General features: G+C 49.0%; 2 protein-coding genes across 2 annotated transcripts in view; one reads left to right on the top strand and one right to left on the bottom strand.

Moving 5' to 3' along the window:
- Nucleotides 1–19,651, bottom strand: part of YIPF3 (Yip1 domain family member 3) — a 33,014-nt gene extending 13,363 nt beyond the window's left edge. The window contains exons 1-2 of the mRNA XM_044273125.1: nt 19,585–19,651; nt 10,964–11,106 (exon numbers count right to left, since the gene is read on the bottom strand). Coding sequence (XP_044129060.1) covers nt 10,964–11,106; nt 19,585–19,651 — 210 coding nt within the window. The remainder of the gene's footprint in view (nt 1–10,963; nt 11,107–19,584) is intronic.
- A 23,462-nt stretch (nt 19,652–43,113) lies between these two features.
- On the top strand, nt 43,114–72,084 carry DLK2 (delta like non-canonical Notch ligand 2; the record flags this gene model as incomplete). Its single annotated transcript, XM_044273122.1, has 8 exons — nt 43,114–43,382; nt 48,614–49,023; nt 56,393–56,527; nt 60,810–60,899; nt 67,364–67,427; nt 69,177–69,307; nt 69,589–69,733; nt 71,889–72,084. Coding segments are annotated over exons 4-8 (609 nt in total), but the record flags the coding sequence as incomplete, so codon positions are not given.
- Nucleotides 72,085–72,089: the final 5 nt, after the last annotated feature.

Genomic DNA, 72,089 nt, shown 5'->3' with positions numbered 1-72,089 from the left:
GGAGGTATACAGGCGTGGGGGGAGGGTACACAGATTACAAGGAAATGCTCCAACATCCACTGACCGCGCACAATGAGTAAGGATAACGCCCATCATCCACTGAACAGGTATGTGTCTCACTAGCTGCTGACCTGATATATACTCCAGCAGGATAACTCCCATCTTCTGCAGTCTCAAGACTCCACACAAGTGACTACGAGCGGCCGGGCACGAGCCAAAGTCCAGTTATAAGGGAGATGTGGAGAGGTCAGAGTCCGGAGCCCACGTCTGCATGAGACGCTGTGATCACTGTGCCTCACACCTCGTACATCAGTACATCCTGATCACCACTGGTGGGACCGAGGTACGAGGTCTAATATCTGCAGTGTGGATCCAGAGGAAGGAACAACCCGAATCCTTCCCGGACCTGGCAACCAGAAGACCTCCCGGATGATCGCCCCAAACCCAGCAATTATATATTGTAATATTATAAAATCCCTCTTATACTGAGATCCCGATCACAACCTGTTCTGGCACAAAGTACGATTGTCTCGCCGCTCTTACCGTAAAGAGTCCACAGTCTCACCGCTCTTACCGTAAAGAGTCCATAGTCTCACTGCTCTTACAGTACAGAGTCCATAGTCTCACTGCTCTTACAGTACAGAGTCCATAGTCTCACTGCTCTTACAGTACAGAGTCCATCGTCTCACTGCTCCTTACAGTACAAGAGTCCATAGTCTCACTGCTCTTACAGTATAGAGTCCATAGTCTCACTGCTCTTACAGTACAGAGTCCATAGTCTCACTGCTCTTACAGTAAAGAGTCCATAGTCTCAAGCTCTTACAGTATAGAGTCCATAGTCTCACTGCTACTTACAGTATAGAGTCCATAGTCTCACTGCTCTTACAGTAAAGAGTCCATCAGTCTCACTGCTCTTACAGTAAAGAGTCTATAGTCTCACTGCTCTTACAGTATAGAGTCACAGTCTCACTGCTCTTACAGTAAAGAGTCCATAGTCTCACTGCTCTTACAGTATAGAGTCCACTAGTCTCACTGCTCTTACAGTACAGAGTCCATAGTCTCCATGCTCTTACAGTAACGAGTCCATAGTCTCACAGCCTCTACGTAGTAGAGTCCATAGTCTACTGCTCTTACAGTATAGAGTCCATAGTCTCACTGCTCTTACAGTAAAGAGTCCCTAGTCTCACTGCTCTACAGTAATAGAGTCTCTAGTCTCACTGCTCTTACAGTTATAGAGTCCACAGTCTCACTGCTCTTACAGTAAAGAGTCTATAGTCTCACTGCTCTTACCGTATAGAGTCCACAGTCTCACGCTCTTACAGTATAGATCCATAGTCTCACTGCTCTTACAGTAAAGAGTCCATAGTCTCGCTGCTCTTACAGTACAGCGTCCATAGTCTCACTGCTCTTACAGTAAGAGTCCATAGTCTCACTGCTCTTACCGTAAAGAGTCCATAGTCTCACTGCTCTTACAGTAAGAGGTCCATAGTCTAACTGCTCTTACCGTTATAGAGTCCACATGTCTCACGCTCTTACAGTATAGAGTCCATTAGTCTCACTGCTCTTACAGTAAAGAGTCCATAGTCTCACTGCTCTTACATGTATAGAGTCCATAGTCTCACTGCTCTTACAGTAGAGTCCATAGTCTCCTGCTCTTACCGTATAGTCCACTAGTCTCACTGCTCTTACAGTATAGAGTCCATAGTCTCACTGCTCTTACAGTATAGAGTCCATAGTCTCACTGCTCTTACAGTATAGAGTCCATAGTCTCACTGCTCTTACCGTAAAGAGTCCATAGTCTCACTGCTCTTACCGTATAAGAGTCCACTAGTCTCACTGCTCTTACAGTATAGAGTCCATAGTCTCACTGCTCTTACAGTAAGAGTCCATAGTCTCACTGCTCTTACAGTATAGAGTCCATAGTCTCACTGCTCTTACAGTATAGAGTCCATAGTCTCACTGCTTTACAGTAAAGGAGTCCATAGTCTCACTGCTCTTACAGTATAGAGTCCATAGTCTCACTGCTCTTACAGTATAGAGTCCATAGTCTCACTGCTCTTACAGTATAGAGTCCATAGTCTCACTGCTCTTACAGTAAGAGTCCATAGTCTCACTGCTCTTACAGTATAGAGTCCATAGTCTCACTGCTCTACAGTAAAGAGTCCATAGTCTCACTGCTCTTACAGTATAGAGTCCATAGTCTCACTGCTCTTACAGTATAGAGTCCATAGTCTCACTGCTCTTACAGTATAGAGTCCATAGTCTCACTGCTCTTACAGTAAAGAGTCCATAGTCTCACTGCTCTTACAGTAAAGAGTCCATAGTCTCACTGCTCTTACAGTAAGAGTCCATAGTCTCACTGCTCTTACAGTATAGAGTCCATAGTCTCACTGCTCTTACAGTATAGAGTCCATAGTCTCACTGCTCTTACAGTATAGAGTCCATAGTCTCACTGCTCTTACAGTAAAGAGTCCATAGTCTCACTGCTCTTACAGTAAAGAGTCCATAGTCTCACTGCTCTTACAGTATAGAGTCCATAGTCTCACCTGCTCTTACAGTATAGAGTCCATAGTCTCACCGCTCTTACAGTATAGAGTCCATAGTCTCACTGCTCTTACAGTATAGAGTCCATAGTCTCACTGCTCTTACAGTACAGAGTCCACAGTCTCACTGCTCTTCCAGTATAGAGTCCATAGTCTCACTGCTCTTACAGTATAGAGTCCATAGTCTCACTGCTCTTACAGTATAGAGTCCATAGTCTCACTGCTCTTACAGTATAGAGTCCACAGTCTCACTGCTCTTACAGTATAGAGTCCACAGTCTCACTGCTCTTACAGTATAGAGTCCATAGTCTCACTGCTCTTACAGTAAAGAGTCCATAGTCTCACTGCTCTTACAGTATAGAGTCCATAGTCTCACTGCTCTTACAGTATAGAGTCCATAGTCTCACTGCTCTTACAGTAAAGAGTCCATAGTCTCACTGCTCTTACAGTAAAGAGTCCATAGTCTCACTGCTCTTACAGTATAGAGTCCATAGTCTCACCGCTCTTACAGTATAGAGTCCATAGTCTCACTGCTCTTACAGTACAGAGTCCATAGTCTCACTGCTCTTACAGTATAGAGTCCATAGTCTCACTGCTCTTACAGTAAAGAGTCCATAGTCTCACCGCTCTTACAGTAAAGAGTCCACAGTCTCACTGCTCTTACAGTAAAGAGTCTCTGGCCTATGTTCTCTCATTATCTGACCCCACATTGCACCAACCGGCCTATGCTTTCTCACTATCACCCACATTGACCATTCGCCAGTCCCTAGGTGTTAGAAGGGTCTGTCTATTCTAGGGCTCGCCTCCCCTATCCTACATGGGTGGATGGACCTGCTGATGTATGTTTTTGGGGGTTATAAGCTGTATTACAGCCAGGGCGTTGCTCCTTACCACACGGCCAGTTGCTCCGCAGTCAGGAAGAGAAGCCCACAGCTCACCTACGAGAGAAATGGAACCAGGAGTAATGGAGAGCCTGGGCCACAAACCCCCAATATCAGACCTATCCACAGACAACCCAAACATGGGACCAAACCAGTGCCCTGACCCACAGCGACACGTCCACCGACCCAAGGGCTGTGGAGTCAATAAGCCAAAGTTCTGACTCCGCCATAAACGGCCAGTAATTCAGTAATAACAGATTCCCAGCAGGCAGAGACATCGGCTTCTTCTCCCCATCAGGTCAGTAATCAGGAGACTTAGAACCTCCTGAAATTCCTGACATTTTGTGACTTTCTGGAAGTAAATATGGCATGTACTGTGCAGGTTATAACTGGAACCAGTGAAGAACTGTGTCTGTGCTGGGAATGGCGAGAATCCTGTGCAAGTCCAGCTGGGAATCAGAGACATGTAATAATGCAGCGGCTACATCCAGTGCTCGCCTCAAAGGGGCTTTCTGGGAATATCTTTTCACCGGAGCCGCAGCCTCTGCTGTGGAAAGAGTGACACTTCCCCGCTCACCGCTCCTCCGGTCCTGCGCACTGGCTCCCGTCTGTCTGTCCTATGGCTTGTTTACTCCATCTCTGTCATGACCATCTGCTCCCCTGCTGCCAATGACTCCACAAGAGACATCACCGCTGAAGCCAGAAACTGGCTGCAGCAGAGCAGATGATCGTGCCCGTGCCGAGGACAAATTAAATGACTGGAACTGCAGGTAAGCATGATTCGTTCCTTAGCAGAGGCGGCTGCGGGCACCTGGGAAAAGTAACTTACTCCCAGACAACCCCTTTAATACTGCCTTCATGTTGTCCAGCAGTTCTGGGGAGACTGTAGCCCAGAAGTAAACATCCTCATCTGATCTTCAAAGAAGGAACATATTCCTGAGCATGTGCAGCAAAGAGGCAGGTATTGTAACTAAGAGCACTAAAAGGGTATAAAACTATATAGAGTATAAGGAAAAGGAGAGGTGAGAACTGATTATCTATCATCACAAAAACACTCTGCTTATCACTATGTATAGTATAAGGACAATGGGGAGCACAGGAGAGGTGAGGACTGATTATCTATCACTAGAACACCCTGCTTATCACTGTGTATAGTATAACTACAGGAGAGGAGAGAACACAGGAGAGGTGAGAACTGATTATCTATCACCACTAGAACACCCTGCTTATCACTGTGTATAGTACAAGGATAGGAGAGAACACAGGAGAGGTGAGAACTGATTATCTATCATCACTAGAGCACCCTGCTTCTCACTGTGTATAGTATAAGGACAGGAGAGAACACAGGAGAGGTGAGAACTGATTATCTAGCATCACTAAAACACCCTGCTTATCGCTGTGTATAGTATAAGGATAATAGAAAGCATAGGAGAGGTGAGAACTGATTATCTAGCATCACTAGAACACCCTGCTTATCGCTGTGTATAGTATAAGGATAATAGAAAGCATAGGAGAGGTGAGAACTGATTATCTAGCATCACTAGAACACCCTGCTTATCACTGTGTATAGTATAAGGACAGGAGAGGTGAGAACTGATTATCTATTACTAGAACACCCTGCTTGTCACTGTATATAGTATAAGCACAGGAGAGGTGAGAACTGATTATCTATCATCACTAGAACACCCTGCTTATCACTGTGTATAGTATAAGGACAGGAGAGAACACAGGAGAGGTGAGAACTGATTATCTATCATCACTAGAACACCCTGCTTATCACTGTGTATAGTATAAGGACAGGAGAGGTGAGAACTGATTATCTATCACTAGAACACCCTGCTTATCACTGTGTATAGTATAAGGACAGGGGGGAACACAGGAGAGGTGAGACCTGATTATCTATCACTAGAACACCCTGCTTATCACTGTGTATAGTATAAGGACAGGAGAGGTGAGAACTGATTATCTATCACTAGAACGCCCTGCTTATCACTGTGTATAGTATAAGGACAGGAGAGGTGAGAACTGATTATCTATCACTAGAACACCCTGCTTATCACTGTGTATAGTATAAGGACAGGAGAGGTGAGAACTGATTATCTATCACTAGAACACCCTGCTTATCACTGTGTATAGTATAAGGACAGGAGAGGTGAGAACTGATTATCCATCATCACTAGAAAACAGTATCAGGCTACATTTACACAAACGTATTTTGTTTCCGTGTCCACTACGTTTTTTTCACGTATAGGATGCAGACCCATTCATTTTAATGGGTCCGCATCAGTATGTCCGTTCCATACCCTTGCAAAAAAAATAGAACATGTCCTATTCTTCTGCGTTTTGCGGACAAGGATAGGCATTTGCTACAATGGATCCGCAAAAAAAACACATACGGTGGTGTGAATGTAGCCTTAATAAAATGGCATTTTCCACTTCTACGGTCACACGTGCGGTAGGTGCAATGCAGACCGCGGCACGTAGCGCTTTGTATTCGGCGGGTCCTGTGCTTGCCGCCCTAATACTTCTGGGGTCCGGCAGATGGATCCAGTGACTTCCAGTAGGTCGTCCGCAGCCGGCACAGTCTGCCAGAACCCACAGCGCCGGTGAGAAAGGAGCCTAGGGTGCGGTCACACTGGCGCTACGAATTCTGTTATAACTTGATTAGAACGGAAAATGACGGAACCCATAAGACGGATCCGTTTTTTCGGCCCATAGACTTGTGTTATAACGGAACGCAGAACGGAAGCCTGTAAAAAGCGTTCCTTTTGCTGTCCGTGCTAATACAAGTCTATGGGCAGAAGAAGGGACCCGTCCTTCCGTCATCCCTAACGCCAGGGTGAGCCCACCCCAAGCTGGAACCAGTACATTCCTACCAACTCCACCGTCATCTGAGCCCAGACTACAGTCCACCTACCCCCAACATGTCTCCCCTCAGACTGCCCTGCCCCCACCTCCGTGTCACAGCTGTCTCTTCCGGTCTCACTGGCGCCCCCTCCCCAGGAGGCAGAAGGCGCCACCACATACCCCACATCCGCCTCACTCCTCCTCTCACCTCCGGGCAGCCATGTTCCCGCGGGGCACGCCGGGTAATCCTCCGGAATCCCCACGCTGAACGTGTGACGTCACCATCTCAGTCGCTCTGATTAAGCAGAGAACAGTCCGCCATCTTAATGGAGTCCAAAGCACCCTTAGTCATCAGCCAGTTAACCTACAAAAAATGGCGCCGACCCAGGACACATAGTGTAGAGAACAGCGCGGCCTCTGCCAACGACCTGAAGCTCCGATCCCGTTATAGATGGTGACATGTCACACAAACCCTGACGGCAGCATTCACACAAAGAGACGCGGCTCTCAGGGGACCAATCACACGGCGGCTTTCATTTCACAGCTTTCTGTGCCTAAATGAAACAAACCCTGTGATTGGTCGTCCTGCGCCTCAGAACTCCTGTCTGCCCTGGTGTCAGTAGTAGTCGCTGTAGAGAGAGAGGGACTACAACCCCCAACATCATGTTATTATTATTGCCTTTTCCTATGTTACAAGCTGCAGATAACACCCCAAAACAGACTGAACAAGCAGGGAATGCTGGAGGAATGCAGCTCTGAAGTGGCCAGCATAGTGAGTGCAGCTCTGGAGTATAATACAGGATGTAACTCAGGATCAGTACAGGATAAGTAATGTATGTACACAGTGACTGCACCAGCAGAATAGCGAGTGCAGCTCTGGAGTATAATACAGGATGTAACTCAGGCTCAGTACAGGATAAGTAATGTATGTACACAGTGACTCCACCAGCAGAATAGTGAGTGCAGCTCTGGAGTATAATACAGGATGTAACTCAGGATCAGTACAGGATAAGTAATGTATGTACACAGTGACTGCACCAGCAGAATAGTGAGTGCAGCTCTGGGATATAATACAGGATGTAACTCAGGATCAGTACAGGATAAGTAATGTATGTACACAGTGACTGCACCAGCAGAATAGCGAGTGCAGCTCTGGAGTATAATACAGGATGTGACTCAGGATCAGTACAGGATAAGTAATGTATGTACACAGTGACTGCACCAGCAGAATAGTGAGTGCAGCTCTGGAGTATAATACAGGATGTAACTCAGGATCAGTACAGGATAAGTCATGTATGTACACAGTGACTGCACCAGCAGAATAGTGAGTGCAGCTCTGGAGTATAATACAGGATGTAACTCAGGATCAGTACAGGATAAGTAATGTATGTACACAGTGACTACACCAGCAGAATAGTGAGTGCAGCTCTGGAGTATAATACAGGATGTAAATCAGGATCAGTACAGGATAAGTAATGTATGTACACAGTGACTGCACCAGCAGAATAGTGAGTGCAGCTCTGGAGTATAATACAGGATGTAACTCAGGATCAGTACAGGATAAGTAATGTAATGTATGTACACAGTGACTGCACCAGCAGAATAGTGAGTGCAGCTCTGGAGTATAATACAGGATGTAACTCAGGATCAGTACAGGATAAGTAATGTATGTACACAGTGACTGCACCAGCAGAATAGTGAGTGCAGCTCTGGAGTATAATACAGGATGTAACTCAGGATCAGTACAGGATAAGTAATGTATGTACACAGTGACTACACCAGCAGAATAGTGAGTGCAGCTCCGGAGTATAATACAGGATGTAACTCAGGATCAGTACAGGATAAGTAATGTATGTACACAGTGACTGCACCAGCAGAATAGTGAGTGCAGCTCTGGAGTATAATACAGGATGTAACTCAGGATCAGTACAGGATAAGTAATGTATGTACACAGTGACTGCACCAGCAGAATAGTGAGTGCAGCTCTGGAGTATAATACAGGATGTAACTCAGGATCAGTACAGGATAAGTAATGTATGTACACAGTGACTGCACCAGCAGAATAGCGAGTGCAGCTCTGGAGTATAATACAGGATGTAACTCAGGATCAGCACAGGATAAGTAATGTATGTACACAGTGACTGCACCAGCAGAATAGTGAGTGCAGCTCTGGAGTATAATACAGGATGTAACTCAGGATCAGTACAGGATAAGTAATGTATGTACACAGTGACTGCACCGGCAGAATAGTGAGTGCAGCTCTGGAGTATAATACAGGATGTAACTCAGGATCAGTACAGGATAAGTAATGTAATGTATGTACACAGTGACTGCACCAGCAGAATAGTGAGTGCAGCTCTGGAGTATAATACAGGATGTAACTCAGGATCAGTACAGGATAAGTAATGTATGTACACAGTGACTGCACCAGCAGAATAGTGAGTGCAGCTCTGGAGTATAATACAGGATGTAACTCAGGATCAGTACAGGATAAGTAATGTATGTACACAGTGACTGCACCAGCAGAATAGTGAGTGCAGCTCTGGAGTATAATACAGGATGTAACTCAGGATCAGTACAGGATAAGTAATGTATGTACACAGTGACTACACCAGGAGAATAGTGAGTGCAGCTCTGGAGTATAATACAGGATGTAACTCAGGATCAGTACAGGATAAGTAATGTATGTGCACAGTGACTGCACCAGCAGAATAGTGAGTGCAGCTCTGGGATATAATACAGGATGTAACTCAGGATCAGTACAGATAAGTAATGTATGTACACAGTGTCTGCACCAGCAGAATAGTGAGTGCAGCTCTGGAGTATAATACAGGATGTAACTCAGGATCAGTACAGGATAAGTAATGTATGTACACAGTGACTGCACCAGCAGAATAGTGAGTGCAGCTCTGGAGTATAATACAGGATGTAACTCAGGATCAGTACAGGATAAGTAATGTATGTATGACTGCACCAGCAGAATAGTGAGTGCAGCTCTGGAGTATAATACAGGATGTAACTCAGGATTAGTACAGGATAAGTAATGTATGTACACAGTGACTGCACCAGCAGAATAGTGAGTGCAGCTCTGGAGTATAACACAGGATGTAACTCAGGATCAGTACAGGATAAGTAATGTATGCACACAGTGACTGCACCAGCAGAATAGTGAGTGCAGCTCTGGAGTATAATACAGGATGTAACTCAGGATCAGCACAGGATAAGTAATGTATGTGCACAGTGACTGCACCAGCAGAACAGTGAGTGCAGCTCTGGAGTATAACACAGGATGTAACTCAGGATCAGTACAGGATAAGCAATGTATGTACACAGTGACTGCACCAGCAGAACAGTGAGTGCAGCTCTGGAGTATAATACAGGATGTAACTCAGGATCAGTAATGTATGTACACAGTGACTGCACCAGCAGAATAGTGAGTGCAGCTCTGGAGTATAATACAGGATGTAACTCAGGATTAGTACAGGATAAGTAATGTATGTACACAGTGACTGCACCAGCAGAATAGTGAGTGCAGCTCTGGAGTATAATACAGGATGTAACTCAGGATCAGTACAGGATAAGTAATGTATGTACACAGTGACTGCACCAGCAGAATAGTGAGTGCAGCTCTGGAGTGTAATACAGGATGTAACTCAGGATCAGTACAGGATAAGTAATGTATGTACACAGTGACTGCACCAGCAGAATAGTGAGTGCAGCTCTGGAGTATAATACAGGATGTAACTCAGGATCAGTACAGGATAAGTAATGTATGTACACAGTGACTGCACCAGCAGAATAGTGAGTGCAGCTCTTGAGTATAATGCAGGATGTAACTCAGGATTAGTACAGGATAAGTAATGTATGTACACAGTGACTGCACCAGCAGAATAGTGAGTGCAGCTCTGGAGTATAACACAGGATGTAACTCAGGATCAGTACAGGATAAGCAATGTATGTACACAGTGACTGCACCAGCAGAACAGTGAGTGCAGCTCTGGAGTATAATACAGGATGTAACTCAGGATCAGTACAGGATAAGTAATGTATGCACACAGTGACTGCACCAGCAGAATAGTGAGTGCAGCTCTGGAGTATAATACAGGATGTAACTCAGGATCAGCACAGGATAAGTAATGTATGTGCACAGTGACTGCACCAGCAGAACAGTGAGTGCAGCTCTGGAGTATAATACAGGATGTAACTCAGGATCAGTACAGGATAAGTAATGTATGTACACAGTGACTGCACCAGCAGAATAGTGAGTGCAGCTCTGGAGTATAACACAGGATGTAACTCAGGATCAGTACAGGATAAGCAATGTATGTACACAGTGACTGCACCAGCAGAACAGTGAGTGCAGCTCTGGAGTATAACACAGGATGTAACTCAGGATCAGTACAGGATAAGCAATGTATGTACACAGTGACTGCACCAGCAGAATAGTGAGTGCAGCTCTGGAGTATAATACAGGATGTAACTCAGGATCAGTACAGGATAAGTAATGTATATACACAGTGACTGCACCAGCAGAATAGTGAGTGCAGCTCTGGAGTATAATACAGGATGTAACTCAGGATCAGTACAGGATAAGGTAAGTATCACTCTTCTCTGTTGGTGGAGTAGATATCTTCTGGAGCAGCAGTTTGTTCCAATGTTCTTTCTTCTGGGCCAGATCTTTCCAATCCTTACCAAAGTGATGTCCCTGAGGTCTTCTGGTGCTGAGTCTTCTTGGTCCAGCAGGAGATCCTCAGAGGTTTCCGCAGGACTCATGGAATGTGTGAAGAGCAGGGAGGCTGGAATCTGCAGCTTATAAACCACAGGCTTTATTGGTTCTAGGACAAAAAAGGACCAATGGAAGTGAGAAGGAAACGTGAAGGATCTAGCCGAGGGATGTGTGTGGGTTCTGGAGTGCAGCCACTTCACAGCTATCATGTCTCCATGTCGCTGTTTGGTCGTTACCAGGAGGAATGTGGTGAAGATGAGAGGCAGTCTGTTATGTATTGTGAGTCCACGTCCTCAGGATCTGGACAGAGTCTTTAGGTTTATGGTAGGATGATTCTGAATGTCAGATCTGGAGAAGAACTTGATCTCTAGGATCTCATCTGCCGAGCGTTCAGTCTCTGAGCTGTCAGAATGGACATGTTCTTGTGACCGGTGTAAATGATAGTGACATCTGGAGTGACATCTCCTTTGAAAATCCAGCATCAGCTGAAGAAGGTGACTTCAAGATGAACCACTTTTGCAGATGATGTACTGGACATTGCCGCAGTCCCTGACAGAGGGATTAGGGATGCACAGAGTCCTGTCAGACAGAAGGTCAATGGCGCGGTTGTAGGGACGATATTTTGTGAGCTCCTCTGCTGTTTGCAGGACACAAAGGAATCGTGCTTCTGGTGGAGAGGGAGACTTGTCAAGGGCAGAGACCAGTAAGCAGATGGCTCAGGAGCATTTGATGGACTGCAGACAGACCCTTCTGGAAGAAACCAGTAAACCATGGTGGTATATCGGCAGTCTTCAGCAGATGCATGTAGATTTCACCAGTGCAGATCCAGGAGCAGATTTATGGACAAATTTTGGGAAATAAATATCAATATTGGGGGGCTATGAGCTCATGTCCAGGCTAGATGGCAGGTTTGTCTTTCATTCCCAGAATGACCACATTATTTCAGGCCAATTCAGATCCCACAGTCCCAAATGTGTATAAAAGAACCTATACCTGTCCACAATCTCTGAAGTCATACGCTCCTCTGAACGTCCAGCATCAAGAAACCGTAAGATTAAGCAAATTGACAAAGTAGCAGCTATTACTAAGATCTGCAGATGATGACATTTCCAGCACCTAGCTCCAATCTGTGGATTGAAACCTCAGAAATCGGATGAAGTTGTGTGGAATGATTGCATGATGCCTCCTGTCTATCACTCCAGCAGATGGCCTAAGCTGAGATGTTAGCGCTGGTCAACGCTGTGTGTCCTGGTGGTTGGGAGAAGACGATGAGAATGACAGGAAGAGGAGCTGAGAGGAGAACCTCTGATTAGAAGAATACCAAGCCTAGGGCGGCAAACAGCAACCACACAACCACTAGAAGATGTCTGCATGACACTGGGCTACGAGCCGGACATCCAGCTACAGGTGTCCACTGACCTCACCGCTCTCAAAGGCTATCGTGGTGCACAACAAGACGGCAGTGGAGGCTGGAATGGAGATCTGTCCTCTTCAGTGATAAGTCCTGCTTGGCTACGAGCCGGACGTCCAGCTACAGGTGTCCACTGACCTCCGCTCACTGCTCTCAAAGGCTATCCTGGTGCACAGCAAGACGGCAATGGAGGCTGGAATGGAGATCTGTCCTCTTCAGTGATCAGTCATGCTTTGGTCTCAGATGCAATAATAGCCAGATATCAGGCTGGAGATCATGTGGACCACACCATGCAGGTCCTTTATAAGGGAACATCAGACTAGTCCTACTCCCGGGATTGTACAATATACGGTGGATTTGGTCAGGGAACAAGTATTCCCGCCATTTCTTCAAAGTGTCCAAGGAACCGCTTTTCAACAGGACAACCCCAGGCCACATATCGCTCGTTCTACGTATTACCATGGACTGTAGCGTCTCCGGACTTGTCTCCTATCCAGCACATCTGGGACATCATTAGTCGGAGCTGCCAGCAGCAGATCTTGATGATTTGTGTGCCCAGATGCATTCAGTTTGGCAGAACATTCCTCAGACAACCATTAATAACCTCAGTGGTATTTGGGAAGGCGAGTGAGTGCGAGTACATGTGCGAGTGGAGTTCACACTCCATACTGATTGCATCCAGAGGTTTTGAATAATTAGTTTCCATCTTTTCATCATTTGCATATCATTAACATGTCTACCGATCCTGGGATTTCCAGAATTCCACGGCCTTTCCTTTCAGTGTTGAGTGTGTATTGTGTCATGCGGTTTCTCAGTTGTCTACAGATGAAGTAAAGATGGAAGACGGGTGTATCCCGCTCCGTGTGTCACCATGCTGAAGGCTCAGGATAGGGGCAGAATGGTGCACGCTCATGAGAGGCAGCAGTATATGAATCCCCACGTGTTGTGTTAGCGAGGGCAGATTTCGCGCCTCGTGGTACTTCTCTGCGCAGGGAGTGCCATGTGGGTTTTGCAGCTCTTTTCTCTGAGAGATTAGCTGTGAATGCTGAGTTTATTTAAACATGGGGAATGAAATCTTTGGCCATGAGTAATGCGGGCGGGTCACCACCGAGCCCTTTAATTGCTGCTGTGAATTATGTATCCGCAGGGCACGTATTTTACACACAGCCTGGCTTATGTACAAACATGCTGCCAAACTGGCACCGCGCCAACACACAACCTGGAATTACAAGCAGACAAAGCCACCAAACTGCCGAGCTCCCTAGGAGCTGCACACCTCTCCATGGTGGACCAGCGCGTCCCAGGAACACCAGCCAGGGGCGCTACAGCAAAGGTTTTCTGAGATGCCTTATTAACATTAATGAACTTATAATGAAGTCACGAGGCATTAAATATAACTTCCCAGATGTGACCGTGGAGCGCAGGAATTCACTAGATTATTGGATCTACTGAATATTGACTGTCCAAGAGACATCCTTCTGCATTTGGAAGGATTGTTTCATGGCCAGAAGCACCCAACAGATTGATCAGTCATAGTTGGCCCATGTGTGTCCAGCTTCATCATCTCTGGTTCTGTGGGAAACATTTTTTGGGTCAAGATTTTGCATGAGATAGAATACTACCTTCACCCTACGACTTTCCAACAATATAAGTAAATAACTGGCACTTTTGGACATCCAAGGTTGGTGAAGAACATATATTTGGGATGCCAAAAAAACAAGTGGATGCTTGACCTGGTGGAATTATCCGGGTGAAGAGCAGGTTACCAGATGGAAGCTTTAGCTTATTGTGGACATGTGCTGAGAAGACGTGTGCATGGAAGAGATGAAGGAGGCACAGGAGAACCAAGATGGCTGGACACATTTTCCAGAAATCAGGAACCGTTAGTCATTGAGAAACATAGAAACCCAACAATAGGACACATGGGAGAACCAGAATGCAAGAATAAATGAATCTGGAACAATGAACAGACGAGAACTGAGAACAGAGTTAAATGTTGGTGAAGCTGTCCAGCAGTCTGAGGGTTAATGCATCTCTCCGCTTTCAGAGTCGTGTGGGACTCGTCCAGACTCATTCACGCCCTGGATCACTGCCGAGATATTTTTATCATATTGATTTTATCAGAGAGTGTCACCAATTCCTGTGGAGCTGGTGAAGAAAGGATCTAGAAAGACTCTGTCCTCATGAAAGGCAGCAGAGTCAAAGATGTAAATTATCGGGCAGCAATCCCACCAGGTCTCAGAAGAGTGCCGGGCTGGGGCAGCAACCTGTGCTGCAGCAGACACTTCTACTGTGATACCAGAGCCCAGTCCGTGACCTTCCTACTAATAGCCCAAGGTTGGCACTATGGGGGTCCGCAGATGGTGGGTGTATGGATCCAGTCCAACACTGGCAGAACATTACCCACAACCATGTGACACCCAGAGGCCTGCCAGTCCCTATGATAGCTCCTCTTGGAGTGCAATGATTAGAGTAGATATGTATCGTGACCGGGTCACCTCCAGGAGGATTCCGAAGAATTTGCAGAAAGTGGAGGAGGTTTTAGTGTCTGGAACATGTAGGGGCAGTGAAGGTAATAACCTCTTACGGCTTCCAGCTCGATACAGGGCGGGGTCTTGCACTGTTATTATGATGTTACAGATGGAGCAGAGCACAGTGCAGCAAACACTGAGTAAGGTCGGGAGTATTTGAGAACGTGCTGGAAACTTTCTTCTCTTACCGGTGATAGGAAAGGTGTAGTGTGGCAGCACCAGGTTGTGCATTAGCCATGGGCGCCTCCAGCAGCCCTCCATGTTATTGAGCACTTCTCCGCAGCAGACGGTAATGTTGTTCCAGGCGTCCACCTGTCCTGGTCTGGGGTTTGGTTACAGGTGTCTCCTGCCGAATCATCAAAGTTTCACGAGCTGAGCGGTGTCCTCTTACTTTCTGTTGTCACAACCTTTGTGTTACAGAAGGAGAATGTTCTCGATGGCCGGCGACAAACACTTCTGTACAGCAAGCCGTCATGAAGACTCAACATGGAGGCAAAGGAAAACTGATACTTGGCCATTTAACCCTAAAATCCCAGATTTGCCCAATGACATCACCTCACTAAATATTCTCATCTTAGCTATTAGCCCCTGGAAAAGCGGGCTGACAGCCAATATGACCGGCATTACGGCCACCATGGGGAAGAGGGGGTTCGATTCTGGAGAGGGAGCCTACTCCCGCCGTTTACCCGCGCTTCATTGAATTTCTTCACTTGGGCGAGCATTGAGCCCACCTGGGGGTACCCCCTCCTGGGGTGACTATTAAGCCCACCTGGGTGCATGAGCCTCCCGACTTGCCGAAGAGGGTGTCGGGAGGAGAGAAAAGGAAGCGTGCTCGGGCTGTGGCGCCCACAGGGTGACGGCGGCAGAGAACCGGAGGCAGGTCCATTTTGAGAAAGAGAACCGGGATAGGAGTGAACCTGACGGGCGCGTCCTGCCAGCAGTTCCAGGGGAGATGCGCCCGTCATCCCTGCCCATAGCTGCATAACTACACAATTACCCACTCAGAAGCCACGGAAGTTGGCTGACACGGCAGCCATGTTTGTTCCCCCCTTCCCAGAAAATAATATACCTAAGGCTTTCAACAACATGAAAAGTCAAAGGCACAGATGTAGCAGAGTTGGGTTTGCTTTGGCACAACACATGAATAAAGTGTCTTCTTAATAGATCCACTCAGCGACGGGCCGGTTCTCCCAGTATGTGTACCCAGGTGGCAGGATCCTGAAGCTGCTTATTGGTGGGGCGGCCATCATATGGACTGCACTTCTGATTGTGTGCATCACCCTGTGCCGACCACATGAAATCCGCATTGTGCCTGATGGATATCGTCCCCGTACTGACTACAGTCGAGCACTGGCCAGAAAATCCAACATGGCGGTTCAGCTATTTGACAGTTCATTTCATGGATGAAAGAACAAAACCAACGAGATGTTCACAATCACAAAACGAGGAGTTCAGCAGACGACACCCATGGATAGAAATGCAGTAAAGTTCTTCTTAAAGAGGACCTTTCACCGCTCCTGACACGTCTGTTTTAATATCTTCATGCGTTTCCCATGTAATATCAATTCTGGAGCCTCTGTTCTTGTGTCTCTATGTTCTGCCGTTCCTTTATTATTTCTGCTAGAAGTTGTGAATGAATTGCTAGCAGTCTGCAGTAAGGGTACAGAGGGGGGTAACCAGCTGGGGGGGTGTGATGAGCTGTTGATCAAAGTTGTCCTTCACATCACACAAAATGGAGTCTTGATCAATCGTTCCTATTACTATAAAGACCGGTCTTATGTTGTCGTGATCAGAACAGGGGAGGAGCATGAACCGAGAAGATATCCTACCAGTGGCAGGCCTCCAGAAGACATGGTACAGCCAGCCTCAAGGTCCAGTAAATGAGCAGACACGATAGTGCCTACAATAGTGGAGCTTTCCTTGGGTAAGGTTACAACCATTTACTAAGGGGCCTTCACTAAAATAAGAAGAAAAAGCACAATGGGTCTTGGGGACTGAGCTGAGATGTTTAAATGTCCCTGTATACATTAGGGTATATTTCCACTGGACCGGGGGTCGAGTGGAGGGGTGGACCATTGGCGCACAAACGCAACCAGAGTATTTTTATAAACCAATAGTTTTTTTTATTATTGTTATATATAACAATAATAAAAAAAACTATTGGTTTATAACAATACTCTGGTTGCGTTTTTGCGCCTACGGTCCACCCCTCCACTCGACCCCCGGTCCAGTGGAAATATACCCTATTCATCGACCCAGACGGCGGCTTGGCCCCCACCAAAGGGGAACGTGGACAGAATCGGCAGCATCAATAAGTGAGACGTAATTACTCCTATTCACCTCCAGTTCAGTTGCACCGAACAACAACAGGTGAGCAGTACCACTCTTCCTGTTACTTTGGAGGCTCGGCTTTTAACTTATTTACCCTATGAGCGCCTTTTTCTTTCCTTGGCCATTTTTCCTGTATACATTAGCAATTTTTGTGCATTCACTAAGAAGTGCAACCACCAAGCATATTGCCTCTGCCAAAAAATGTGACCACCAATCACAGTGCCTCTGCTGAGAAGTGTAACAACCAACCATAGTGCCCTACCAGGAAATGTAACCATCAAGCATATTGCCTCCACCAAGACCTATAACCACCAAACATAGTACCTCTACCAGGAATGTAACCACCAAGCATTGTGCCTCCACCAAGAACTATAACCACCAAGCATAGTACTTCCACCAAGACTAAAACCACCAAGCATAGTGCCTCTACCTGGAATGTAACCACAAAGCATTGTGCCTCTGCCAGGAATGTAACCACCAAGCATTGTGCCTCCACCAAGAACTATAACCACCAAGCATAGCGCCTCCTCCAAGAACTATAACCACCAAGAACTATAACCACCAAGCATAGTGCCTCTCCCAGGAATGTAACCACCAAGCATTGTGCCTCTACCCCGAATGTAACCACAAAGCATATTGCATCCACCAAGAACTATAACCACCAAGCATAGTGCCTCTGCCAAGAAGTGTAACTGCGAAGCATAAGGCTGTGGCCCATAAGTGTCACCACCAAACAAGCATAGCACAGCACTGTCACCACCAGACATCTGAGAAGCTCTGGCAGACGTCCTTCAGAACCTCCTCCTTGAGGTTCCTTTTGTTTTGCTTTCATTTTCTCATCTCGTTAGCCTCTCTCAGCTGTCATGTAGTTGCACTGATTGCATCCCTTTAAATCCCTTCCCATACTGCATCACTTTGCGGTTTAAATTACTTCCTGGAGTGTGTGCATGCTGATGCTACTACTGAGTCTTCTACAGATAAGTTTTGTTCGTTCATTTGTGTTTTTCTGTTTGCTGGATCCCAGGTGACCCTGACTCCCTCCGTATCAAGTGTAGGGAGCCGGTGGTCGTGTCCCCTCACTATTGTAGGGTGTTCAGGTGTTATACAGTCGAGGTACGAGGATATGCGATCATCTACCATTGGGATTTTCCCATTGGCTGACCAGTTTGGGAGAGCGCCAGGTCTGTTGCAGGGCTCTCTCTTTTGTTCCTTAGTTTTGGATCCAGTCAGTCGGATCTTCATTTTGTGTCTTCTAGTTTTCTGTACACCTTCCGTGACAAGCGCTGACACCATCCCACCAGATTATTTAAACCCAGCTCAGACAGCAGGACAGCTTTTCAGGGTGTATATGGCTTTGCTGTCTAGTTCATTTGGCAGCTACCACTACTGTCCTACTGTACCAGCTCTGCTACATTACCGAGAAGGAACATCACCAGTTCTGGTTACGTTCCTTCTATGGGCTTTGGTCTGTGCAGTGAACCTGCTGTTTACCAACATTTCATAAATGAAATCTCCAGCTTGGTACTAAATCGGCACATACTTGTGTATCTGGACAATATCCAGATTTTTTTCTCAGTATTTCGGCTCTAATCGCCCTCCTGTCCGTTTAGTTCTGCAGAGGGTTTGGAAAAAGTGCCTGTATGCTAAACTGGAGAAATGCCTATGTGAACGCCTGGGGTTGACATTTTGTGATATAGTCTGGAAGATTACAGATGGATCCTGGACGGGACAGTGACTGGCTTCGGGGGTGATGTGGCCACAAATAGCATGTCACTGCTGAAGCCACGCACGTGACCATGGACAGTGAGATTAAACAGTGTGGGGACCGGAGGTTGGAGACAGCGGAGGACCGGAGCAGTGTGGAGCAAGTGAGAAGGAATCTTCTTTTTCAGGAGGCAGGCTGCAGGCATTACATAAAATATAATTATTACTGCAAAACCCCTTTAAAGCCCTCCAGAGGTTGCTTGACTTTGCCAGTTTACGACTGAAAGTTCATCAAAAACCCGTAAAGGGGCAAACACTTGCAGTTGGCCAGGCTCCGCAGTCTAAATTTCTGCCAAGTCTCACTTCTCTGCTTGTCCAGTTGGTCATCTTGACACTAATGAGCCGTTCTTCCTGAAAGCTGATGCATTTTCCAGTCTGATGAGACTAAAAAACATCCCTGTGGTATCTTCTCCTAAAACTGTACCTCTGCAGAGAAGATGTATTTCATCAGAGACTGTGAACTCCTTGCAGTCTAATTCTCCTAAAACAAATGGTGTCCTTTCTGGAGGGATCTAAGTTCTCAATAGCAATCTATACTGGCCACAAATACCTGGAGTATCTGCAGTCAGCCTGTAGACTAAATGCTCTTCAAGCACGTTGGATGCTCTTCTGGTCATCTTGGAGTGAAATGTACTGCAGAGCTGCGTTTCCATATTTATTGGTGGCCTAAGTGGAGACAAAATGTGAATGAGTTACCTCATGTAATCAGCACATTCATTTCAAGGCCTCTCAAAAGGCTTGGACCCTCACAGCTTCTACCCATTCCTCAAAATCCCTGGTCTGAACTGCTTGTGGACATTGTCACAGACCTACATGCGGCCCACGGACTCACCATTATCTGGCTAGTGGTGGACCTCTTCCATGAGAAGGTGTGCTTCATTCGGTTACCTGTCCTGCTTTCTGTCCAGAGTTGGCCTATTGGCCAGTTGGTCATTTTTATGGCCTTCAATCCCATATTGCCTCAGATTGAGGAGTTCAATTTGTGCCCAAATTCTGGAGAGCCTTGTGTTAAGTCTTGAAAAATTCACTGGACTTCTTGTCTGTATATCACCCACAGATCAGACTGACAGAATCCACCCATGGAGAAATATCTCCAATTTTTTTTTTTAAAACGCCTACCAAGACAAATGGCCCGACCTGCTTTCTTGGGCCGAATTCCCTCATAACAACTTGGTGCCTGAGTCCATTGGGAAATCTCCTTTCTCTGCCCATTTCCACCAATTGCGTAGTACCGTGTTAGCCAGAAAAAAACATGTGATGTTGAGTACCTTTGTGAGAATAAATCCTGCAGTATTATGAGGGTAATATTGCAGCTTTCATGGCACAGATGATGTTTCTTCAGACTTAGGAGAACCCGGCACAACATTTAGAGGATGTTACACCAAAGCATGTACACGAGGAGATGCATCATTCAGATAAGACAGAGCAGGTGATTGTCGGGAAGGAGGAGACCACAGCGGGTACATGCAGCGATCTCCTCTACAGCGCAGGAAGGATCGGTCATTATGCCACCGCTTGTCCCCATGCTGTCTATTTGTTAGCCGGCAGCAGATAGTGATTAGACAGTACGCTCTGCCGCCAGTAAACAGTGATTTTTAAGCCTCCTGAAAGATTCAGATTGCCCGCGTGAATGAGCCCTTAGGTAGGTTAGTAGATGAGGAAAGACAAGACGTTCAGTTTTTGAGAGATTCAATTTCATAGAGGACATGATGGTAGAGACAGCGGACAGACAGTCTCTAGTGTTTTGTAGCACTGCTGGATGTCACAGTGCGGTTCACTGTGACAGTTGTGGCCATGTAGGCTGGCTTCAAGCTCTCTTGCGTACTGGCTACGGTGTCTTGTGTGAACTGTTGCCTGTAAATGTTTGTACTTCCCGTGTCTGCATCTCTGTGGCTCCTGTCTCTGGTGCCGTGTAGGTTGGCTTCCATTCCGCTTGGGGTCCAGACATCTGCTTCTGTGCTGGTTCCCGTTTGTTGTCTGATCCATGTCCTGAGTTTGTTTGGGTTCCAGTTCTGTTGTCTGTAGTTCTGTTGTCTGTGGTTTCCTGCAGGTAGGGGCTAAGTGTATCGGGACCTTCCTGGTTCCTGGAGGTGTGAGCCCTCGGCCCAGTTCATCCCCACCTCCAGGGGCTCTGTGAAGAACGGGACATTGCCCCTGGAAACCAGCATACACAGAGTTCAAGGCAGCCAGTACGCCAGAGCACAAACAACTTGTGACACAAACAGAAATGCATCCATTCTAAGGCCATGTTCACACACAAGGCCGCAGCCAGCAAGCATCACGGAACCAGCATACATGGGGATACCCACAGCCAGTACACAAAGTGCATGCAGCCAGCCTACATGGCACCGGTGACAGAGCCACATAGATACAGACACGGAAGCCTCAAACACAGGCCACAGTTCACACACTCCACCGCAGCCAGCACACAGCCCCAAGCAACCAGCATACACATGTTTCGGCCTGCAGCCAGTACGCAAGAGATCATGCAGCCAGCCTACATAGCCAAAACTGTCACAGTGAACCACACCGTGGCACTGGATTAGTGTCATAGGATGAAGTGTATAGTTGGGTGTCATCAATATAGAGATGGTACTGTCTGATCAGGGCTGTGTAGAGAGAAAAGAGGAGAGGACCTAGAACAGAACCCTGAGGAACCCCAACAGCAAGAGGGAGAGAAGGAGAAGTAGAACTGGTGAATGATACACTGAAGGATTGGTCAGAGAGATAGTAAGAGAACCAGCAGAGAGCAGTATCCTTGAAGCCAATATAGTGGAGCATGGTGAGAAGGAGATGGTGGTCTTCAGTGTCAAATGCTGAAGAGAGATACAGAAGACTCAGTAGAGAGTAGTTGCCATTCTTCTTCACTGTCAGGAGATAGTTAGACACTTTGGTAAGAGCAGTTTCTGTAATGTGGAGAGGTCGAAAGTAAGATTGTAAGGGGTCAAGAAGAGAGTTAACATAGAGGTAGCTTATTAGGCAATCATAGACCAGACATTCGAGGAGTTTAGAGATGAAGGGGAGGTTAGGTCGATGATTAGCAGCACAGGTCGGGTCAAGAGATGTTTTTTCTATTAGTGGGGTTATAACAGAATGTTTAAAAGAGTATGGAAAGATACCAGAAGAGAGAGAGAGAGAGGTTAAATATTGCAGTTAGGTGACTAAAGACAGCCATGGAAAGGGACCAGAGAAGGTGTGAGGGAATAGGATCACTGCTGCAGGTTGTGGGTCAAATAAAAGAGAGGAGCCTAGAGACGACTTCTGTTATAGGGTCAAATGAGGTGAGAGAACAGGAGGAAGTGTGGGAGGGAGGGAGTCTATGCTGGTTGGGGTCTGGGAGATTATTTCCTGCCAGATGTTATCAGTCTTATCTTAAAAGTAATTGACTAAGTCTTCAGCACAGAGGTGGGAACGTGCGCTCTAGGGCTGAGGAGAGAGTGAAAAGTATCAAAGAGTCGTTTTGGCTTATTTGAAAGTGAGAGGAGACAAGTAAAATAAGCTTGTTAGGCAAGATGGAGGGCAGAATTGGAGATTTAAAGGCTGCAGTCACATAAAGAGATGATCCTGCAGCCTTATCTGACATAAATGCCGGCTGCTGGCTGGAAAAAAAAAACGCTGCACGCAACAGTATTTGTCTGACCCAAAACTTGACATTTATGTCGGAAAGCGGCAGGATCACCACTGGATCTCATTATAGTCAAGAGGGATCTGGCATTAATCTGTTGAATCCAGCAATGCTCTAGAAGACTAGACCAAGTGTATTGCTGTCTTTGTGTGACAGAGGAAGTAGTGAGAGGTCGATGAGGAGATTGGATTGTCAATGGGCATAATAAAATCACGCATTATAAGAGTTAGTAACTACAACAATAGAAAATGAGGAAGCCAAGCAGCAAAGTGATCCAGGAACTGGTGGGTGGAGCCTGGGAGACAACTGCAACTTGCAGGGGGAGTGGGTGGAAGAGGGGGCGGATTGGCCATAGACCTTACAGGGAAATTCCCCGGTCGGCCAATGCCCAGGGGGCCGCCTGAACCCTCCTCACGGCCGGCCAGTGGAAGTTTTTGGGGATGTATTTTGTGCTGATGGCAGTATTTTGTGATTGACTGTGGTATTTGGCTCTGGTGAGGTGGTATAATGTGCCAGAATATGGTATTGCTGGTCCTGCCTTCCATCAATTTGGACCCAACTACAAAACAGGGCAACTTTTAATATTTTTTCCAAGGCCACTTTAAGTCCCTAGTCTGAAGAGTCTGATGGTGTTAACCTCAAAAGAGGGGAATGTGAGAGAGGGTACAGGGGGAATGAACCGAAGAGTGCACTGTGGAGAAGGAGGTATGCCTACTCCTCCACCAAGCTTGTCATCAGGTATGGGAAAAGAGTATCCCACCATTGAATAGAGCAGTCGGGGACACCGTGTCAAAATGTTGAAGCCAAGTCTCTGTGAGGTCCAGCAAGTTAAGAGATTTTGAAAGTAAGAATTCATGGATTGTGGGGAGCTTGTTGCACACCGACTGAGAGTTGTAGAGAGCACAGTTAAAAGAGACAGAAGAATATGTACAGAGAATGTTAATCAGATTTTCAGGGTTTGTGTGGCAGGTGAGAAGTGGAGGTTGGCAGAAGAAGGTGGACCAGCAGCAGCTAGAAGCAGGAGAATAGAAAGAGACATCAGATGTTTGAGTGATTTGTGTTTTATATATGCTGCACCATAGAGGAAGATGGGTCAGAGTGGTTTAAGTAAAAAGGGTGTGTGAACTGAACAGGGGTGAGGCAAGGAGGGAGGGACTCATGTGGAGAGAAGGGACAGAGGGTGGAAGTTGTGGAGGAGTTAGAAGGTAAACTGCAGCAACAATAAAGACAGAAGCAGTGAGCAGGGTGAAACAATGGTGCAGCAAACCTGAGCGGTGAGAAACCTGGTGTAGCTCACATAGCATCCCTGTCTCCTGCCCTGTCTAACTGCCATGATTAACTGTGGAGGGAACCTAAAGCAAGATGGCACCTAGACAAAGATGGCATGTGACTCGTGTCTACCCCTGCACCAGTGTCTTCCCCTTACACTATATATACATTTATAGGGAAGTGTGAGGTTAGATCTAGGGGGTAATTTAACTCATTAACCCTTTCAAGACCGGGTGATTTTCCGTTTTCTTTTTTTTATTTTTTACTCCCAGCCCTTTCAAAGCCATAACTTTTATATTTTTTCATTCACATAGCCGTATGAGGGCTTTTCTTTTTGCGGGACAAGATGCACTTTCTAATGGTACTATCTACGGTTGCATACAATGTGGTGGGGGGGGGGGAGTACAAATGGGATGAAATTGGAAAAAAACACAATCCCACTACAGTTATTTGGGTTTGTTTTTTCCGGCGTTCACTATACGATAAAACTAACCTGGTAATTTCATTCTCCAGGTCAGCACGAATCTGGCAATACCACAAATGTATATTTTTTCTTGAGTTTTTATACTGAAAATAAAAAATAAAAAACCTTGGAAAAAATAGTTTTTCTTTTCATCGCCATGTTCTGTATCCCTATAACTTGTTTATAGTTATGTGTATAAAGCTTTGTGAGGTCTTATTTTTTGCAGGCCTTTGTAGACCAATCTGTACTTTGCCATTTTGGGGTGTGTTTGACTTTTTGATAATTTTTTATATAATTTTTTGTGGGAGGAGAACCTAAAAACCGACCTAAAAACGCAAATCAGAGATTTAGACTTATTTTCCGTTTTGTTTTCCATTTGCAATAAATATTTTTAAATTTTAATAGTACGGCGTTTTGGCACACTGGAAGGGTTAATCTCCTGCTCTGTGAGTTGCTGCATGGCTGTGTCTGATTGCTTATCAGCTGCCCCAATATATACCAGGTTGTTTCCTTCAGTGGTTGCCTATAGATATATAGGGAATAGGTCTCTATAGATCCTGCCAGGTCCTCTGGTCTGCTTGACCCTGCTCGCCTGTGTACCAACATCTGCCTGTCTCCAGGATTCTGTGTCTCTGCTGCCTGACATGACCCATGCCTGTTCACTGTGCTGACCCTGAGCCGCGTGCCCTGACCTCTGCATCATTTTCTGGCCAGTTTGTAGAAGATCCTCCTAGAGGCTATGCTCTGCGGGATCCAGTCATTTCAGAGCTTGTGGGGAATGTCATTGTCCACGAAAACCTCGATGATGACAATATAACTATATTCCAACTAAACAGAGAAAAAACACTTAGGGGGTCATTTCTTAATATAGTGAGGTGGATGTAGTGAGGTGAGTAGTAGCCTGGACAGAGGGTCGGCTGTGGATGTAGTGAGGTCAGTAGAAGCCTGGACAGAGGGGCGGCTGTGGATGTAGAGAGGTCAGTAGTAGCCTGGACAGAGGGGAGGCTGTGGATGTAGAGAGGTCAGTAGTAGCCTGGACAGAGGGGAGGCTGTGGATGTAGTGAGGTGAGTAGAAGTCTGGACAGAGGGAAGGCTGTGGATGTAGTGAGGTGATTAGTATCCTGGACAGAGGGGCGGCTGTGGATATAGTGAGGTAAGTAGAAGCCTGGACAGAGGGGCGGCTGTGGATGTAGAGAGGTGAGTAGTAGCCTGGACAGAGGGGCGGCTGTGGATGTAGTGAGGTGAGTAGAAGTCTGGACAGAGGGAAGGCTGTGGATGTAGTGAGGTGATTAGTATCCTGGACAGAGGGGCGACTGTGGATATAGTGAGGTGAGTAGTAGCCTGGACAGGGGGATGGCTGTGGATGTAGTGAGGTGAGTAGAAGCCTGGACAGAGGAGTGGCTGTGGATGTAGTGAGGTGAGTAGAAGTCTGGACAGAGGGGCGGCTGTGGATATAGTGAGGTGAGTAGTAGCCTAGACAGAGGGGCGGCTGTGGATGTAGTGAGGTGAGTAGAAGCCTGGACAGAGGAGTGGCTGTGGATGTAGTGAGGTAAGTAGTAGCCTGGACAGAGGGGCGGCTGTGGATGTAGTGAGGTGAGTAGTAGCCTGGACAGAGGGGCGGCTGTGGATGTAGTGAGGTGAGTAGTAGCCTGGACAGAGGGGCGGCTGTGGATGTAGTGAGGTAAGTAGTAGCCTGGACAGAGGGGAGGCTGTGGATATAGTGAGGTGAGTAGAAGTCTGGACAGAGGGGCGGCTGTGGATGTAGTGAGGTGAGTAGTAGCCTGGACAGAGGGGCGGCTGTGGATGTAGTGAGGTAAGTAGTAGCCTGGACAGAGGGGAGGCTGTGGATATAGTGAGGTGAGTAGAAGTCTGGACAGAGGGGCGGCTGTGGATGTAGTGAGGTGAGTAGTAGCCTGGACAGAGGGGCGGCTGTGGATGTAGTGAGGTAAGTAGTAGCCTGGAAAGAGGGGAGGCTGTGGATATAGTGAGGTGAGTAGAAGTCTGGCAAGAGGGGCGGCTGTGGATGTAGTGAGGTGAGTAGTAGCCTGGACAGAGGGACGGCTATGGCTGTAGTGAGGTGAGTAGTAGCCTAGACAGAGGGGCGGCTGTGGATGTAGTGAGGTGAGTAGAAGCCTGGACAGAGGGGTGGCTGTGGATGTAGTGAGGTGAGTAGAAGCCTGGACAGAGGGGCGGCTGTGGATATAGTGAGGTGAGTAGAAGCCTGGACAGAGAGGCGGCTGTGGATGTAGTGAGGTAAGTAGAAGCTTGGACAGAGAGGTGGCTGTGGATATAGTGAGGTAAGTAGAAGCCTGGACAGAGGGGCGACTGTGGATGTAGTGAGGTGAGTAGTATCCTGGACAGAGAGTCGGCTGTGGATGTAGTCAGGCGAGTAGATGCCTGGACAGAGGGGCGGCTGTGGATGTAGTGAGGTGAGTAGAAGCCTGGACAGAGGGGCGGCTGTGGATGTATTGAGGTGAGTAGAAGCCTAGACAGAGGGGTGGCTGTGGATATAGTGAGGTGAGTAGTAGCCTGGACAGGGGGATGGCTGTGGATGTAGTAAGGTAAGTAGAAGCCTGGACAGAGGGGCGGCTGTGGATGTAGTGAGGTGAGTAGAAGCCTGGACAGAGGGGCGGCTGTGGATGTAGTCAGGCGAGTAGAAGCCTGGACAGAGGGGCGGCTGTGGATGTAGTGAGGTGAGTAGAAGCCTGGACAGAGGGGTGGCTGTGGATATAGTGAGGTGAGTAGTAGCCTGGACAGGGGGATGGCTGTGGATGTAGTGAGGTAAGTAGAAGCCTGGACAAAGGGGCGGCTGTGGATGTAGTGAGGTGAGTAGAAGCCTGGACAGAGGGGTAGCTGTGGATGTAGTGAGGTAAGTAGTAGCCTGGACAGAGGGGCGGCTGTGGATGTAGTGAGGTGAGTAGTAGCCTGGACAGAGGGGCGGCTGTGGATGTAGTGAGGTAAGTAGAAGCCTGGACAGAGGGGCGGCTGTGGATGTAGTGAGGTGGGTAAAAGCCTGGACAGAGGGGCGGCTGTGGATGTAGTGAGGTGAGTAGTAGCCTGGACAGAGGGGCGGCTGTGGATGTAGTGAGGTAAGTAGTAGCCTGGACAGAGGGGAGGCTGTGGATATAGTGAGGTGAGTAGAAGTCTGGACAGAGGGGCGGCTGTGGATGTAGTGAGGTGAGTAGAAGCCTGGACAGAGGGGCGGCTGTGGATGTAGTGAGGTAAGTAGTAGCCTGGACAGAGGGGCGGCTGTGGATATAGTGAGGTGAGTAGAAGTCTGGACAGAGGGGCGGCTGTGGATGTAGTGAGGTGAGTAGAAGCCTGGACAGAGGGGCAGCTGTGGATGTAGTGAGGTAAGTAGTAGCCTGGACAGAGGGGCGGCTGTGGATGTAGTGAGGTGAGTAGTAGCCTGGACAGAGGGGCGGCTGTGGATGTAGTGAGGTAAGTAGTAGCCTGGACAGAGGGGAGGCTGTGGATATAGTGAGGTGAGTAGTAGCCTGGACAGAGGGGCGGCTGTGGATGTAGTGAGGTGAGTAGTAGCCTGGACAGAGGGGCGGCTGTGGATGTAGTGAGGTGAGTAGAAGTCTGGACAGAGGGGCGGCTGTGGATGTAGTGAGGTGAGTAGTACCCTGGACAGAGGGGCGGCTGTGGATGTAGTGAGGTAAGTAGTAGCCTGGAAAGAGGGGAGGCTGTGGATATAGTGAGGTGAGTAGTAGCCTGGACAGAGGGGCGGCTGTGGATGTAGTGAGGTAAGTAGTAGCCTGGACAGAGGGGAGGCTGTGGATATAGTGAGGTGAGTAGTAGCCTGGACAGAGGGGCGGCTGTGGATGTAGTGAGGTGAGTAGTAGCCTGGACAGAGGGGCGGCTGTGGATGTAGTGAGGAGAGTAGAAGCCTGGACAGAGGGGCGGCTGTGGATGTAGTGAGGTGAGTAGTACCCTGGACAGAGGGGCGGCTGTGGATGTAGTGAGGTAAGTAGTAGCCTGGACAGAGTGGCGGCTGTGGATATAGTGAGGTGAGTAGAAGTCTGGACAGAGGGGCGGCTGTGGATGTAGTGAGGTGAGTACTAGCCTGGACAGAGGGGCGGATGTGGATGTAGTGAGGTGAGTAGTAGCCTGGACAGAGGGACGGCTATGGCTGTAGTGAGGTGAGTAGTAGCCTAGACAGAGGGGCGGCTGTGGATGTAGTGAGGTGAGTAGAAGCCTGGACAGAGGGGTGGCTGTGGATGTAGTGAGGTGAGTAGAAGCCTGGACAGAGGGGCGGCTGTGGATATAGTGAGGTGAGTAGAAGCCTGGACAGAGAGGCGGCTGTGGATGTAGTGAGGTAAGTAGAAGCTTGGACAGAGAGGTGGCTGTGGATATAGTGAGGTAAGTAGAAGCCTGGACAGAGGGGCGACTGTGGATGTAGTGAGGTGAGTAGTATCCTGGACAGAGAGTCGGCTGTGGATGTAGTCAGGCGAGTAGATGCCTGGACAGAGGGGCGGCTGTGGATGTAGTGAGGTGAGTAGAAGCCTGGACAGAGGGGCGGCTGTGGATATATTGAGGTGAGTAGAAGCCTAGACAGAGGGGTGGCTGTGGATATAGTGAGGTGAGTAGTAGCCTGGACAGGGGGATGGCTGTGGATGTAGTAAGGTAAGTAGAAGCCTGGACAGAGGGGCGGCTGTGGATGTAGTGAGGTGAGTAGAAGCCTGGACAGAGGGGCGGCTGTGGATGTAGTCAGGCGAGTAGAAGCCTGGACAGAGGGGCGGCTGTGGATGTAGTGAGGTGAGTAGAAGCCTGGACAGAGGGGTGGCTGTGGATATAGTGAGGTGAGTAGTAGCCTGGACAGGGGGATGGCTGTGGATGTAGTGAGGTAAGTAGAAGCCTGGACAAAGGGGCGGCTGTGGATGTAGTGAGGTGAGTAGAAGCCTGGACAGAGGGGTAGCTGTGGATGTAGTGAGGTAAGTAGTAGCCTGGACAGAGGGGCGGCTGTGGATGTAGTGAGGTGAGTAGTAGCCTGGACAGAGGGGCGGCTGTGGATGTAGTGAGGTAAGTAGAAGCCTGGACAGAGGGGCGGCTGTGGATGTAGTGAGGTGGGTAAAAGCCTGGACAGAGGGGCGGCTGTGGATGTAGTGAGGTGAGTAGTAGCCTGGACAGAGGGGCGGCTGTGGATGTAGTGAGGTAAGTAGTAGCCTGGACAGAGGGGAGGCTGTGGATATAGTGAGGTGAGTAGAAGTCTGGACAGAGGGGCGGCTGTGGATGTAGTGAGGTGAGTAGAAGCCTGGACAGAGGGGCGGCTGTGGATGTAGTGAGGTAAGTAGTAGCCTGGACAGAGGGGCGGCTGTGGATATAGTGAGGTGAGTAGAAGTCTGGACAGAGGGGCGGCTGTGGATGTAGTGAGGTGAGTAGAAGCCTGGACAGAGGGGCAGCTGTGGATGTAGTGAGGTAAGTAGTAGCCTGGACAGAGGGGCGGCTGTGGATGTAGTGAGGTGAGTAGTAGCCTGGACAGAGGGGCGGCTGTGGATGTAGTGAGGTAAGTAGTAGCCTGGACAGAGGGGAGGCTGTGGATATAGTGAGGTGAGTAGTAGCCTGGACAGAGGGGCGGCTGTGGATGTAGTGAGGTGAGTAGTAGCCTGGACAGAGGGGCGGCTGTGGATGTAGTGAGGTGAGTAGAAGTCTGGACAGAGGGGCGGCTGTGGATGTAGTGAGGTGAGTAGTACCCTGGACAGAGGGGCGGCTGTGGATGTAGTGAGGTAAGTAGTAGCCTGGAAAGAGGGGAGGCTGTGGATATAGTGAGGTGAGTAGTAGCCTGGACAGAGGGGCGGCTGTGGATGTAGTGAGGTAAGTAGTAGCCTGGACAGAGGGGAGGCTGTGGATATAGTGAGGTGAGTAGTAGCCTGGACAGAGGGGCGGCTGTGGATGTAGTGAGGTGAGTAGTAGCCTGGACAGAGGGGCGGCTGTGGATGTAGTGAGGAGAGTAGAAGCCTGGACAGAGGGGCGGCTGTGGATGTAGTGAGGTGAGTAGTACCCTGGACAGAGGGGCGGCTGTGGATGTAGTGAGGTAAGTAGTAGCCTGGACAGAGTGGCGGCTGTGGATATAGTGAGGTGAGTAGAAGTCTGGACAGAGGGGCGGCTGTGGATGTAGTGAGGTGAGTAGTAGCCTGGACAGAGGGGCGGCTGTGGATATAGTGAGGTGAGTAGAAGCCTGGACAGAGGGGCGGCTGTGGATGTAGTGAGGTGAGTAGTACCCTGGACAGAGGGGCGGCTGTGGATGTAGTGAGGTAAGTAGTAGCCTGGAAAGAGGGGAGGCTGTGGATATAGTGAGGTGAGTAGAAGTCTGGACAGAGGGGCGGCTGTGGATGTAGTGAGGTGAGTAGTAGCCTGGACAGAGGGGCGGCTGTGGATATAGTGAGGTGAGTAGTAGCCTGGACTGAGGGGCGGCTGTGGATATAGTGAGGTGAGTAGAAGCCTGGACAGATGGCCTGCTGTGGATATAGAGAGGTAACTTTTTTGGGGGGTTATTAATATTAAAAAGAATACGTCTTAATTGCCGTTCTGCTGTGAAGTTACATTGTACTTCAGTTATTTACGGTGTGTATTAATAGAAAATATACCTCCTGCTGCTACACAACCACTCTGTTGTCTCCTCATGCTGCTGCCACCTCACCACTCTGTCATTGGGCCACTATGTGGTCCGCATCTGAGCCGTAGATTTTGCAGCTTGGATGCAGACCTATTCACTTCAATGGAACCGCAAAAGATGCGTGTGCTGTCCGCATCCTTTTCTCCATTCTGTGGTCCTAAATAAATATATAACCTGTCCTATTCTTGTCCGTTTTGCGGACAAGAATAGGCAGTTATATTAATGGCTGTCCGTGCTGTTCCGCAAATTGCGGAATGCACACGGACGCCATCCGTGTTTTGCGGATCCGTAATTTGCAGACCACAAAACACACAACAGTCGTGTGCATGTAGCCTTAGGCAGAGAAATCATCATGTACTGGGCAAAAATCGTCAGGGTAATCATATCTCACTGATGATGGAGTCATCATATCTCACTAACATTAGGGTCATCATATCTCACTGACGTTGAGGTCATCATATCTCATTGATGTTGGGGTCATCATATCTAATGTCAGGGTCATCATAGGTCACTAACATCAGGGTCATCATATCTCACTGACGTTGGGGGTCATCATCTCTCGCTGACGGGGGTCATCATCTCTCGCTGACGTTGGGGGTCATCATCTCTCGCTGACGGGGGTCATCATCTCTCGCTGTTGTTGGGGTCATCATCTCTCGCTGACGTTGGGGGTCATCATCTCTCGCTGTTGCTGGAGTCATCATCTCTCGCTGTTGTTGGGGTCATCATATCTCGCTATTGTCCATCCCTCTCATCTTTCCTTCTAAATCCTGGTATGTCTTGACTGAACTTTAATGTCTCTTTCCCTGCTGGATTTATTAAGTATTTTTTTTACATTAACTATTTCCCCCCTGTATTTGGTCCTCCTTGATGAGGCCAAATGTAGCCCCCTGCCCTCTTGGTCACACCTGATTGAACACTGAGTGGTATAAATCTAAGTTCCTAGGTCTTCCAGACCTTGGTGTTTCCAAATGCAACATCTCTCAAGTGCAACTCTTAAGTGCACAGACTGAATTATACAAGAATTGGGCCAGAAGGGGACCACAGGTAATTACAGACATAGTGAATGCTAACAATGTTAAAAATTTTCATCTTACTCTTCCCACTTTTCCACAACCTCCTGAACTACCCCCACATCCTTTCACCCAGCAAGGAACTATTCATCTCTCCCTCCATCTTACCTTCTCATCTGACGCTTGCACAAACCTGTTTAATAACATAAAACACTTCCTTCCCAAACACACACAGATACCTCCTGCCCTCTCTTATTCTCACCTATTAACACTTTCTCTGCTTCTCCTTATTGCTGGTGATATCTCTCCAAATCCAGGCACCCCTCAGCCAATCCCCACTATCACCTCCATGTCCCACTACAAATCTCCTTCTACAAATTTCTGCAATCCCTTAAACCTAATAACCATTCCTCTGACCCCTGCTCCTTTGGTTCCTCTTGCAGGAGCATTATAGAATGCACGCTATGTCTGTAACACACTGTCCTACATTTATGATCTTTTCATCTCTCAAAAACTTTCCTTTATGGGTCTCACAGAAACATGGCTGACACCCTCTTACACCTCCTCCCCTGCTGCACTCTGATATAGTGGATTTCAATTCACTGACACCCCCGCCCCGGCTGCAAACATGGTGGAGGAGTTGGTCTTCTCTTATCAGACACCTGCTCCTACAGCCCAACTCCACTGCCACCCTCCATTACGCTCACCTCATTTAAAGTACACTCTGTTCACATCTACTCTCCCTCCAACCTTCAAGTAGCCGTCATTTACCGCCCCATATGCCCAGCCACCATCTTTCTTGACCACTTTAACACCTGACTACTACACTTTCTTTTTGCCGACATCCCCACTATCATCATGGGTGACTTTAACATTCCTATTGACACCTGCCACTCGGCCGCCTCTAAACTCCTATCACTCTCTTCCTCCTTCGGCCTATCACAGTGGTCTTCAGCTCCCACCCACAGAGATGGTCACACTCTGGATCTGATCTTCACCCGCCTCTGCTCCCTATCTAACCTTTCTAATTCACCTCTCCCCCTATCCGACCACAACCTACTCTCCTTCTCTTCATTGGTCTCTTCTGCTGCTCCCCCGGTCCACACACCAGCACACCCCCGCAGGAACCTTAAACATTTCAACTTTCGCTTGCTTTCTGACTCTCTTCTCCCACTCTCTACCATCTGTTGCCTCCAAGACCCAGATGCTGCCACCACCCTATATAACACCACAATAAGTACAGCTCTGGACACTGTTGCCCCCTCACACACAACAAAACCCGAAAAATTAACAGACAACCCTGGCACACCAACCTGACCAAAAAGCTCAGACGGGTTGCTGAGCAGCGATGGAAGAAATCCCATTCTAAAGATCATTTCACCGCATACAAGCAATCTCTCCTCACATTTAAATACTCACTCGCTGATGCAAAACAGGCAACTTCTCATCTCTCATATCTTCCCTGTCCCACAGCCCTAGACAACTTTTTAACACTTTTACCTCCCTTCTCTGTCCCCCAGAGCCCCCACCCTCTCCTCTCTTCTCAGCTGAGGACTTAGCCAAATACTTCAAACAAAAGATAGTCCACATCAGAGAAAGCTTCACTACACAGTCCCCACAGACCCTCTACACAACTGCTCAGTCCTCTTCTCCCAAAACCCGCTTCTCCACCATTACAGAAGAAAAACTCTCCACTCTACTCTCCAGATCTCATCTGACCACCTGTGCACTTGACCCAATCCCATCCAACCTCATCCCTAACCTCACCACAGTGTTTATCCTAGCCCTAACTCATCTCTTCAACCTATCACTAACCTCTGGTGTCTTCCCCTCTGCTTTTAAACATGCTACCATTACACCCATCCTCAAAAAGCCTTCACTTGACCCATCTTTTGTCCAGTTATTGCCCCATATCACTTCTTCCGTATGCCTCAAAGCTACTTGAACATGTCCATTCTGAACTGTCCTCTCACCTCTCCTCCTGCTCCCTCTTTGACCGCCTACAATCTGGCTTCCGACTCCACCACTTGACTGAGACTGCCCTTACCAAAGTCACCAATGACCTACTAACAGCCAAAACCAAGAAACAATACTCTGTCCTCCTTCTCCTTGACCTGTCCTCTGCCTTTGACACTGTTGACCACTCCCTTTCTGTTGCAAACTCTCTCATCTCTTGGCATCACTGACCTGGCCCTCTCCTGGATCACATCATACCTCACAGACCGGATGTTTAGCCTCTCCCACTCCTGCACCACCTCCTCGTCTCATTCCCTCTCTGTTGGTGTCCCGCAAGGCTCTGTCCTAGGACCCCGGCTCTTCTCTATCTACACTTTTGGTCTGGGACAGCTCATAGAGTCGCATGGCTTTCAGTATCACTCCTATGCTAACGACACACAGATCTACCGCTCTGGTCCAGACATCACCACCGTATTATCCAGAATCCCACAATGTCTATCTTCTATATCATCCTTCTTCGCCTTTCGCTTTCTAAAACTTAACATGGATAAAACAGAATTCATCATCTTTTCCCCATCTTGCTCAACCCCCCCAACAGACCTATCTATCACGATCAATGGCTGCACACTCTCCCCGGTCAACCAAGTCCGCTGCTGCCGTGGAGGGACCTTGGATTCTGCTCTTTCCTTCCGACCGCACATCCAAGCCCTTTCCACCACCTGCCGCCTCCAACTCAAAAACATCTCCCGCATCCGCGCTTTCCTTAACTTTGAATCTGCAAAATGCTTGTACATGCTCTCATCATCTCCCGCCTAGACTACTGCAACACTCTCCTCTGTGGCCTTCCATCTAGCACTCTCGCACCCCTCCAATCTATCCTCAACTCTGCTGCCCAACTAATCCATCTCTCACCCTATTACTCCTCTGCCTCTCCCCTCTGCCAATCCCTTCACTGGCTCCCCATTGCGCAGCGAATTCACTTAAAAGTACTAACAAATACATACAAGGCCGTCCACAACCTGCCCCCTCCCTACATCTCTGAGCTACTTTCCCGATACATCCCCACACGCACTCTCCGATACTCACAAGACCTCCTTCTCTCCTCTTATCGCCTCTTCCCACAATAGACTCCAAGATTTCTCCCGTGCATCCCCCATACTCTGAAACTCACTACCCCAACATATCAGACTCTCACCGACAGTGAAATCCTTCAAAAGAAACCTGAAAACCCACCTCTTCAGACAAGCCGACAACCAGTGACCCTGCTGCCTCTATACCGCCATGACCAACTTCACCCGCACCTACTGTGTCCTTCTCCCATACCATGTAGATTGTAAGCGCTCACGGGCAGGGCCCTCTCTTCTTCTGTACCAGTTTGTAACTCGTCTTGTTTATGATAAGTGTAATTGTCTGTATTATGTATGTGCACCGCTTATCATATGTACAGCGCCAGGGAATGAATGGTGCTTTAATAATAAATAATAAATAATGCCAGGTCATCATATTTCACTATCGTCAGGGTCATCATATCTTGCTGACGTTGAGGTCATCATATCTTGCTGATGTTGTGGTCATATCTCGCTGATGTCAGGGTCATCATATATCTCTGACGTTTAGGTCATCATATCTCACTGACATTGAGGTCATCATATCTCACTGATGTTGGGGGTCATCATATCTCGCTTATGTCGGGGGCATCATATCTCACTGATGTCAGGGTCATCATATCTCACTGACGTTGAGGTCATCATATCTCGTTGACGTTGGGGGTCATCAGCTCTCGCTGTCGGGGTCATCATCTCACTAATGTCGGGGTTATCATTTCTTGTGGATGCTGAGGTCATCATATCTCGCTGATGCTGGGGTTATCATATCTCAATTACATTTGGGGCTCATCATCTCTCGCTGATGTTAGAGATATGATGACCCCAACATCAAAGAGATATCAACATATCTCGGTGACGGGGTCATCATGTCTCGCTGACCTTGATGTCATATCTCATTGATGTCTGTGTCATCATATCTCACTAAAGTCGGGGTCATCATATCTTGCTGACGTTGGGGTTATCATATCTCGCTGATGCTGGGGTTATCATATCTCGCTGATGATGAGGTCATCATATCTCATTGATGTTGGGGTCATATCTCACTAATGTTGGGGATTATCATATCTCGTTGATGTTGAGGCCATCATATCTCACTAATGTCGGGGGTCATTATATCTCGCTGGTGTTGGGGTCATATCTCACTAATGTCGGGAGTTATTATCTCTCGCTGATGTTGGGGTCATTATATCTTGTTGATGTTGGGGTCATCATATCTCACTGATGTTGGGGTCATCATATCTCATTGATGTTGGAGTCATATCTCGCTGATGTCAGGGTCATCATATATCACTGACGTTGGGGTCATCATATCTCACTAACGTTGGGGGTCATCATCTCTCACTGATGTGGGAGTCATCATATCTCGCTGATGCTGGGGTTATCATATCTTGCTGATGTTGGGGTCATCATATCTCACTAATGTCGGGGGTTATATCTCGCTTATGTTGGAGTCATCATATCTCGCTGATGTTGGGGTCATATCTCACTAATGTTGGGGATTATTATATCTCGTTGATGTTGAGGTCATCATATCTCACTAATGTCGGGGGTCATTATATCTCGCTGATGTTGGGGTCATCATATTTTGTTGATGTTGGGGTCATCATATCTCGCTGATGTTGGGGTCATCATATCTCTCTGATGTTGGGGGTCATCATATCTCTCTGATGTTGGGGTCATCATATCTCATTGATGTTGGGGTCATCATATCTCATTGATGTCGGGGTCATCATATCTCGCTGATGTCAGGGTCATCATATATCACTGATGTTGGGGTCATCATATCTCATTGACATTGAGGTCATCATATCTCGCTGATGCTGGGGTTATCATATCTCGCTGATGTTGGGGTCATCATATCTCTCTAATGTCGGGGGTTATCATATCTCTCTTATGTTGGAGTCATCATATCTCGCTGATGTTGGGGTCATATCTCACTAATGTTGGGGATTATTATATCTCGTTGATGTTGAGGTCATCATATCTCACTAATGTCGGGGGTCATTATATCTCACTGATGTTAGGGTCATCATATTTTGTTGATGTTGGGGTCATCATATCTCTCTGATGTTGGGGTCATCATATCTCTCTGATGTTGGGGTCATCATATCTCTCTGATGTTGGGGGTCATCATATCTCTCTGATGTTGGGGTCATCATATCTCATTGATGTTGTGGGTCATCATATCTCATTGATGTCGGGGTCATCATATCTCGCTGATGTCAGGGTCATCATATATCACTGATGTTGGGGTCATCATATCTCATTGACATTGAGGTCATCATATCTCGCTGATGCTGGGGTTATCATATCTCGCTGATGTTGGGGTCATCATATCTCTCTAATGTCGGGGGTTATCATATCTCTCTTATGTTGGAGTCATCATAGCTCGCTGATGTTGGGGTCATATCTCACTAATGTTGGGGATTATCATATCTCGTTGATGTTGAGGTCATCATATCTCACTAATGTTGGGCGTTATTATATCTCGCTGGTGTTGGGGTCATATCTCACTAATGTCGGGGGTTATCATATCTCGCTGATGTTGGGGTCATCATATTTTGTTGATGTTGGGGTCATCATATCTCGTTGATGTTGGGGTCATCATATCTCGCTGATGTTGGGGTCATCATATCTCGTTGATGTTGGGGTCATCATATCTCACTGATGTTGGGGTCATCATATCTTGCTGATGTCAGGGTCATCATACAGTATATCGCTGATGTTGGGGTCATCATATCTCACTGATGTTGGGGATCATCATATCTCGCTAATGTCGGGGTCATCATATCTCACTAATGTCAGGGTCATCATATCTCACTGACGTTGAGGTCATTATATCTCGCTGACATTGGGGGTCATCATCTCTCGCTGATGTCGGGGTCATCATCTCACTAATGTCGGGGTTATCATATCTCGCTGATGTTGGGGTCATCATATCTCAATTACATTTAGGGCTAATCATCTCTCGCTGATGTTAGAGATATAAGATATGATGACCCCAACATCAAAGAGATATCAACATATCTCGCTGATGGGGTCATCATGTCTCACTGACCTTGATGTCATATCTCATTGATGTCTGTATCATCGTATCTCACTAACTTCGGGGTCATCATATCTCGCTGAGGTTGGGGTCATCATATCTCACTAATGTGAGGGTCATCATATCTCACTGACATTGGGGGTCATCATCTCTCGCTGATGTTAGAGATATGATGACCCCAACATCAAAGAGATATCAACATATCTTGCTGACGGGGTCATCATGTCTTTCTGACCTTGATGTGATATCTCATTTATGTCTGTGTCATCATATCTCACTAACGTCGGGTGTCATTATATCCGCTGACATTGGGGTCATCATATTTCACTAACGTTGGGGGTCATCATCTCTCGCTGATGTTGGAGTCATCATATCTTGCTGATGCTAGGGTTATCATATCTCGCTGATGTTGGGGTCATCTTATCTTGCTGATGTTGGGGTCATATCTCACTATGTCGAGGGTTATCATATCTCGTTTATGTTGAGTTCATCATATCTCACTAATGTCGGGGGTCATTATATCTCGCTGATGTTGAGGGTCATCATATCTCTCTGATGCTGGGGTCATATCTCGTTGATGTTGGGGTCATCATATCTCGCTGATGCTGGGGTCATCATATCTCACTTATGTCAGGGTCATCCTATTTCACCGACATTGAGGTCATCATATTTTGCTGATGTTGGGGTCATATCTTGCTGATGTCAGGGTCATCATATCTCGCTGACGTTGGGGGTCATCATCTCTCGCTAAAGTTGGGGTCATCATATCTCACTAACGTTGGGGGTCATCATCTCTCACTGATGTTGGAGTTATCATATCTCGCTGATGTTGGGGTTATCATATCTCACTGAGGTTGAGGTCATCATATCTCACTGATGTTGGGGTCATCATATCTCACTAATGTCTGGGTTATCATATCTCACTGATGTTTGGGTCATATCTCACTAATGTCGGGGGTTATCATATCTCGTTGATGTTGGGGTCATCATATCTCGCTGATGTTGAGGGTCATTATATGTCGCTGATGTTGGGGTCATATCTTACTAATGTCGGGGGTTATCATATCTCGTTGATGTTGGGGTTGTCATATCTCGCTGATGTTGGGGTCATCATATCTTGCTGATGTTGGGGTCATCATATCTCGTTGATGTTGGGGTCATCATATCTCACTAATGTCGGGGTTATCATATCTCACTGATGTTGGGGTCATCATATCTTGCTGATGTTGGGGTCATTATATCTCACTGATGTTAGGGTCATCATATTTTGTTGATGTTGGGGTCATCATATCTCGTAGATGTTGGGGTCATCATATCTCTCTGATGTTGGGGTCATCATATCTCTCTGATGTTGGGGGTCATCATATCTCTCTGATGTTGGGGTCATCATATCTCATTGATGTTGTGGGTCATCATATCTCATTGATGTCGGGGTCATCATATCTCGCTGATGTCAGGGTCATCATATATCACTGATGTTGGGGTCATCATATCTCATTGACATTGAGGTCATCATATCTCGCTGATGCTGGGGTTATCATATCTCGCTGATGTTGGGGTCATCATATCTCTCTAATGTCGGGGGTTATCATATCTCTCTTATGTTGGAGTCATCATAGCTCGCTGATGTTGGGGTCATATCTCACTAATGTTGGGGATTATCATATCTCGTTGATGTTGAGGTCATCATATCTCACTAATGTTGGGCGTTATTATATCTCGCTGGTGTTGGGGTCATATCTCACTAATGTCGGGGGTTATCATATCTCGCTGATGTTGGGGTCATCATATTTTGTTGATGTTGGGGTCATCATATCTCGTTGATGTTGGGGTCATCATATCTCGCTGATGTTGGGGTCATCATATCTCGTTGATGTTGGGGTCATCATATCTCACTGATGTTGGGTCATCATATCTTGCTGATGTCAGGGTCATCATACAGTATATCGCTGATGTTGGGGTCATCATATCTCACTGCTGTTGGGGATCATCATATCTCGCTAATGTCGGGGTCATCATATCTCACTAATGTCAGGGTCATCATATCTCACTGACGTTGAGGTCATTATATCTCGCTGACATTGGGGGTCATCATCTCTCGCTGATGTCGGGGTCATCATCTCACTAATGTCGGGGTTATCATATCTCGCTGATGTTGGGGTCATCATATCTCAATTACATTTAGGGCTAATCATCTCTCGCTGATGTTAGAGATATGAGATATGATGACCCCAACATCAAAGAGATATCAACATATCTCGCTGATGGGGTCATCATGTCTCACTGACCTTGATGTCATATCTCATTGATGTCTGTATCATCGTATCTCACTAACTTCGGGGTCATCATATCTCGCTGAGGTTGGGGTCATCATATCTCACTAATGTGAGGGTCATCATATCTCACTGACATTGGGGGTCATCATCTCTCGCTGATGTTAGAGATATGATGACCCCAACATCAAAGAGATATCAACATATCTTGCTGACGGGGTCATCATGTCTTTCTGACCTTGATGTGATATCTCATTTATGTCTGTGTCATCATATCTCACTAACGTCGGGTGTCATTATATCCGCTGACATTGGGGTCATCATATTTCACTAACGTTGGGGGTCATCATCTCTCGCTGATGTTGGAGTCATCATATCTTGCTGATGCTAGGGTTATCATATCTCGCTGATGTTGGGGTCATCTTATCTTGCTGATGTTGGGGTCATATCTCACTATGTCGAGGGTTATCATATCTCGTTTATGTTGAGTTCATCATATCTCACTAATGTCGGGGGTCATTATATCTCGCTGATGTTGAGGGTCATCATATCTCTCTGATGCTGGGGTCATATCTCGTTGATGTTGGGGTCATCATATCTCGCTGATGCTGGGGTCATCATATCTCACTTATGTCAGGGTCATCCTATTTCACCGACATTGAGGTCATCATATTTTGCTGATGTTGGGGTCATATCTTGCTGATGTCAGGGTCATCATATCTCGCTGACGTTGGGGGTCATCATCTCTCGCTAAAGTTGGGGTCATCATATCTCACTAACGTTGGGGGTCATCATCTCTCACTGATGTTGGAGTTATCATATCTCGCTGATGTTGGGGTTATCATATCTCACTGAGGTTGAGGTCATCATATCTCACTGATGTTGGGGTCATCATATCTCACTAATGTCTGGGTTATCATATCTCACTGATGTTTGGGTCATATCTCACTAATGTCGGGGGTTATCATATCTCGTTGATGTTGGGGTCATCATATCTCGCTGATGTTGAGGGTCATTATATGTCGCTGATGTTGGGGTCATATCTTACTAATGTCGGGGGTTATCATATCTCGTTGATGTTGGGGTTGTCATATCTCGCTGATGTTGGGGTCATCATATCTTGCTGATGTTGGGGTCATCATATCTCGTTGATGTTGGGGTCATCATATCTCACTAATGTCGGGGTTATCATATCTCACTGATGTTGGGGTCATCATATCTTGCTGATGTTGGGGTCATCATATCTCGTTGATGTTGGGGTCATCATATCTTGCTGATGTTGGGGTCATCATATCTCGTAGATGTTGGGGTCATCATATCTCGCTAATATTGGGGGTCATCATATTTGGCTGATGTTGGGGTCATCATATCTTGATGATGTTGGGGTCATCATATCTCGTTGATGTTGGGGTCATCATATCTTGATGATGTTGGGGTCATCATATCTCGCTGATGTTGGGGTCATCATATCTCGCTGATGTTGGGGTCATCATATCTGGCTGATGTTGGGGGTCATCATATCTTGTTGATGTTGGGGGTCATCATATCTGGCTGATGTTGGGGGTCATCATATCTTGCTGGCGTCTCTGTGTGACCCTTCCACTTGTAATATAAATAAATATGAAATATCCCGGAGCCACTTCTGCCGGATTAGATGTCCGTCGGGTGCGGTCACAGCTGAGGGCAGCTGCTCCTCTGTCCCCTGCTGATCCTTCTATGCAGGTACACAAGGTCATGTACCAGCTGAGTCCCCACCCGCACACTGACCTCCTACACAGACTCAGGGGTCACACAGCTGAGGAGACGACAGGGGGGAGCTGAGCACCATTTAACCCCTCCCGGCCCAGGCACAGTCCTAATGACAGCCTAAATGTATGGCACGCAGAGAGAGAGCGCCTTCCCTATAGTCAGGACTCATTCCCCACATTTCATAGATTGTAAGCTCCTATGGACAGGGCTCATGTGGTCTTGGTTTGCAGATCCCAGTTCTCCATTTCTGACTGACTAATTGATGGTTCGTGGTTTCTGGTGAGTTGTCCGAGACATCAAGTGGCTCTCAAGTTATTGGAGGGGCCCTTATCTGTGTACGTACTTCACTGGTTCCCTCCTACATGGGATGTGGGGGAATAGGGTAAAGAAGGGCCGTTGGGGCCCCTCTGTTTATCTGATCTGTAGGGCCAGTCTACTCTTCTGACGCCATTGGTTTGGAACGTGCGGTTCTCATCCTTTCCCGTTGACGTGGAGCTGGGGGGGCGCACTCTGTGATGTTCGGCAGGTGGTGAAGGGGGCACAGATTGTGTGACGTGGGTGAGATGATAAGCCGTGCCATGGCCTGGCATGCTGTGAGCGTGGCTCCTGCCATCGGACGGCAGGGTCGTGCTGGTCCGGCAGATCCCCCAGGTTCGGAGGTGACCGTGATGGACCTTTCTGGGTGGAGCGGGCTCGGTCACCCCGGGGTTTTCCTGCAGCAATCTTCTCGGCTCTGCTATTCCTGAGCAATCCTGGGTATGTGGGGAATGAGGCACTAGCCAAACACAGGCGCACGCCACCCTCTGCCACCCGCCTCCTGCTCCCTCTGATCTCCTGTCAAATATAGGGAACAATAGGCATCTCCAGTTACAGAGCGGGAGGGGTGGGGGTCCAGGCGGACTGCGATGAGCAGGGGGACATTGCTGGGGGTTAGACATTTGTCTCCATATGTTGAGGGCTGTGTATGGGCAGCTAGCTGGTGCTGGGCACAGGTCTGGGCAGAGCGTGGCTCCTGGTAGAGGGCCATAGCTGTCCCATCACTGCCGCCTTCTCTTTGCTCGGGGGATTACAGCAGGGAAGGTGTGTGAGAGTCTGCACAAGTGGCTGCCTGCTCCGCAGATTCCTGCTGCTCCCAGGTGAGGCTCGTGCACACCTCCGCTCCACGCTCCACACCTGGAGGGGCTCCGACCGACTCCGGGACTCCTGCAGGACGCCTCATCAACCGCAAGGTCAGAATATCCAATATATAACAGGGGGGGGCACTTAATACCCAGCAAAGAGATCCTGCCCAGAAGAGCTCACAATCTAAACCTCACCCGTAAAAAACAATCTAACATCCGACATATTATATACCCTTTACTGTGTATTATAACATCTCCCCCTCCGTATTATAATAATCTAAGGTCACATCCTGTGTATTATAACATCCCCCCCTCCGTATTATAATAATCTAAGGTCACATCCTGTGTATTATAACATCCCCCCCTCCGTATTATAATAATCTAAGGTCGGATCCTGTGTATTATAACATCTCCCCCTCCGTATTATAATAATCTAAGGTCGCATCCTGTGTATTATAACATCTCCCCTTCCGTATTATAATAATCTAAGGTCGGATCCTGTGTATTATAACATCTCCCCCTCCGTATTATAATAATCTAAGGACGCATCCTGTGTATTATAACATCACCCCCTCCGTATTATAATAATCTAAGGACGCATCCTGTGTATTATAACATCCCCCCTCCGTATTATAATAATCTAAGGTCACATCCTGTGTATTATAACATCCCCCCTCCGTATTATAATAATCTAAGGTCACATCCTGTGTATTATAACATCTCCCCCTCCGTATTATAATAATCTAAGGTCACATCCTGTGTATTATAACATCCCCCCCTCCGTATTATAATAATCTAAGGTCGCATCCTGTGTATTATAACATCTCCCCCTCCGTATTATAATAATCTAAGGTCGGATCCTGTGTATTATAACATCTCCCCCTCCGTATTATAATAATCTAAGGTCGGATCCTGTGTATTATAACATCTCCCCCTCCGTATTATAATAATCTAAGGACGCATCCTGTGTATTATAACATCACCCCCTCCGTATTATAATAATCTAAGGACGCATCCTGTGTATTATAACATCCCCCCTCCGTATTATAATAATCTAAGGTCGGATCCTGTGTATTATAACATCTCCCCCTCCGTATTATAATAATCTAAGGTCACATCCTGAGTATTATAACATCCCCCCCTCCGTATTATAATAATCTAAGGTCGGATCCTGTGTATTATAACATCCCCCCTCCGTATTATAATAATCTAACGTCGCATCCTGTGTATTATAACATCTCCCCCTCCGTATTATAATAATCTAAGGACGCATCCTGTGTATTATAACATCCCCCCTCCGTATTATAATAATCTAAGGTCACATCCTGTGTATTATAACATCACCCCCTCCGTATTATAATAATCTAAGGTCGCATCCTGTGTATTATAACATCTCCCCCTCCGTATTATAATAATCTAAGGTCACATCCTGTGTATTATAACATCCCCCCTCCGTATTATAATAATCTAAGGTCACATCCTGTGTATTATAACATCTCCCCCTCCGTATTATAATAATCTAAGGTCACATCCTGTGTATTATAACATCCCCCCTCCGTATTATAATAATCTAAGGTCACATCCTGTGTATTATAACATCCCCCCTCCGTATTATAATAATCTAAGGTCGCATCCTGTGTATTATAACATCTCCCCCTCCGTATTATAATAATCTAAGGTCGCATCCTGTGTATTATAACATCCCCCCCTCCGTATTATAATAATCTAAGGTCGGATCCTGTGTATTATAACATCTCCCCCTCCGTATTATAATAATCTAAGGACGCATCCTGTGTATTATAACATCCCCCCTCCGTATTATAATAATCTAAGGTCACATCCTGTGTATTATAACATCTCCCCCTCCGTATTATAATAATCTAAGGTCACATCCTGTATATTATAACATCCCCCCCTCTGTATTATAATAATCTAAGGTCGCATCCTGTGTATTATAACATCCCCCCTCCGTATTATAATAATCTAAGGTCACATCCTGTGTATTATAACATCTCCCCCACCGTATTATAATAATCTAAGGTCACATCCTGTATATTATAACATCCCCCCCTCTGTATTATAATAATCTAAGGTCGCATCCTGTGTATTATAACATCCCCCCTCCGTATTATAATAATCTAAGGTCGCATCCTGTGTATTATAATATCTCCCCTTCCGTATTATAATAATCTAAGGTCACATCCTGTGTATTATAACATCTCCCCCTCCGTATTATAATAATCTAAGGTCACATCCTGTGTATTATAACATCCCCCCCTCCGTATTATAATAATCTAAGGTCGCATCCTGTGTATTATAACATCTCCCCCTCCGTATTATAATAATCTAAGGTCGCATCCTGTGTATTATAACATCCCCCCCTCCGTATTATAATAATCTAAGGACGCATCCTGTGTATTATAACATCTCCCCCTCCGTATTATAATAATCTAAGGTCGCATCCTGTGTATTATAACATCTCCCCTTCCGTATTATAATAATCTAAGGACGCATCCTGTGTATTATAACATCCCCCCCTCCGTATTATAATAATCTAAGGTCGCATCCTGTGTATTATAACATCTCCCCCTCCGTATTATAATAATCTAAGGTCGCATCCTGTGTATTATAACATCCCCCCCTCCGTATTATAATAATCTAAGGACGCATCCTGTGTATTATAACATCTCCCCCTCCGTATTATAATAATCTAAGGTCACATCCCGTGTATTATAACATCCCCCCCTCCGTATTATAATAATCTAAGGACGCATCCTGTGTATTATAACATCCCCCCCTCCGTATTATAATAATCTAAGGTCGCATCCTGTGTATTATAACATCACCCCCTCCGTATTATAATAATCTAAGGTCACATCCTGTGTATTATAACATCTCCCCCTCCGTATTGAAATAATCTAAGGTCACATCCTGTGTATTATAACATCTCCCCCTCCGTATTATAATAATCTAAGGTCACATCCTGTGTATTATAACATCTCCCCCTCCGTATTATAATAATCTAAGGTCACATCCTGTGTATTATAACATCTCCCCCTCCGTATTATAATAATCTAAGGTCGCATCCTGTGTATTATAACATCCCCCCTCCGTATTATAATAATCTAAGGTCGCATCCTGTGTATTATAACATCCCCCCTCCGTATTATAATAATCTAAGGTCACATCCTGTGTATTATAACATCTCCCCCTCCGTATTATAATAATCTAAGGTCACATCCTGTGTATTATAACATCCCCCCTCCGTATTATAATAATCTAAGGTCACATCCTGTGTATTATAACATCTCCCCCTCCGTATTATAATAATCTAAGGTCACATCCTGTGTATTATAACATCCCCCCTCCGTATTATAATAATCTAAGGTCGCATCCTGTGTATTATAACATCCCCCCTCCGTATTATAATAATCTAAGGTCGCATCCTGTGTATTATAACATCCCCCCCTCCGTATTATAATAATCTAAGGTCACAATAATAATAATTAGCTTAGAATAGAGCAGAATGGCGCAGGTCCGCGTGCCCGTATGGCGGGTGACATATACTCGATCGCCCAATCACGTTGCTTCACATAGAACGGTGACAGCTTCGAACCATCCATGAAGATCCCGCTCTCCAGTGGGTGCAGCCAGGAGTCGGGCAGAGTCATCATAAACCGTAGATCCTGCCCCATTTGTGCCGCCATAAAATAAACCTCCCGCAACTTCAGACCATTCCTGGGCCGTTCCCTACCCACAAAAATCATGTCCCAAACCCTCCAAAGATGTAAGAACCCCTCAGGGATCCTGACAGGAGCATTGTGTGGGGTAATTCCCCTGTAATTCCTGAGATTGCCCTTTTTGGTAGATGAAACCCCAGCAGATATTCCTCACAACTGTCCCTCTCTGACCTCAGGAATGGTGAAAGCTTCCTCTAGGTCCCAGGATGAAGTTCTAGCTTCTTAATAGCATCTTCCAGTATTTTGGGTTCTCTGACTGATTGTTCTGGGCAGACTAGATGGGCCAAACGGTTCTTATCTGCAGACACATTCGATGGACAGTGGTGGTCTCTTACTGCCACCCTTTATGTAGATGTCACGTGTGCGTCCCTCTCTCCAATGGCACTGTGACCTCAGTAGAGATGAGAAATTCCCGTAGGTCCCAGGATAAAGTTCTGGCTTCTTAGTTATGTCTTCCAGTATCTTGTGTACTTTGATTGTTCTGGACAGTGGTGATTTCTTGCTGCCACCCTCTATCTAGATGTCATATGTATCCCTCTCTCTACTGGTCTCCTGCTCTCTGACCTCAGTAGTGGTATGAGCTTCCTGTTAGTCCTGGGATGAACTTCTGGCTTCTTAGAGGTGTCTTCCAGCATCTTGTATTCTCTGGATGATTGTCCCGGACAGTGGTAGTCTTTTCTTAATACTCTCCTGTGCCCCTCTCTCTAATGTTCTACTCCTGTACTGTGACCTCAGCACTGGTGAGAGCTTCCTGTAGGTTCTGGCTTTTTCGAGGCATTCTCCAGCATCTCATGTTCTCTGGCTGATTGTCCTGGACAATGGTGGTCCATATTCTTATCACCCTCCATATAGATATTACATGTGCCCCTTTTTCTAATGGTCTCTTCCTGCAATGTGACCTCAGTAGTGGTGAGAGCCTCCTGTAGGTCCTGGGATGAAGTTCTGGCTTCTTAGAGGGGTCTTCCAGCATCTTGTGTTCTCTGGCTTATCATCATGGACAGTGGTGGTCCATTCTTATCATCCTCCATGTTGATGTCACATGTGCCCATCTCGCTAATGGCAAGCTTCTGCACTGTGACCTCAGTAGTGGTGTAAGCTTCCTCTGGCTCCCGGGATTAAGTTTTTGGCTTCCTAGCGACATCTTATGTTCTCCTGCTGATCTTCCTGGGGTGGCCGGGCCTTGAAGTTTTGGACATGTATTGATGACACTTGGTGTCTTTATAAAACCTCCTCCAAAAACCGCTGTGGATCCTGGACATCACACCAGAAAAAGTCTCTTACTCCAGGATCCTCAGTAACCAGTACACAGAGAACATCACCATCAGTTACCTCGGTGCCCAGGGCACACCCCCAGTCAGTTACTCCAGTACATAGGGCACATCCGCACCAGTTACCCCCACACTCAGGGCACATACCCAGTTATTCCCATACCCACAGCACATCCCCAGTCAGTTACCCCAGTCCCCAGCTCTTGCCAGTCCCCCCTTCACCTGGGGAACATCCATCATCACTTATCTCTAAGTCCAGACCTCCAGGCATGGCCTGGTCCATACAGTGTAAAGAAGGATGACTCCTATTTTCCATCTCCTCCTTTTCTAGGCCGTGGTCCTGTTGGATTCCAGGTTGGGCGTCCCACTGTAATCTTGAATTATCTGGAACCTCTTGGACACCCCAGTGATGGCGACTGAGCACCCGGTTACTGCTTCTATCCTGGCCCCTGAGCGTGGCCCTTATGAACAAGATAGACCGGTGGTACCAGAAGATGTCTACTGAAGGATTTACTGACATAATTGGATCAGAACATTACCCTTGAAGGTGTTACCATAGAGGGTCTGAACCTGTACAGTCACTGGTGAAAAGTAATGAGCAAAGCCCAGCGCAGAGGAAGGAGCCTCACAACAGGGGCCCCATATATTGTGTGTGGATAACTTTATAGGCTCCTCTCCAGCCCTGCCCGATCACCCTGAAGAAGACCGGACGGGAGTGGAAGAAACCAGGACAAGTGCAAGGTAATGTCATCACCCCCCGACATCAGCCCCTGGTCTACACACAGGCACCAGCCCCCTGACAATACACAGGCATCAGGACCTGGACAATATACAGGCATCAGCCCCCTGACAATATACAGGCATCAGGACCTGGACAATACACAGGCATCAGCACCCCGACAATACACAGGCATCAGCCCCCCGACAATATACAGGCATCAGCCCCCCGACAATATACAGGCATCAGCCCCCCGACAATATACAGGCATCAACCCCCCGACAATATACAGGCATCAGGACCTGGACAATACACAGGCATCAGCCCCCCGACAATACACAGGCATCAGCCCCCCGACAATATACAGACATCAGGACCTGGACAATACACAGGCATCAGCCCCCCGACAATATACAGGCATCAACCCCCCGACAATATACAGGCATCAGGACCTGGACAATATCCAGGCATCATCTCCCCGACAATATACAGGCATCAGCTCCCCGACAATATACAGGCATCAGCACCCGGACAATACACAGGAATCAGCCCCCCGACAATATACAGGCATCAGCACCTGAACAATACACAGGCATCAGCCCCCCACAATATACAGGCATCAGCCCCCGACAATATACAGGTATCAGCCCCCCGACAATATACAGGCATCAGCCCCCCGACAATATACAGGCATCAGCCCCCCGACAATATACAGGCATCAGCACCTGGTCTACACACAGGCATCAGTCCCCCACAATACACAGGCATCAGCACCCGGACAATATACAGGCATCAGCCCCCCGACAATATAAAGGCATCAGCACCTGGTCTACACACAGGCATCAGTCCCCCACAATACACAGGCATCAGCACCCGGACAATATATAGGCATCAGCCCTCCGACAATATACAGGCATCAGCCCCCCGACAATACACAGGCATCAGCCCCCCGACAATATACAGGCATCAGCCCCCCGACAATATACAGGCATCAGCCCCCCGACAATATACAGGCATCAGCCCCCCGACAATACACAGGCATCAGCCCCCCGACAATACACAGGCATCAGCCCCCCGACAATATACAGGCATCAGCCCCCTGACAATATACAGGCATCAGGACCTGGACAATACACAGGCATCAGCCCCCCGACAATATACAGGTATCAGCCCCCCGACAATATACAGGCATCAGGACCTGGACAATACACAGGCATCAGCCCCCCGACAATATACAGGCATCAGGACCTGGACAATATACAGGCATCAGCCCCCCGACAATATACAGGCATCAGCTCCCCGACAATATACAGGCATCAGCACCCGGACAATACACAGGAATCAGCCCCCCGACAATATACAGGCATCAGCACCTGAACAATACACAGGCATCAGCCCCCCACAATATACAGGCATCAGCCCCCCGACAATATACAGGTATCAGCCCCCCGACAATATACAGGCATCAGCCCCCCGACAATACAGAGGAATCAGACCTCCGACAATATACAGGCATCAGCACCCGGACAATATATAGGCATCAGCACCCCGATAATACACAGGCATCAGCACCCCGACAATACACAGGCATCAGCACCTGGACAATACACAGACATCAGATCACAACAAACTCCTAATAGACAGACATCAGCCCCCAGACCAACCCCTCCTAATACACAGATATCAAACTCCCAGGAAATTCCTAATACACAGGCATATGCCCAGATCTTCGTCTCGTCTTAAAATACAGAGAAGACAATTGCATAACTAGAGGCATTTGGAACACAATGTGAAGTCTGTACCTGGGCCCCTCTGCTTCTCCTACAGCTGTTACTCTGCACTGGGCGTCTGTGTGGTCAGAACGTGAATGTTACTTAAATTTACAGTTTGGCAAATCATTCATATACTGTATAGTCAGATGCACTTTTCTTTTTTTTACAGATGCTTTATTAGGTACAGTTGGGTGTAATGTGCAGTACAGTAGTTTGTATTATTCTGTACAGTCGGGTGTGTTGTGCGCTGTAGTGTTCTGTACATTTGAGTGTGTTGTGCGGTGTAGTATTCTGTACAGTCGGTGTATTGTGCGGTGTAGTACTCTGTACAGTCGGGTGTGTTGTGCGCTGTAGTGTTCTGTACATTTGAGTGTGTTGTGCGGTGTAGTATTCTGTACAGTCGGTGTATTGTGCGGTGTAGTACTCTGTACAGTCGAGTGTATTGTGCTGTGTAGTATTCTGTACAGTCGGGTGTATTGTGCGTTGTACTATTCTGTACAGTCGGGTATATTGTGCTGTGTAGTATTCTGTACAGTCGGGTGTATTGTGTGGTGTGCTATTTTGTACAGTCGGGTATATTGTGCTGTGTAGTATTCTGTACAGTCGGGTGTATTGTGTGGTGTGCTATTTTGTACAGTCGGGTATATTGTGCAGTGTATTATTATGCAGAGTTGGGTGTATTGTGCGGTATAGTATTTTGTACAGTCAGGTGTGTGGTGTAGTATTCTGCACAGTCGGGTATACTGCGCAGTATAGAATTCTGTACAGTTGGGTGTGTTGTGCAGTGTAGTATTCTGTACAATTGAGTGTATTGTGCAGTGGAGTATTCTGTACAGTCAAGTATGTGGTGTAGTAGTCTGCACAGTCGGGTATATTACGCAGTATGGAATTCTGTACAGTTGAGTGTGTTGTGCAGTGTAGTACTCTGTACAGTTGAGTGTATTGTGCAATGTAGTATTCTGTACAGTTGGGTGTATTGTGCGGTGGAGTATTCTGTACAGTTGAGTGTATTATGCAGTGTCGTTTTATGTACAGTCAGGTGTACTGTGTGGTGTAGTATTCTGTACAGTCGGGTGTATTGTGTGGTGTAGTATTCTGTACAGTCAGGTATATTGTGTGTTGTAGTATTCTGCAGAGTTCGGTGTATTGTGCGGTGTACTATTCTGTACAGTTGGGTGTGTTGTGCGGTGTAGTACTCTGTACAGTCAGGTGTATTGTGCAGTGTAGTATTCTGTACAGTCAGTTGTGTTGTGCAGTGTAGTATTCTGTACAGTCAGGTGTATTGTGTGGCGCAGTATTTCGTACAGTCGGCTGTGTTGTGCAGTGTAGTATTCTGTAGAGTTGGGTGTATTGTGTTGTGTAGTATTCTGTACAGTTGAGTGTATTGTGCGGTGTAGTATTCTGTACAGTCGGGTGTGTTATGCGCTATAGTATTCTCTACAGCCAGGTGTATTGTGTGGTGTAGTATTCTGTACAGCCAGGTATATTTTGCGGTGTAGTATTCTGTAGAGTTGGGTGTACTGTCTGGTGTAGTATTCTGTACAGCCGGGTGTACTGTCTGGTGTAGTATTCTGTACAGTCAGGTGTACTGTCTGGTGTAGTATTCTGTACAGTCGGGTGTACTGTCTGGTGTAGTATTCTGTACAGTCAGGTGTGTTGTGCGCTGTAGTATTCTGTACAGTCAGGTTTATTGTGCGGTGTAGTATTCTGTACAGTAGGGTGTATTGTGCGTTGTACTATTCTGTACAGTCGGGTATATTGTGCTGTGTAGAATTCGGTAGAATTGGGTGTATTGTGCGGTGTAGTATTCTGTACAGTCAGGTGTGTGGTGTAGTACTCTGCACAGTTGGGTATACTGCTCAGTATAGAATTCTGTACAGTCCAGTGTGTTGTGTGGTGTAGTATTCTTTACAGTCGAGTGTATTGTGCGGTGGAGTATTCTGTACAGTCAGGTGTGTTGTGCGATGTAGTATTCTGTACAGTCGGGTATATTGTGCTGTGTAGAATTCTGTAGAGTTCGGTGTACAGTCGGGTGTGTTTTGCGGTGTACTACTCCGTACAGTCAAGTGTGTTGTGCGGTGTAGTATTCTGTACAGTCAGGTAGGTTGTGCTGTGTAGTATTCTGTACAGTTGAGTGTATTGTGCAGTGTAGTATTCTGTAGAGTCGGGTATATTGTGCGGTGTAGTATTCTGTACAGTTGGATGTGTTGTGCAGTGTAGTATTCTGTACAGTCAGGTGTGTTGTGCGGTGTAGTATTCTGTACAATCGGGTGTGTTGTGCGGTGTAGTATTCTGTACAGTCGGGTGTGTTGTGCAGTGTAGTATTTTGTACAGTCGGGTGTGTTGTGCAGTGTAGTATTCTGTACAATCGGGTGTGTTGTGCAGTGTAGTATTCTGTACAGTCGGGTGTGTTGTGCAGTGTAGTATTCTGTACAATCGGGTGTGTTGTGCAGTGTAGTATTCTGTACAGTCGGGTGTGTTGTCCGGTGTAGTATTCTGTACAGTTGGATGTGTTGTGCAGTGTAGTATTCTGTACAGTCAGGTGTGTTGTGCTGTGTAGTATTCTGTACAATCGGGTGTGTTGTGCGGTGTAGTATTCTGTACAGTCGGGTGTACTGTGCGGTGTAGTATTCTGTACAGTCAGTTGTACTGTGCGGTGTAGTATTCTGTACAGTCGGGTGTACTGTGCGGTGTAGTATTCTGTACAGTCGCGTGTACTGTGCGGTGTAGTATTCTGTACAGTCGGGTGTACTGTGCGGTGTAGTATTCTGTAGAGTCGGGTGTACTGTGCGGTGTAGTATTCTGTACAGTCTGGTGTATTGTTTTGCAAAGTTGGGTGTACTGTCTGGTGTAGTATTCTGTACAGTCTGGTGTATTGTTTTGCACAGTTGGGTGTACTGTCTGGTGTAGTATTTTGTACAGTCGGGTGTACTGTGCGGTGTAGTATTCTGTACAGTCGGTGTACTGTGCGGTGTATTATTCTGTACAGTCGGGTGTACTGTCTGGTGTAGTATTCTGTACAGTCGGGTGTACTGTGCGGTGTAGTATTCTGTACAGTCGGGTGTACTGTGCGGTGTACTATTCTGTACAGTCGGGTGTATTGTTTTGTACAGTTGGGTGTACTGCGCGGCGTAGTATTCTGTAGAGTTGGGTGTACAGTCTGGTGTATTGTTTTGTACAGTTGGGTGTACTGTCTGGTGTAGTATTTTGTACAGTCAGGTGTGTTGTGCTGTGTAGTATTCTGTACAGTCGGGTGTACTGTGCGGTGTAGTATTCTGTACAGTCGGGTGTATTGTTTTGTACAGTTGGGTGTACTGTCTGGTGTAGTATTCTGTACAGTCAGGTGTACTGTGCGGTGTAGTATTCTGTACAGTCGGGTGTATTGTTTTCTACAGTTGGGTGTACTGTGCGGCGTAGTATTCTGTACAGTCAGGTGTACTGTGCGGTGTAGTATTCTGTACAGTCAGGTGTACTGCGCGGTGTAGTATTCTGTACAGTCGGGTGTACTGTGCGGTGTAGTATTCTGTACAGTCGGGTGTACTCTCTCAGGGTTGTTGTGGGGGTCGCTCACACTACAGCCGGTTCTCCTTACACGAGGACATTATTGCTGCTCTCACTGACGTCGTGTCATCATATAATCACCTCTCTGCTGTCAGCAGTCTTGGTATCACTGTCAGTCGGGCCCTCCCTGGGGACCTGGATTATCTGCCATTATGATGTTCAGGTATGTGTCCCAGAGACATAGAAACCACCTGCTGACAGATCACAATGAAAACCTTCCAACCACGAAACAAGCTGACAGAGGTTCAGAATACCAAGCCTGCAACCGCGGTTACATGCACCTGCATCCTGGCTTAACAAAGAATGCTTCTATTCACTGACAGAAAGCAGAGGCTCAGAAATAAAGTGTGACTGAAGGATGCAGACATCATGTTTCTCATCATTTTGCTCCTCCCAGGCCACACACCCTTGACGTCAGCGCATTGGCACCTCCATACGTTCATGTGTCTGGATATACATTATACAGTAGGCGGGTGCAGATACACTCAACACTGATAGTACAACACCAGGAAGCAAAGGTCATGGAATTCTGGAAATCCCAGGATCGGTAGACATGTTAATGATATGCAAATGATGAAAAGATGGAAACAATTTATTCAAAACCTCTGGATGCAATCAGTATGGAGTGTGAACTCCACTCGCACATGTACTCGCACTCACTCGCCTTCCCAGATATCAGTGAGGTTATTAATGGTTGTCTGAGGAATGTTCTGCCAAACTGAATGCACCTGGGCACACAAATCATCAAGATCGGCTGCTGGCAGCTCCGACTAATGACGTCCCAGGTGTGCTGGATAGGAGACAAGTCCGGAGACGCTACAGTCCATGGTAATACGTAGAACGAGCGATATGTGACCTGGGGTTGTCCTGTTGAAAAGCGGCTCCTTGGACACTTTGAAGAAATGGCGGGAACACTGGTTCCATGACCAAATCCACCGTATATTATACAATCCCGGGAGTAGGACTGGTGTGGTGTTCCCTAATAAAGGCCTCTGCATGGTGTGGTCCACATGATCTCCAGCCTGATATCTGGCTATCATTGCATCTGAGACCAAAGCAGGACTGATCACTGAAGAGGACAGATCTCCAGCCTCCACTGCCGTCTTGCTGTGCACCAGGATAGCCTTTGAGAGCGGTGAGCGGAGGTCAGTGGACACCTGTAGCTGGACGTCCGGCTCGTAGCCCAGTGTCGTGCAGACTTCTTCTGATGGTTGTGTGGACGCTGTTTGCCGCCCTAGGCTTGGGATGTGACATTTCACTTGCAGTAATGGATCACTCAGCGCCATTCTTTTAATCAGAGGACCTGTCCGGGCAGAGGTTCTCCGCTCTGCTCCTCTTCCTGTCATTCCAGTTCATCGTCTTCTCCCAACCACCAGGACACACAGCGTTGACCAGCACTGACATCTCAGCCATCTGCTGGAGTGATAGACCGAGGCCTCTCAGCTCAGGATTCTGTCCTCTCAGTGTCTGACCAGTGGTGGTAACTGGGACGTGGGTGAACAGGAGGCATCACACAATCATTCCACACAACTTCATCCGATTTCTGAGGTTTCAAATGTCATCATCTGCAGATCTTAGCGATAGCTGCTACTTCCTCGATTTGCTTAATCTTACGGTTTCTACTTCTTGCTGCTGGACTTTCAGAGGAGTGTACGACGTCAGAGTTTGTGGCCAGTTATCGGGTGTTTTATACACATTTGGGACTGTGACATCTGAATTGGCCTGCAATAATGTGGTCCGTAAAGCAACTTCCTCGATTTGCATAACCTTACAGCTTGTCCTTCTAACTGGCGCTGTACCACCAGGGTGACCAGATCAATGGCACCATCATCAGAACCCTGTTGTTAATTATGGAGACACCTCATGAGGGTCAGTAGGTTCCCCGCTGCTGCCTTGCAGGTGGGACCGATTTCAGTGATCTCTCCAGTCAATGATGTACACAGACCACAGGGGCCCCTTAACTGTGGCATTTTGTGGGGCCCTGTGGATGACATCTCATGGAGATCTCTATGAATAGACCACTGATTCTCATGTCTGTGTCCATCTCTCCATTTTCTAGGAAGCCTTGGGATGTCCAAGTCTCAACAGCCATAAACCTCAGACCTCGCCATCCTCTCCGCGCCTCAGGATGGGGCCTTCCCTACATGTCTCGCCCTAATCTGCAGGATAGTCACGCTGCGCCCTTCCACTGAAGGTATGATCCCTTCGTGTTGGGAGGAAATGTTCTGAACACACTGGGGTGCAGCGATAGGTGTGCAGTAATGGGGTGCAGTGATAGGTGTGCAGTAATGGGGCGCAGCAATAGGAGTGCAGTAATGTAGTGCAGCAATAGGTGTGCAGTAATGGGGTGCAGTGATAGGTGTGCAGTAATGGAGTGCAGTGATAGGTGTGCAGTAATGGGGTGCAGCGATCGGTGTGCAGTAATGGAGTGCAGTGATCGGTGTGCAGTAATGGGGTGCAGTGATAGGTGTGCAGTAATGGGGTGCAGTGATAGGTGTGCAGTGATAGGTGTGCTGTAATGGGGTGCAGTGATAGGTGTGCAGTGATAGGTGTGCAGTAATGGAGTGCAGTGATAGGTGTACAGTAAAGGAGTGCAGTGATAGGTGTGCAGTAATGGAGTGCAGTGATAGGTGTGCTATAATGGGGTGCAGTGAAAGGTGTGCAGTGATAGGTGTGCAGTAATGGGGTGCAGCGATAGGTGTTCAGTAATGGGGTGCAGTGATAGATGTGTAGTAATGGGGTGCAGTGATATGTTTGCAGTAATGGAGGGCAATGATAGGTGTACAGTAAAGGAGTGCAGTGATAGGTGTGCAGTAATGGGGTGCAGTGATAGGTGTGCAGTAATGGGGTGCAGTGATAGGGGTGCAGTGATAGGTGTGCAGTGATAGGTGTGCAGTGATAGGTGTGCAGTGATAGGTGTGCAGTAATGGGGTGCAGTAATGGAGTGCAGTGATAGGTGTGCTGTAATGGGGTGCAGTGATAGGTGTGCAGTAATGGGGTGCAGTGATAGGTGTGCAGTAATGGAGTGCAGTGATAGGTGTGCAGTTATAGGTGTGCAGTGATAGGTGTGCAGTAATGGAGTGCAGTGATAGGTGTGCAGTAATGGAGTGCAGTTATAGGTGTGCAGTAATGGGGTGCAGTTATGTGTGCAGTGATAGGTGTGCAGTAATGGGGTGCAGTGATAGGTGTGCAGTAATGGGGTGCAGTGATAGGTGTGCAGTAATCGGTGCAGTGATAGGTGTGCAGTAATGGGGTGCAGTGATAGGTGTGCAGTAATGGAGTGCAGTGATAGGTGTGCTGTAATGGGGTGCAGTGATAGGTGTGCAGTAACAGAGTGCAGTGATAGGTGTGCAGTAATGGAGTGCAGTGATAGGTGTGCAGTAATGTAGTGCAGTGATAGGTGTGCAGTAATGTAGTGCAGTGATAGGTGTGCAGTAATGGGGTGCAGCGATAGGTGTGCAGTAATGTAGTGCAGTGATAGATGTGCAGTAATGGGGTGCAGTTATAGGTGTGCAGTAATGGGGTGCAGCGATCGGTGTGCAGTAATGGAGTGCAGTGATCGGTGTGCAGTAATGGGGTGCAGCGATAGGGGTGCAGTAATGGGGTGCAGCGATAGGGGTGCAGTAATGGGGTGCAGTGATAGGTGTGCAGTAATGGGGTGCAGTGATAGGTGTGCAGTAATGGGGTGCAGTGATCGTGTGCAGTAATGGAGTGCAGTGATAGGTGTGCAGTAATGGGGTGCAGTGATAGGTGTGCAGTAATGGGGTGCAGTGATAGGTGTGCAGTAATGGGGTGCAGTGATAGGTGTGCAGTAATGGAGTGCAGTGATAGGTGTGCAGTAATGGGGTGCAGTGATAGGTGTGCAGTAATGGGGTGCAGTAATGTAGTGCAGTGATAGGTGTGCAGTAATGGGGTGCAGTGATAGGTGTGCAGTGATAGCTGTGCAGTAATGGGGTGCAGTGATAGGTGTGCAGTAATGTAGTGCAGGGATAGGTGTGCAGTAATGGGGTGCAGTGATAGGTGTGCAGTAATGGAGTGCAGTGATAGGTGTGCAGTAATGGGGTGCAGTGATAGTGTGCAGTAATGGAGTGATAGGTGTACAGTAAAGGAGTGCAGTGATAGGTGTGCAGTAATGGGGTGCAGTGATAGGTGTGCAGTAATGGGGTGCAGTGATAGGTGTGCAGTAATGGGGTGCAGTGATAGGTGTGCAGTAATGGGGTGCAGTGATAGGTGTGCAGTAACAGAGTGCAGTGATAGGTGTGCAGTAACAGAGTGCAGTGATAGGTGTGCAGTAATGGAGTGCAGTGATAGGTGTGCAGTAATGTAGTGCAGTGATAGGTGTGCAGTAATGTAGTGCAGTGATAGGTGTGCAGTAATGGGGTGCAGCGATAGGTGTGCAGTAATGTAGTGCAGTGATAGGTGTGCAGTAATGTAGTGCAGTGATAGGTGTGCAGTAATGGGGTGCAGTGATAGGTGTGCAGTAATGGGGTGCAGTGATAGGTGTGCAGTAATGTAGTGCAGTGATAGGTGTGCAGTAATGGGGTGCAGTGATAGGTGTGCAGTAATGGGGTGCAGTGATAGGTGTGCAGTAATGGGGTGCAGCGATAGGTGTGCAATAATGGGGTGCAGTGATAGGTGTGCAGTAATGGGGTGCAGTGATAGGTGTGCAGTAATGGGGTGCAGTGATAGGTGTGCAGTAATGTAGTGCAGTGATAGGTGTGCAGTAATGGGGTGCAGTGATAGGTGTGCAGTAATGTAGTGCATTGATAGGTGTGCAGTAATGGGGTGCAGTGATAGGTGTACAGTAAAGGGGTGCAGCGATAGGTGTGCAGTAATGTAGTGCAGTGATAGGTGTGCAGTAATGGAGTGCAGTGATAGGTGTGCAGTAATGGGGTGCAGTGATAGGTGTGCAGTAATGGGGTGCAGTGATAGGTGTGCAGTAATGTAGTGCAGTGATAGGTGTGCAGTAATGGGGTGCAGTGATAGGTGTGCAGTAATGGGGTGCAGTGATAGGTGTGCAGTAATGTAGTGCAGTGATAGGTGTGCAGTAATGGGGTGCAGTGATAGGTGTGCAGTAATGGGGTGCAGTGATAGGTGTGCAGTAATGGGTGCAGTGATAGGTGTGCAGTAATGGGGTGCAGTGATAGGTGTGCAGTAATGGTGTGCAGTGATAGGTGTGCAGTAATGTAGTGCATTGATAGGTGTGCAGTAATGGGGTGCAGTGATAGGTGTACAGTAAAGGGGTGCAGCGATAGGTGTGCAGTAATGTAGTGCAGTGATAGGTGTGCAGTAATGGGGTGCAGTGATAGGTGTGCAGTAATGGGGTGCAGTGATAGGTGTGCAGTAATGGGGTGCAGTGATAGGTGTGCAGTAATGGAGTGCAGTGATCGTGTGCAGTAATGGAGTGCAGTGATAGGTGTGCAGTAATGGGGTGCAGTGATAGGTGTGCAGTAATGGGGTGCAGTGATAGGTGTGCAGTAATGGGGTGCAGTGATAGGTGTGCAGTAATGGGGTGCAGTGATAGGTGTGCAGTAATGGGGTGCAGTGATAGGTGTGCAGTAATGGGGTGCAGTGATAGGTGTGCAGTAATGGAGTGCAGTGATAGGTGTGCAGTAATGGAGTGAAGTGATAGGTGTGCAGTAATGGGGTGCAGTGATAGGTGTGCAGTAATGGGGTGCAGTGATAGGTGTGCAGTAATGTAGTGCAGGGATAGGTGTGCAGTAATGGGGTGCAGTGATAGGTGTGCAGTGATAGGTGTGCAGTAATGGGGTGCAGTGATAGGTGTGCAGTAATGTAGTGCAGTGATAGGTGTGCAGTAATGGGGTGCAGTGATAGGTGTGCAGTAATGGGGTGCAGTGATAGGTGTGCAGTAATGGGGTGCAGTGATAGGTGTGCAGTAATGGAGTGCAGTGATCGTGTGCAGTAATGTAGTGCAGTGATAGGTGTGCAGTAATGGGGTGCAGTGATAGGTGTGCAGTAATGGGGTGCAGTGATAGGTGTGCAGTAATGGGGTGCAGTGATAGGTGTGCAGTAATGGGGTGCAGTGATAGGTGTGCAGTAATGGGGTGCAGTGATAGGTGTGCAGTAATGGAGTGCAGTGATAGGTGTGCAGTAATGGGGTGCAGTGATAGGTGTGCAGTAATGGGGTGCAGTGATAGGTGTGCAGTAATGGGGTGCAGTGATAGGTGTGCAGTAATGGAGTGCAGTGATAGGTGTGCAGTAATGGGGTGCAGTGATAGGTGTGCAGTAATGGAGTGCAGTGATAGGTGTGCAGTAATGGGGTGCAGTGATAGGTGTGCAGTAATGGGGTGCAGTGATAGGTGTGCAGTAATGTAGTGCAGGGATAGGTGTGCAGTAATGGGGTGCAGTGATAGGTGTGCAGTAATGGGGTGCAGTGATAGGTGTGCAGTGTTCTGGGTGCAGCTATTGATGTGCAGTGATTATGGTGCTGACAGATGTTTTCTCCTTCCGTGCAGACCCTGCAGTGCTGACCATGCTCTGGCGCCCTCCGCTCCTGCTCTCCGCCTTGTCTTGGGTCCTGTTCATGTTGCAGACTTCAGTAACAGGTGACTGGCCCTCAGAGGTCACTACTCGCCCCTCAGAGGTCACTACTCTCCCCTCAGAGGTCACTACTCTCCCCTCAGAGGTCACTACTCTCCCCTCAGAGGTCACTACTCGCTCCTCAGAGGTCACTACTCGCCCCATCAGAGGTCACTACTCGCCCCTCAGAGGTCACTACTCTCCCCTCAGAGGTCACTACTCGCTCCTCAGAGGTCACTACTCGCCCCTCAGAGGTCACTACTCGCCCCATCAGAGGTCACTACTCGCCCCTCAGAGGTCACTACTCTCCCCTCAGAGGTCACTACTCGCCCCTCATAGGTTACTACTCGCCCCTCAGAGGTCACTACTCGCCCCTCAGAGGTCACTACTCGTCCCTCTGAGGTCACTACTCGCTCCTCAGAGGTCACTTCTCGCCCCTCAGAGGTCACTACTCGCTCCTCAGAGGTCACTACTCGCCCCTCAGAGGTCACTACTCGCCCCTCAGAGGTCACTACTCGCCCCTCAGAGGTCACTACTCGCCCCTCAGAGGTCACTACTCGCCCCTCAGAGGTCACTACTCGCTCCTCAGAGGTCACTACTCGCTCCTCAGAGGTCACTTCTCGCCCCTCAGAGGTCACTACTCGCTCCTCAGAGGTCACTACTCGCCCTCAGAGGTCACTACTCGCCCCTCAGAGTCACTACTCGCCCCTCAGAGGTCACTACTCGCCCCTCAGAGGTCACTACTCTCCCCTCAGAGGTCACTACTCTCCCCTCAGAGGTCACTACTCGCTCCTCAGAGGTCACTACTCGCCCCATCAGAGGTCACTACTCGCCCCTCAGAGGTCACTACTCTCCCCTCAGAGGTCACTACTCGCTCCTCAGAGGTCACTACTCGCCCCTCAGAGGTCACTACTCGCCCCATCAGAGGTCACTACTCGCCCCTCAGAGGTCACTACTCTCCCCTCAGAGGTCACTACTCGCCCCTCATAGGTTACTACTCGCCCCTCAGAGGTCACTACTCGCCCCTCAGAGGTCACTACTCGTCCCTCTGAGGTCACTACTCGCTCCTCAGAGGTCACTTCTCGCCCCTCAGAGGTCACTACTCGCTCCTCAGAGGTCACTACTCGCCCCTCAGAGGTCACTACTCGCCCCTCAGAGGTCACTACTCGCCCCTCATAGGTCATACTCGCCCCTCAGAGGTCACTACTCGCCCCTCAGAGGTCACTACTCGCTCCTCAGAGGTCACTACTCGCTCCTCAGAGGTCACTTCTCGCCCTCAGAGGTCACTACTCGCTCCTCAGAGGTCACTACTCGCCCCTCAGAGGTCACTACTCGCCCCTCAGAGGTCACTACTCGCCCCTCAGAGGTCACTACTCGCGCCTCAGAGGTCACTACTCGCCCCTCAGAGGTCACTACTCGCCCCTCAGCGGTCACTACTCGCCCCTCAGATGTCACTACTCGCTCCTCAGAGGTCACTACTCGCCCCTCAGATGTCACTACTCGCCCCTCAGAGGTCACTGCTCGCCCCTCAGAGGTCACTACTCGCTCCTCAGAGGTCACTACTCACCCCTCAGAGGTCACTACTCACCCTCAGAGGTCACTACTCGCCCCTCAGAGGTCACTACTCACCCCTCAGAGGTCACTACTCGCCCCTCAGAGGTCACTACTCGCTCCTCAGAGGTCACTACTCGCTCCTCAGAGGTCACTTCTCGCCCCTCAGAGGTCACTACTCGCCTCCTCAGAGGTCACTACTCGCCCCTCAGAGGTCACTACTCGCCCCTCAGAGGTCACTACTCGCCCCTCAGAGGTCACTACTCACCCCTCAGAGGTCACTACTCGCCCCTCAGAGGTCACTACTCACCCATCAGAGGTCACTACTCGCCCCTCAGAGGTCACTACTCGCCCCTCAGAGGTCACTACTCGCCCCTCAGAGGTCACTACTCGCCCCTCAGAGGTCACTTCTCGCCCCTCAGAGGTCACTACTCGCTCCTCAGAGGTCACTACTCGCTCCTCAGAGGTCACTACTCGCTCCTCAGAGGTCACTACTCGTCCCTCAGAGGTCACTAGTCGCCCCTCAGAGGTCACTAGTCGCCCCATCAGAGGTCACTACTCGCCCCTCAGAGGTCACTACTCGCTCCTCAGAGGTCACTACTCGCCCCTCAGAGGTCACTACTCGCCCCTCAGCGGTCACTACTCGCCCCTCAGAGGTCACTACTCGCCCCTCAGAGGTCACTACTCGCCCCTCAGAGGTCACTACTCGCCCCTCAGAGGTGACTACTCGCCCTTCAGAGGTCACTACTCGCCCCTCAGAGGTCACTACTCGCCCCTCAGCGGTCACTACTCGCTCCTCAGAGGTCACTACTCGCCCCTCAGAGGTCACTACTCGCCCCTCAGAGGTCACTACTCGCCCCTCAGAGGTCACTACTCGCCCCTCAGAGGTCACTACTCGCCCCTCAGAGGTCACTTCTCACCCCTCAGAGGTCACTTCTCACCCCTCAGAGGTCACTTCTCACCCCTCAGAGGTCACTTCTCACCCCTCAGAGGTCACTACTCACCCCTCAGAGGTCACTACTCGCCCCTCAGAGGTCACTACTCGCCCCTCAGAGGTCACTACTCGCCCCTCAGAGGTCACTTCTCACCCCTCAGAGGTCACTTCTCACCCCTCAGAGGTCACTTCTCACCCCTCAGAGGTCACTTCTCACCCCTCAGAGGTCACTACTCACCCCTCAGAGGTCACTACTCGCCCCTCAGAGGTCACTACTCGCCCCTCGAGGTCACTACTCGCCCCTCAGAGGTCACTACTCGCTCCTCAGATGTCACTACTCGCTCCTCAGAGGTCACTACTCACCCTTAATAGGTCACTTCTCACCCCTCAGAGGTCACTTCTCACCCCTCAGAGGTCACTACTCACCCCTCAGAGGTCACTACTCGCCCCTCAGAGTGATTTGTAGATTCTTTATGGTTTGTGTCCTGAAAATAACGGATCCTGTGCATCAGTTCTGCAGCAGGACTTTCTTTCCATCTAAAATACCGGATGTCAGACGGACACGGCTCAAACAGACGCCAAATGTGCAGAACTGACGATCAGGACCCATTTTTTCTTTATTTTTCTGACGGATCAGAAGAAAGGAAAAATAACATCATGTGAACTCAGCCTAAGGGCTCATGCACGCGACCTCTGAGACATACAGTCCATCATACAGTCCGCGAGCGGCCATGTGTCCCGGAGCGGCATACATCGTGCGCACAGAATCATAGGTTACTACGATACTGTGCATCGGGCCTCCCGCGGGTCTACTGTCCATATGTAACCTATGATACTGTGCATCGGGCCGCCCGCGGGTCTACTGTCCATATGTAACCTATGATACTGTGCATCGGGCCGCCCGCGGGTCTACTGTCCATATGTAACCTATGATACTGTGCGCATCGGGCCTCCCGCGGGTCTACTGTCCATATGTAACCTATGATACTGTGCATCGGGCCGCCCGCGGGTCTACTGTCCATATGTAACCTATGATACTGTGCGCATCGGGCCGCCGGCGGGTCTACTGTCCATATGTAACCTATGATACTGTGCATCGGGCCGCCCGCGGGTCTACTGTCCATATGTAACCTATGATACTGTGCGCATCGGGCCGCCCGCGGGTCTACTGTCCATATGTAACCTATGGTGCTGTGCATCGGGCCGCCCGCGGGTCTACTGTCCATATGTAACCTATGATACTGTGCGCATCGGGCCGCCCACGGGTCTACTGTCCATATGTAACCTATGATACTGTGCGCATCGGGCCTCCCGCGGGTCTACTGTCCATATGTAACCTATGATACTGTGCATCGGGCCGCCCGCGGGTCTACTGTCCATATGTAACCTATGATACTGTGCGCATCGGGCCGCCCACGGGTCTACTGTCCATATGTAACCTATGATACTGTGCGCATCGGGCCGCCCGCGGGTCTACTGTCCATATGTAACCTATGATACTGTGCATCGGGCCGCCCGCGGGTCTACTGTCCATATGTAACCTATGATACTGTGCGCATCGGGCCGCCCGCGGGTCTACTGTCCATATGTAACCTATGATACTGTGCGCATCGGGCCGCCCGCGGGTCTACTGTCCATATGTAACCTATGATACTGTGCATCGGGCCGCCCGCGGGTCTACTGTCCATATGTAACCTATGATACTGTGGGCATCGGGCCGCCGGCGGGTCTACTGTCCATATGTAACCTATGATACTGTGCATCGGGCCGCCCGCGGGTCTACTGTCCATATGTAACCTATGATACTGTGCGCATCGGGCCGCCCGCGGGTCTACTGTCCATATGTAACCTATGATACTGTGCGCATCGGGCCGCCCGCGGGTCTACTGTCCATATGTAACCTATGATACTGTGCGCATCGGGCCGCCCGCGGGTCTACTGTCCATATGTAACCTATGATACTGTGCATCGGGCCGCCCGCGGGTCTACTGTCCATATGTGACCTATGATACTGTGCATCGGGCCGCCCGCGGGTCTACTGTCCATATGTAACCTATGGTGCTGTGCGCATCAGGCCGCCCGCAGGTCTACTGTCCATATGTAACCTATGATACTGTGCATCGGGCCGCCCGCGGGTCTACTGTCCATATGTAACCTATGATACTGTGGGCATCGGGCCGCCGGCGGGTCTACTGTCCATATGTAACCTATGATACTGTGCATCGGGCCGCCCGCGGGTCTACTGTCCATATGTAACCTATGATACTGTGCGCATCGGGCCGCCCGCGGGTCTACTGTCCATATGTAACCTATGATACTGTGCGCATCGGGCCGCCCGCGGGTCTACTGTCCATATGTAACCTATGATACTGTGCGCATCGGGCCGCCCGCGGGTCTACTGTCCATATGTAACCTATGGTGCTGTGCATCGGGCTGCCCGCGGGTCTACTGTCCATATGTAACCTATGGTGCTGTGCATCAGGCCGCCCGCAGGTCTACTGTCCATATGTAACCTATGATACTGTGCGCATCGGGCCGCCCGCGGGTCTACTGTTCATATGTAACCTATGATACTGTGCATCGGGCCGCCCGCGGGTCTACTGTCCATATGTAACCTATGATACTGTGCGCATCGGGCCGCCGGCGGGTCTACTGTCCATATGTAACCTATGATACTGTGCATCAGGCCGCCCGCGGGTCTACTGTCCATATGTAACCTATGATACTGTGCGCATCGGGCCGCCGGCGGGTCTACTGTCCATATGTAACCTATGATACTGTGCATCGGGCCGCCCACGGGTCTACTGTCCATATGTAACCTATGATGCTGTGCGCATCGTGCTGCCCGCGGGTCTACTGTCCATATGTAACCTATGATACTGTGCGCATCGGGCCGCCCGCGGGTCTACTGTCCATATGTAACCTATGATACTGTGCATCGGGCCGCCCACGGGTCTACTGTCCATATGTAACCTATGATGCTGTGCGCATCGTGCTGCCCGCGGGTCTACTGTCCATATGTAACCTATGGTGCTGTGCATCGGGCCGCCCGCGGGTCTGCTGTCCATATGTAACCTATGATACTGTGCGCATCGGGCCGCCCGCGGGTCTACTGTCCATATGTAACCTATGATGCCATGCATCGGGCCGCCCACGGGTCTACTGTCCATATGTAACCTATGATACTGTGCATCGGGCTGCCCGCGGGTCTACTGCCCATATGTAACCTATGATACTGTGCATCGGGCTGCCCGCGGGTCTACTGTCCATATGTAACCTATGATACTGTGCATCGGGCTGCCCGCGGGTCTACTGTCCATATGTAACCTATGATACTGTGCGCATCGGGCCGCCCGCGGGTCTACTGTCCATATGTAACCTATGATACTGTGCATCGGGCCGCCCGCGGGTCTACTGTCCATATGTAACCTATGATACTGTGCGCATCGGGCCGCCCGCGGGTCTGCTGTCCATATGTACCCTATGATACTGTGCGCATCGGGCCGCCCGCGGGTCTACTGTCCATATGTAACCTATGATACTGTGCATCGGGCCGCCCGCGGGTCTACTGTCCATATGTAACCTATGGTGCTGTGCATCGGGCCGCCCGCGGGTCTGCTGTCCATATGTAACCTATGATACTGTGCGCATCGGGCCGCCCGCGGGTCTACTGTCCATATGTAACCTATGGTGCTGTGCATCGGGCCGCCCGCGGGTCTACTGTCCATATGTAACCTATGATACTGTGCGCTCCCGATCTATGCCGCTCCGCTCACGGACTGTATGATGGACTGTATGTCTCGGAGGGCATACCGTCGTGTGCATGAGCCCTCAGGCTGATTTTGGGGCTTGTGTTGGGTGACATGATACCGTCCTAGGTGTAACGTGCTCAGTCAGTGACACCTGCAGGCCACACGGGGTAGTACACCTCATCGCTCAGTATAATCTACCCTCAGAAGCCCCATTGTTCTGTGTGAGGTCACATGTGGCATTTCTTCCCTGCAGCTGACGAGTGCACGGAGCGCTGCGACCTGTACCACGGACACTGTGACGAGGACGCTGTGTGCAGGTGAGTGTGGGGCAGGAGGAAAAAAAACTGCCCCCCCCAAACAGTTGAAATACAGGGGTCATCTTATGTGGTGGACACCCCATAAAAACCATGGCCGTGCACACTACGAGGAGGTGTGGTGCCGAGCGCTGACGCCGCTGTACATAATGGTGGACAACTGTCCCAGTGATGATGTCATCGGTTGGATAAAATGATTGTCCATTCTTACGTTTCACTGACAGGATAGTTTGGGTTGAAATCGTTTATCTTGATCATCTTCATACAGTGCGACACAGAAGACCACACTCTGCACAGACACTGACCCCACGGGATTGGGGGCTGGGGCCAGATCACTGGATTATTACCGGCACTGACCCCGCGGGATGGGGGGCTGGGGCCAGATCACTGGATTATTACCGGCACTGACCCCGCGGGATGGGGGGCTGGGGCCAGATCACTTAATTATTACCGGCACTGACCTCGCGGGATGGGGGGCTAAGGCCAGATCACTGGATTATTACCGGCACTGACCCCGCGGGATGGGGGGCTGGGGCCAGATCACTGGATTATTACCGGCACTGACCCCGCGGGATGGGGGGCTGGGGCCAGATCACTGGATTATTACTGGCACTGACCCCGCGGGATGGGGGGCTGCTGCCAGATCATCGGATTATTACCGGCACTGACCCCGCGGGATGGGGGGCTGGGGCCAGATCACTGGATTATTACCGGCACTGACCTCGCGGGATGGGGGGCTGGGGCCAGATCACTGGATTATTACCGGCACTGACCTCGCTGGATGGGGGGTTGGGGCCAGATCACTGGATTATTACCGGCACTGACCCCGCGGAATGGGGGGCTGGGGCCAGATCACTGGATTATTACCGGCACTGACCCCACGGGATGGGGCTCTGGGGCCAGATCATCGGATTATTACCGGCACTGACCTCGCGGGATGGGGGGCTGGGGCCAGATCACTGGATTATTACCGGCACTGACGCCGCGGGCCGGGGGGCTGGGGCCAGATCACTGGATTATTACCGGGACTGACCCTTCGGGATGGGGCTGGGGCCAGATCACTGGATTATTACCGGCACTGACCTTGTGGGATGGAGGGGTGGGGCCAGATCACTGGATTATTACCGGCACTGACCCCGCGGGATGGGGGGCTGGGGCCAGATCACTGGATTATTACCGGCACTGACCCCACGGGATGGGGCTCTGGGGCCAGATCATCGGATTATTACCGGCACTGACCTCGCGGGATGGGGGGCTGAGGCCAGATCACTGGATTATTACCGGGACTGACCCTTCGGGATGGGGCTGGGGCCAGATCACTGGATTATTACCGGCACTGACCCCGCGGGATGGGGGGCTGGGGCCAGATCACTGGATTATTACCGGCACTGACCCTGCGAGATGGGGGGCTGGGGCTAGATCATCGGATTATTACCGGCACTGACCTCGTGGGATGGGGCCAGATCACTGGATTATTACCGGCACTGACCCCACGGGATGGGGCTCTGGGGCCAGATCACTGGATTATTACCGGCACTGACCTCGCGGGATGGGGGGCTGGGGCCAGATCACTGGATTATTACCGGCACTGACCTCGCGGGATGGGGGGCTGGGGCTAGATCATTGAATTATTACCGGCAGTGACCCACCAGGATGGGGGGCGCGCACTAGATTACCATATTACTACCGGCACTGACCCCAGTGGGGGGATTATTACGAGACTCTGACCTTGTTTCTTTGTTTTTTCGGCAGGTGTGACCCTGGTTGGGACGGTCAATTCTGTGAGGACTGTGTGAGGATGCCCGGCTGCATCCATGGTGTGTGCCACCAGCCCTGGCAGTGCATGTGTCTGAGCGGCTGGGCCGGGAAGTTCTGCGACAAGGGTGAGCTCCATATCCTTATAATGTCCAGGATATAATGGACCGGCCTCATGTTCTGCTGAGGTCGGCTCTCAGTTCTCAAGACCCCCAGCAGCATATGAGGGCAGGTGGGGGAAGGGCCCTCTGGCCGTGAAGGTGTGGACCATCAGACATGCCGTACGGCGTGAGAGACACTTGGGGAGTCTGCACCCATATCTGCTGGGGCCACAGAACTTCTGGAATCTGCACAGCCTCAGTGTCAGCACTATCACCACCATCATTGTCATGTACATCTCCCTCCACAGATCTGCACATCTGTGAGCGCTCCAGTCCCTGCCAGAACGGGGCAGAATGCATCATTACCCCTGAGGGCGATTATTCCTGTGACTGCCCAGAATCCTTCCATGGCAAAAACTGTGAACTCAAGAGAGGGCCCTGCGAGGCACAAGGGTAAGAGCGCCCCCTGGCATAACCTTCACCCCCACATACAGACCACCTGCTGGCATCATCTGTGGGCTCCCGACTCCACGACAGAAGGGTTGGTGCTTCTGCCTTTATCGGATACATTGTGACAAACCCTCAGCTTCTCATTCCACCATCATGTATTGTTTCTATGTGTGCAGGTAGCTGGCAATACAATTAGGATGGTGCCACGAGGCTGGTGCCAGAGTCGTCCTTTAAATGGCTGCCAGGGTCGCCCCATTAGACGGCTGCCCGGGTCACCTCGTTAGACGGCTGCCAGGGTCACCCCGTTAGACGGCTGCCCGAGTCACCTCGTTAGACGGCTGCCTGGGTCACCTCGTTAGACGGCTGCCCAGGTCGCCCCGTTAGACGGCTGCCAGAGTCACTCCGTTAGACGGGTGCCAGGGTCGCTCTGTTAGACAGGTGCCAGGGTCGCTCTGTTAGACAGGTGCCAGAGTCACTCTGTTAGATGGGTGCCTGAGTCGCTCTGTTAGACAGCTGCCAGAGTCACTCTGTTAGACGGGTGCCAGGGTCGCTCTGTTAGACGGCTGCAAGAGTCGCTCTGTTAGATGGGTGCCAGGGTCGCTCTGTTAGACGGGTGCCAGAGTCGCTCCGTTAGACGGGTGCCAGGGTCCCTCCGTTAGACGGGTGCCAGGGTCCCTCCGTTAGACGGGTGCCAGGGTCCCTCCGTTAGACGGGTGCCAGGGTCCCTCCGTTAGACGGGTGCCAGGGTCCCTCCGTTAGACGGCTGCCAGGGTCCCTTCGTTAGATGGGTGCCAGGCTCACTCCGTTAGACGGCTGCCAGGCTCACTCCGTTAGACGGCTTCCAGGGTCACTCCATTAGACAGCTACCATGGTCGCTCCTTTAGACTGCTGCCAGGGTCGCTCTGTTAGACGGCTGTCATAGTTGCTTTGTTAGATGGCTACCATGGTCGCTCCATTAGATGGCTGCTGGGGTCGCCCCATTAGACGGCTGCCCGGGTCACCTCGTTAGACGGCTGCCCGGGTCACCTCGTTAGACGGCTGCCCGGGTCACCTCGTTAGACGGCTGCCCGGGTCACCTCGTTAGACGGCTGCCCGGGTCGCCCCGTTAGACGGCTGCAGAGGTTGCTCTGTTAGGCTGATGCCAGGGTCGCTCCCTTTGACGGCTGCCAGAGTCACTCCGTAAGATGGGTGCCAGGGTCGCTCTGTTAGATGGGTGCCAGGGTCGCTCTGTTAGACAGCTGCCAGAGTCACTCTGTTAGACAGGTGCCAGGGTCGCTCTGTTAGACAGGTGCCGGGGTCGCTCTGTTAGACAGGTGCCGGGGTCGCTCCGTTAGACGGCTGCAAGAGTCGCTCCATTAGAAGGGTGCCAGGGTCGCTCCGTTAGACGGGTGCCAGGGTCGCTCTGTTAGACGGGTGCAGGGTCGCTCCATTAGACAGGTACCATGGTCGCTCTTTTAGACTGCTGCCAGGGTGGCTCTGTTAGACGGCTGCTATAGTTGCTTTGTTAGATGGCTACCATGGTCGCTCCATTAGATAGCTGCTGGGGTCGCTCCATTAGATGGGGGCCAGGGTCGCTCCTCTAGGCGGCTGCCAGGGTTGCTCCATTAGACGTGGGCCGCTCCGTTGGACGGTTGTCAGGGTCGCTCCATTAGTCTGGTGCCAGGGTCACTCCTTTAGATGGGTAACATGATTGCTCCTCTAGAAAGCTGCCAGGGTCACTCCTTTAGATGGGTAACATGATTGCTCCTCTAGACGGCTGCCAGGGTCGCTCCTCTAGACGGCTGCCAGGGTCGCTCCTCTAGATGGCTGCCAGGGTCGCTCCTCTAGACGGCTGCCAGGGTCGCTCCTCTAGACGGCTGCCAGGGTCGCTCCTCTAGACGGCTGCCAGGGTCGCTCCTCTAGACGGCTGCCGGGGTCACTCCTCTAGACGGCTGCTGGGGTTGCTCCATTAGACGGGGGCCAGGGTCGCTCCTCTAGATAGCTGCCAGGGTTGCTCCATTAGACGGGGGCCAGGGTCGCTCCTCTAGATGGCTGCCAGGGTTGCTCCTCTAGACGGCTGCCGGGGTTGCTCCATTAGACGGGGGCCAGGGTCGCTCCTCTAGACGTGGCCTCCCTTTTCTCCTGTATGCCCGTGGTATCATTCTCTCTCTTCGTACAGGTTACTATGCCAGAATGGTGGGACGTGCCTGGATGACGGGGGCTACGCAGAGGTCTTCACGTGTCGCTGTTTGGCTGGTTACGTGGGTCGACTGTGTGAGACAGATGTTGATGACTGCCTGATGCGTCCGTGCGCTAATGGAGCCACCTGTGTAGACGGGGTCAACCGCTTCTCATGTCAATGTCCTCAAGGCTTCCAGGG

This window comes from Bufo gargarizans, unplaced genomic scaffold, assembly GCF_014858855.1.
Source record: "Bufo gargarizans isolate SCDJY-AF-19 unplaced genomic scaffold, ASM1485885v1 fragScaff_scaffold_416_pilon, whole genome shotgun sequence".
NCBI lineage: Eukaryota > Metazoa > Chordata > Amphibia > Anura > Bufonidae > Bufo > Bufo gargarizans.
The sequence above is the reverse complement of the archived record's forward strand: the minus strand, read 5'-3'. Positions and strand labels throughout refer to the sequence as shown.